The sequence below is a fragment of the Ceratosolen solmsi genome, unplaced genomic scaffold (genome assembly GCF_000503995.2).
Source record: "Ceratosolen solmsi marchali unplaced genomic scaffold, CerSol_1.0 scaffold3, whole genome shotgun sequence".
NCBI classification, from domain to species: Eukaryota; Metazoa; Arthropoda; class Insecta; order Hymenoptera; family Agaonidae; genus Ceratosolen; species Ceratosolen solmsi.
In genome coordinates this window covers 602,808-674,896 of record NW_011948428.1, presented here as the reverse complement: position 1 = coordinate 674,896, position 72,089 = coordinate 602,808, and the positions used below count along the sequence as shown (strand labels likewise).

General features: G+C 29.5%; 4 protein-coding genes across 4 annotated transcripts; 3 read left to right on the top strand and 1 right to left on the bottom strand.

The window, feature by feature from the left end:
- Window positions 1-16,590: 16,590 nt before the first annotated feature.
- On the bottom strand, window positions 16,591-25,186 carry zyd (sodium/potassium/calcium exchanger zydeco). Its single transcript, XM_011501315.1, has 7 exons — window positions 24,934-25,186; window positions 22,850-23,041; window positions 22,383-22,613; window positions 19,243-19,374; window positions 18,564-18,779; window positions 17,525-17,626; window positions 16,591-17,368 (listed from the first exon to the last, which is right to left on the bottom strand). The coding sequence occupies exons 2-7, from the start codon at window positions 23,031-23,033 to the stop codon at window positions 17,034-17,036; spliced, it is 1,200 nt and encodes a 399-aa protein (XP_011499617.1). The 5' UTR covers window positions 23,034-23,041; window positions 24,934-25,186; the 3' UTR covers window positions 16,591-17,033.
- Window positions 25,187-50,859: 25,673 nt separating this feature from the next.
- Window positions 50,860-60,718, top strand: LOC105363681 (sodium/potassium/calcium exchanger 3). Its single transcript, XM_011501431.1, has 9 exons — window positions 50,860-51,235; window positions 54,303-54,552; window positions 55,865-56,052; window positions 57,257-57,404; window positions 57,815-58,006; window positions 58,157-58,210; window positions 58,348-58,557; window positions 58,748-58,849; window positions 60,013-60,718. The coding sequence occupies exons 1-9, from the start codon at window positions 51,056-51,058 to the stop codon at window positions 60,345-60,347; spliced, it is 1,659 nt and encodes a 552-aa protein (XP_011499733.1). The 5' UTR covers window positions 50,860-51,055; the 3' UTR covers window positions 60,348-60,718.
- Window positions 60,719-62,533: 1,815 nt separating this feature from the next.
- LOC105363577 (sulfatase-modifying factor 1) lies at window positions 62,534-64,006 on the top strand. The gene is made up of 4 exons (XM_011501312.1): window positions 62,534-63,087; window positions 63,179-63,350; window positions 63,474-63,657; window positions 63,726-64,006. The coding sequence occupies exons 1-4, from the start codon at window positions 62,541-62,543 to the stop codon at window positions 63,879-63,881; spliced, it is 1,059 nt and encodes a 352-aa protein (XP_011499614.1). The 5' UTR covers window positions 62,534-62,540; the 3' UTR covers window positions 63,882-64,006.
- Window positions 64,007-68,219: 4,213 nt separating this feature from the next.
- LOC105363576 (cdc42 homolog) lies at window positions 68,220-70,549 on the top strand. Its single transcript, XM_011501311.1, has 5 exons — window positions 68,220-68,530; window positions 68,689-68,798; window positions 68,893-69,090; window positions 69,361-69,509; window positions 69,924-70,549. The coding sequence occupies exons 1-4, from the start codon at window positions 68,353-68,355 to the stop codon at window positions 69,448-69,450; spliced, it is 576 nt and encodes a 191-aa protein (XP_011499613.1). The 5' UTR covers window positions 68,220-68,352; the 3' UTR covers window positions 69,451-69,509; window positions 69,924-70,549.
- Window positions 70,550-72,089: the final 1,540 nt, after the last annotated feature.

The window sequence follows — 72,089 nt, the reverse complement described above, 5'->3', positions numbered from 1 at the left end:
GTAATTCTTTTTCTTACAGTTTTATCGGAGACGATAAGTCTTTTGAAATATTATTATGAGTTATGTTGCAATTTATATATAATTAACCTAATAAAATTCTAACTTGAAATTGAATTGTCTTCCATATTATTTATACTGTGATAATTCCACAATGTACGTAATTTAATAACATGAAAAGTCTGATACAATCGGTAAAAATAATTATGTTTGCAAACATCGATTATGAATTCATTTTAAGAGAATGAAAAGAATAGTGAAATAGAAAATGGAAAAGTACACAACTGTTTTCTAATATGAACGTTAAACTAAAAAATGATCTTATATTCAAAGTTTTACGCGAAAATTTCTTCTCTATAAATTTCGTATATTGTGATATATTCATAAATAATACATGGGAACTACATAATCATAATTGACGAGCCTTCGTTGGCTAATTTAATTTTTACTCGATAAAATAATTAATAAATATATAATTTAAACATTAAATATACAAGCACATCAGTTTAAAATGTAGCATAATATTTTATAATGTAAATTATAATATAATGGCATTACAATAATATTACATAACAAATTGTCTCACTAGTAATAGATAATAATTTTTTTGTTTCAAATATGCTTACATTATAATAAAATATATATGTATGAGATTCGTTATTCAAATGTTAATAAAGTACGTATTAAGATATCATCTTCAGTTTCTCAAAAATATATACAATAAAGTTTGTTTAAAATTTATTTTCCAAACATGATATAGTAAAGATATTTAATAAAAGTTGATAATTCTATGATCAATTAATTACCAAAAAGAGTCATGATAATATAATTTTTTACAATAAATAATAATATGAATTGTATAAATAATAATAAATAATAATCTTGTTTATGACTCAAAACTATATTCTTCATTTTATAAGTTAAAATTATCATTATTAAAAAAATATATTATTTAAATTAGAACTATATTTTTAGAGTCAAGATTGTTCCGATTCATTAAAATTTATATATGTGTAAATTTATAATTTTAAGTTGTCGGAAGAAATCGGTTTGTCAATCTATTGATTATTTTCTGTACATTTGAACAACGTAATAAAAAAAATTTATACGTGTGTGTGCGCGCGTGTGCGCGCGCACACGCACGCAGGCGCCCATGATGATAAGAAAATCTATTATTTTGTGAAAAACAATATCAATTATCGTTTAAATTATTTTATTAACATTTTTTTATGCAGTTATCTGATACGCAGATATTAAACAATAATATATGTCAGTAACAAAGTACAGAATTTAATCGAAATTTCCTATGACGCTTTTCAATACCATGAAGCTCTAGAAATATTTTATGCTCGATATTCAATTAAGCTTATTACTTTCATTCAAATAGTATTACAATTTGTATTACAATTTGTACTTATAAGATACAGGAATATTATCATAGTTTTTTTTTCGGTTAGCATTTAAAATCAAATCTAATTGCTTAAAGATACATTTTATTGTTTATAATTTAATGGGTGATTTTACGATATTTCAAAATGTTATACGTCTTTATAAATGCTAAGACAAATGGCTTATAAATATTATTAGATTTTATCTTAATTGAAAATATAAGATGTGAAAACTTAATTAAAAATCGATATACATTGAATAAAATAATTCGATCATATTAGTCAGTTTGTGAAATGAATTTATTTATCCAGATAAAAAAATATCTTTTTAAGAAAATTAGCTACATTAATATTGTAATATCTGCAAAATTTATTTATTTTACAAACTAACATAAAACGTTCTATATTCTTAATTTTATTGTAGCAAAATTGTATTTTATCATCTATTTATTTGAATGTATTATTTGAAGTTTTGAAAATTAGATAATAGATGAAATTGTAACAGACCATAATAATCATCTGTTTGCCATTTTAAAATAAAGAACAAAATTTCTGTTCCTTGTCCGACATTTACATTATAATTTTATGTTTATTACTCATCCGATGATTAGAAAAATCCATATCAATAACTAATTAACGACAATTTAATAAAAGTCTAGAAAATTAATTGAACAATTCCAGGAATTCCGAACATGTCGCAAAACTTTATCGTCTACTACCACTATCAGATCAGATATTAGGCAATGCATACAAAATGATGCATCTATCCCTGTCTAATGTAACAAAAAGTGAATAAATGCTCTGAATTATCATTAAAATGGAAATGAATGAAGAACATTTATTGACAATGTATTGTAAAGTGCTGTAAACATTAATATTAAATCACACCAATAAATAAAAAAGTAATCGTACTAACTTTTTTATAATGCGATTATACATGCAGGGGGATGTGCTATAGTTAAAGTTATATATAATATATGCTTATATGATTTTGTTATTTACTGAAAAGATTTATTGCTTTAGTGGTAAAAATTTTATAACAAAACTTACGATAACAAAAAATAACGAAACATAATAAACGATTACCGAAATTCTATTATTCAAATATTCTAAGCAAAAAAAAAAATCCAATGATAATATATTTTATAGATTATAAATTAAGCTTATTATCTTATAATTTAACTTGTTACATATTTTTTATGCAACATTCAATTGATTAAGAATAGAATTACAATATTTTAAATGAAAATATTTTTTTCAATCTATTTCTATTTATTATTCATTTTTTAAACCTTTCTTTTTGTCAATTAGAATCAATCTTTTGTCAATTTTAATAATTTTCTTTTCTCTTATTTCTTCATGCTCATACAAATGTATGTATGTACAGTGATATGCTTTAACAAATATATTTACTATTATAATATTAAATCGTCTTGTAGTATATTTATGTGCGTAATATTAATATGAAATGATCAAGTAACGGTATTGTGACAGAATGTTCTTATATGCTGGAAATTAATATTAACAATATGTCAAATTACTCAATACGAAACTCAAATAATTGATGAAATTACGAGAAAAGCATTAGTTTTAACGAATCTTAAATAAAAATGAACATCTTTATTAACGGCTATGCATTTTTGTGATCAACAACTTTTCATTTTAAAAAAAATTTTCAATTGTTAAATTCAGGTAATCCGTTTAATGGAACTTAGTAAGGTAAAGAATTTTTTATATTAACTGAATCGTAAAGGTAGGTAAACAATGATCTCTGCAAGCGAAATAAATGTAAAATTATAATTTTCATGGGGCAACGTAGAGTGAGTTTGATTCATGGAATAATTTATTATAAAAATATATTAAATTTATTAATGGATTCATAGTAATAATGGAAATAATTCATACCATTTAACTATACAAGTTTCGTTAAATTACATTTTCATAAATAAACTTCATTCGAATTGTTCGGTCACGTTACTTCTTAACTTTTAAAACCTTATCGATTGACCTTATCGATATCGTCCCTGCAATTTAAAAACTTTTGCAACTTTCAGATCCATGCACACATAAGAAAATATATTTCCTCCAACTCTCCCCAAGATCAAACGTCGTGAATTTAAATACGATGATGCTCAAGAGGCAGCGAACTTTAAGCCTTCCAAGCATGATGCGATCCTTTTCTTCCCAATGCAATTCTAATGCATGCCTGCACATGAGCCGCAGAGCCGCCGAAGTTCTCGCTTCGAATCCCCCCCCCCCACACACACACACGTACTACTCACACACGGTGGACGACACCGCGCAACATTATCCGGGGATTTTTCGGTGGTATAGCGAGCGTATGGAAAAGTGGAAGCACGACGAGCTGCTGCCGCTGCTGCTGTTTTTTTCCACCCAATCTTCCTTGGAAGCTTATGAACGAGAGAGATAGAGAAGGCATAATGTTTATGTGTGTCCTGGAATTGTGTGTACGTAAATACGAGACTGTACTTATCGCGTGGAGAATATAGGTCGCTAAATTACGTGGACCGTAGGACAACTAATTAAAATGCGACACAAAATTTGTTTACTATAATTCGTGGTGCACGTTGAATTTTCTTGGCATTTCCTAATGAATTTCCACGGTGTATTCTGATTGTTTCAATTCGAATGAAATTTTACAGTACTGTCCTAGTTTTAGCGATATTATATACTTTATTGAATTTATGCATGTAATTTTATAAAATGCAAATTGAACTGCCTTCTGATTTCTCGTCATAATGCAAATATACAAGAACAAATTCGTTATTATCGTTCATTCGCTATTCTATGCTAACAATTTATTTATTTCATTAAAAAAAAAAAAAAAAAGTTCCATATATATTGTAAGAGTAAAGAGAGCAGTTTATTTATATGTAATAAAATCCTTTAGATAGTGCATTGACAAAAATTGAAAAGTATCTTTATCATGATTCAATGTCAGAATAATATGGAAGATGTGAAAATAGTTGATCGCGTGTGAATTGTAAAATACATTTTCATTCTAAATAATAACTTATACGGATTATATTTATTAAAAAATCAGCGATACAATTTCTTTGTAATTATCGAAATATTATTGAATATCAAATCTTAAGGAAACAAAGCTAACGATTAGGTATTTTGATTACTTTTTAATTAATTTCATGTTCAAAACAAAACAAAACAAAAAATACATTGAAATAAGTAACACACAGACTAGCATAAATACCAAACTATTATTCAGGAAGCAAATCAAAGCTGTGATTGGTGATATATTGCCATATGTAATATTCAAACAAAAATTTTTAAGACGCGATAAGTATTATACATAGTCATAATGTCACATTAAAATGTTCTATCTAAATTTTAAATAAACTATAAATTATTTTAGATTCCATCAACATTTGATTTTGTTGCTATGATCCATGAGGCAGCAACATTTTTGGATTAGAAAACTATGATGGACAAAGTTAATTTCATCTTAAATCTATTAAAATATCGGAAGGACAAATGTAGGAGAAAATGCGAAAGAAAAGAAGATAGAAGTAGGAGAGAGTAGAGGATAAAAACGACGGGCCAATAGCCCCTCGGACTCGTCGGCAACGCCGCATTGCAGATCTCTACGCTCTGACGTTCGGTCAAACCTCTCTCTTTCGCTACCAATGCTCGCTTCGCTCCCTCGCCACCTGTACGTGTGAATCGATATACATGTGTGCCTCTCTGCATCTGTGTAGAACAAGCTTCTTGACTCTTTTCCTTATATATATATATATATATATCACAAGATATAGTAAAGCTTTTCTCGCGAGACCCCCAACATTTGTACAACTCCCATAGTTTTCAACTTTTTTCAAACCATTTTGTGTGCGTGGCTGTCTTTTTCTATTTTTCTAACAAACTCAAATTCTATTGCTCTCCGTATTACTCGCATATATATCATTCTCTTATACTGCATTGTTATTCAAATTTTTTCTAGTCTCCTTCTATTCAACATGACACGTATATTGTACTTTTATTATAAGTATTGTTTCTTCATCTGTGCATTTCTTTTTCATAATTGACACTGAACGTTGAACTGTTCTTCTTATGTCTGTTGTTCGCTTGTTCGTTACCTTTTATACATCATTTTCACCAGTCTTTTTTTTTTTTTTTTAATAGAAAAATTTTAATGCTTAAAGATAGATTATTATGCTACTAGTGAAAAGCCAACGAAATTTTTTAATAAAATGATTTTCATCGTTAAAATATTGATTAAATATAATCAAAATATATTTACATATATTTTTTTATCAAAATAATATTCTGTAACAATATAATCAAAAGCTAACTACATCATACAATAATTTATATTTGCAGTAGATAAAACATTATTTGCAATATATAAAAAACTCTCATAAGAGCAGCGAAACGATCCTTCGATATATTCAAATAGTTCAATAAATCTAATTCTTCATACTTTTGAAATGCACATATTCATTTGCTACTTACTTTTGTTATTTTGAACATAGTTTTTATATATTATTAATTACTATAAATAGTATGTAAATGACAGGTTATTATAATCATATAGTAAAATTAATCTGTTGTTAAACTAAATTTTATATTAATATAGTTCACTATTATTATATTAAATTATTACAAAAAATTATTATATAAAACAAATTATATTATATATATATATGTATATATTATAGATTATTATAAATTCTTACAATATGTATTTATTCAAAAGAAAAAATGTATATTAGTGAACGAGCACTTCATATACAAGAATATTAAACATATTTTCATATAAAAAATATCAAGCATATTTTATACTTATGCTACAGTTACCTTCAAAATTCATTATTTAATAAATAAATATAATGAAAAGATAAAAATGTTTAAAATAACCGCGACTTTTATGTTTAATTTTTAAATTTTTAATTTTTTAACTTTTCTAAATGAATATACGCGTACAATTTCATCTATAATTTGATCTAAACTTTGTAATTACTTTTTATGATTTTTTATCTTCGTATATTTATATGAAAAAGTATAATGTAATTAAATTAATACTATTTACGAAATTATTACTACTCATCTCTAATACAATATATTAAATTTTAATCTAAGTCTTTTGTATGAAAACATATAATATTTATTTCTTTGTCGGTAAATACTATTTAATAATCATATAAGAAATTAACCAATTCGTTTTAAGCACGTAATATCAATTATTTATCGCATTTCAAGTAATGTATGAAATATTTACATATATATCATCTAATAAATTTAAATCTTTTGCCAGCTCGTATCTTCACAATAATCTAAATACAGATATAATGAAATACAATTTATTTATTATAATTATATTACTGTATTACCTATTTATCATAGTTCTGCATTATAAATAATATAATTACAATGTGCTAAATGGTAAAAAGAAACTGGAAATAGAAAAATAAAATAAGAAGTGATTATAAACAATATAATATAATTATAAATAATAATATTTAAAAGCTTATGATAAATCGCAATGTGAAATTAAATTGTATTTGAAAACATTGCAAAACTATATGAATACGTAAATTAAAAATCTAACATTGTTTATACTGTAATTATCAATGCCGAGTAAAATATTTGCATAATTGTAAAATATAATGCATCAATCATTATATTAGGATGCAAACAAATTATATTAAAACTAATACTTTCAGGTTTTTTTAACCAATATTTTATTGGTTTAAGTTATAATAGAAAAATTTCTATTGTCAAGCATCTTTTCTAAATTAATATGAAATATAAAACAATAAAAACTTTCTTTGTTTCAAATATATTTATTAATTTTAACTACGGTATTAATTTCCTATAATTAATATTATTTATCATTTAATTGATTATTAAAATTTTACTTAATTATGTAAAAAAAAAAAAGCGTATGAAATATATGAAAATTATATAAAATACAGACTATTGCACTTAGTTTTACTGCCTAATAATAATAATAATAATATGGTTTAAGGGACAGCAATTTAATACTAATTTATTGTTTTATGTAACAAATATAAGTCAAAAACATTCAATTAATAAAGAATAATGATAAGTTGTAAATATAGGATGTATAATTACAAAAATTAACGTGTGTTAATAATCTTAACAATATGCAAATATTTATTAATTATAAATTATTGTATATTTTTTATATAATAAACGTTTTATAGATAGATCACCAATTAAATAATCCTTGAATATGTTTAACAATTAATTATGGATTATTAATTATGATTGTCAATAAATAAATGTAAATTCAATCTATGAAATTTTGAATATCTTTTTCTGAAAAGTCAACGTATAACAATTAATTGTTAACTTTTATAATTAATCTTGAAATAAAACTAATCGTGAATCACATTGTTTATTATAACTTATTGGATTCATATTTTTGTTCAAATACAAATTTGTTATTATTTACTAAAATAATGCAATTATAAATAAAGATTGAGATCTTGAAATATTAATTGAAAAATTTGGTTACATCTTATAATATAATTTTGTCATATAATCAATTGACTTATTTCATACGGAAATTAATTTCACGAAGAAAATTATTTTTCTCAACAAAAACATTTTTCTAAGATTGAATTTTAAGAATAGTAATTTAATAACTTGTTGACGTTTATATTACTTTTTCAAATGAATTTTTTTAATCATTTATTGTTACCAACGCATAATTTGATTTCGTGAATGCTTGTTTATAAATCTATAATTATTTTATTTTATTAATAAATAATTCATCGATCATTTTAATTTTATGATTATATATCAAAGAAAACAATTAGATTAAATTCACATGAATGATTTAGACTGTGATAAAACGAATATCTGAACTATGAACTTATAGATTTAATCAAATTTATACTATTCTTTAAGAAAATACGAAAAAATTTTAATCTACGTACTATCAAAAATTCAAAGCATATAATAATGCATTTTTTCAATAATGTAACGAGCTAGAAAAAATAGTGCTCATTGTTTAAACAACGTTATTAATTTTTCATTCTAATATTTACATACCTAATAATATTTTACGTTGTGACTATTAATTTTAAAAATCTAAAAATTTTATTGTTTTTAATTTATTAATTTGCCCTTGCATACTTCTACAGTTATTCCCTTATTTATACAAAAAATAATATTCTGTGTTATATAATCGTATAATTACTACGAATGAATCATTAATAATCTTAAACATCAATCCGTTATTTACTAGAGAATAAACATTTTAAAGAACTATTTATTGTTGCATTTTCGTTGCTTTTAAAATCTGTAATCAGAACTATTCAATATGAATAGACTTGTAAAATATTGAATGGCCACATAGTCTTGTATTAAACCACACAACTTATAATTTTGTAATACTTAACATTGGAAAAATACGATAATGATACAAAAAAAAAAAAAAAAAAAAATTATATTTACAATAATTTTCAATAAGTTATTGAAATAAAATATATAGAATGCGAAAAAAATCTAAGCTACTAATCTCTACGAATCTACAGATGCTAAAGTTAAAAATGTCTTAATTTGAAAATATTAGTCAAGATTTAGCATTTTCAAGTTATTTATTTTTTAATAAAGTAAATTACTAGATTTATAAATTCATTAAATACTTATCACTTTCGTCTCCATTAATTCTTCATAATTCATATATTGTGATTTGAAGTATGTGTCTTGCGTAACATACATATTTTAATTCAAAGTAGTAACTTTTTGATAACACTTAAGGCTAATCATATTTTGTAATAAAGTTGCCAGCATCAAACATTCACAAGCTATTGTACGTGAATTTTTCATCACCATAAGTTTTCAATTCAATATACCCATACTTGTATATGTAACAAATATAATTATGATATTAGCATTGATTTTTTCCTAACTAATTATAACATTCGAATAATACTATGAAAATGTACGAATAAATGTAGTAATATTATTAATCATCTTTGGACAATAAGTTTCATTTTAACGACGATAACTTGTATGATAAATATTGCAACATAAATATAATCATAAAATGTATTAATTTTTTAAAATGCTTGTTACATTACAAAGTTATGGAAATTTTGTAACAGCCCTCACAGATATTGAAATTCATCTTTAATATTAATTTTAATGTTTTATATCCCGAGGTCAGGGTTTCAATGCATATTTTATTCGTTTCTTCAAATCTACCTGTCATAAATATTAAAATACATTTGTCAATATGATCCCTAATTATAAATTAATCTTTTAATTAATTATGATTTAATTATATACAACTCTGTAGTTTCACAAAACAACCTACAGTTTATAATTGAATCGTACAGAATATTTAAATATCGAATGCATAATAAATAATTTAATTTCATATTATGCACATATAAAATGATATAATATATGATAGAAACAATATCGTCAATGATAATAATGTCAAATATTCTAACTTTATGCTTAATTAGATGACTTACATTAAACATACTAACTTTGATTAATTTTGATCTTGCACTTTTTATCACATTATATCTACTTTACAAACTTGTATAGTTGTATAATATATTATACTTATTGCTTATTATTACAGAATTTTATTATTCTTATTATAATTATTATAACAAAATGTATAGCAATATGTTTATTTTTAAACAATGACTATATTGTTGAATTATTCAATGAAACTTGTAATACAAAGGAATTCAAATATTGTAAAATTATATTATAAACGTGGATATCTGTAAATTGTATAATTGTTTCATCAATGTCTATCAGGTTTTTAACATTTTACATGCAGATATATTTAATGACATATGATTCTGTTCGGATTTGAAGCATTTTAGTCGAGGTCATCGGTTCTCGTAATCGTTTTACATTTTTTCAAATTAACTTCCCACTAGCCCTTGAATGTTTACATTTACCTTCTTAGAATTCTCGAATGTTCTCGAAGGTTGTTTAGCCTTCGCGTAGCAACAACGATTGAATTCTCGAATCGCCGAAAGCTTAGATTCCCGACCGATTCCGATCGTTTCCGATTCATTCCGAACGGCTGCCTAGCCTCGAACGATTACGCTTTTTCCGCCGAATTGTCGAATAGCGGAAAGCTAATTGCCTTAAGGAAGTTAAGATACTTAAGGAAGAACGCGACAAGACTCCATGTAGTTTAGCATCAGCAGTCACTCGGTAGACAGTGTCGGTAGTTCATAAAGTGCCACTAATCAATTATTCGTCCAATTCAGTCACCTACTCCCAAGCCACAATATCGCACACGGAGTGTTTTGCAAGGAAAAGGTCCAGCTATTTCAAGGAATGCTCGTTCTCTTCTCCAGTGCACCAAGACAACGTTCCGTCAAGGGCTGACTGTCGTTCAACAAGTAGTCGACTATAAAAATCATGATATCAAGTCCTTCTGCTGTCGAAGGTAGATCATTTATCTTTATTGCGAATAACTGGCACACTAATACTCCCATACTCCCCTTTATGAGTCAATTCTTCCTGCTAAGCACTGCTAACTACCATTATCACCTTCCCATACTCATCTGATGAACATGGTCGTCGACTATTCTTACTGATCCTTATAACGTCAGATAGAACCCAACAATCAACATCCATTGCTAATCCCTATAACATCAACGACATCGCCACCATCACCTAGGATCAAGTACATTATTGTAATAGAATAGAATTCACTCTCTACCACGAGAAGTGAATATAGAACAACAAGTGTGTAATTGTCAATAACCAAAATAAACGACGTCTTAAACGAAGTAACACACTCTGTACATACTTTCAGCCCTTTCCTTCCCTTTCCTTTATGTCAAGCCTTTCCTAAGCATCACTAAGGCGAGAGACAAATAAACTGAACTATTGCATTTGGCAGTTCGAGCCACTAACTAATCTTTCCAAAAGATTCCAACATTATCATTTTTAAAGCTTCTATTATAAAGAGGAAAGAGGATAATTAGTAATGTTATAAAATCTTCGTCGTTATAAAAGTTCTAATTTAATATAAACTAAAATAAAGTTCTAAAATAGTTTCTAAAATCAAGTTTCTCAAGATTGTATAAGTATACGAAACATTAATGCATTATTAATATTTATATTAATTAATTATATTAGAATATCATACTATTGAAAGTGACAACTTTACTTAATTTAAATATAATTTGCAGAAAAGCAGATAAAATATTTGTTTTTCTATATAAAATATGCAAGAAAATTAATTGATTAATACAATAATTTGTAAACAATTTATTTTGCTGTTTTTATTTCGCTGATAATATGGTATATGCGAAATTTGAATAACTCGTACAATTATATATATATATATATATATACATAAATTAAGCTGATTTATTCCACGATTTACAAATAAAAACTGGAAACTAGGTTCTAAAAAAATAGGTAGTAAAAAATAAAAGTGAAAATTAGACAGACATCGTTTGTGACTATGTATCATAAGACAGAGAGGGGGGGGGGATAGAGGACCTTCAGAAAGAAAGTGTCGTATCTCGTAAATCGAAATATCCATTGTTTTTTAAATGGGAGAGGACGAAAGCTAAAGCTCTTGTCGATCATTTCATCAATTAAATATCCTTTTGTTACTCGCCCAACTTAAGTTGTATAGATCGAGAGTCAAAAAGCAAACGAAATGAATCATAGAATACAAAAGTATCAATTTAACATTAAACATGATCAAACGACAAATATATAATTCCCAGAGATTGAATGAATAGAATCAGTTATTTATTCATGTGAAAATTTTCAATTAAATAAGAAAAATATGCGTTTTCTAAATACTTAAATGTTCCTGAAGATGTTTTTTCTATATACAAATTTTAAATACAGATAACTTGTAAATATTAGTGTATTTTATTCTAAATATCATATCTCTCTCATATCAAATATAATATCACATATTTAGAATAAAATATATTAAAAGTGCTGAAATAATAGACATTATTATGTATAATTAATGTTTTTTAATTGTTCAGTATTATATATATAATATGATTAAACTAAATTTTTAATTTTAATAGGTATTTACATTTTCTTTAACTCATAGATCATCGTTCAAGAAGTAAATAATAAAATGACCAACAATAATTTGAAACCAAGTACTACAAATCAATTTTGATTTATGAAATTTCATATTCTTTAAATTTAAATGTCTGTCAAAATGGTACAAATATCTCCTTTAAAAAAAAAAAAAATAAAGTATTGATCCTACCATTATTTCTCAATATATATCACATTTTCTAATAGTTTATTTCTTGTTATGCATTTACACAACCCAGATTTTTATAAATTAGTTGCAACGATTAAATTAATCAATTAGTATTTTAAAAACTAGAATGTAAGAAAGTATTTGAAAATTTTTTACTAATAAATCAAAATACAGAAATTACATTCATATTTTTTTAAACAAGAATGCAATTCATAATATCTTAAATTAACAATTTAAAATTATTAATGCATTAGTCGAGCAAATTAACTAGAAAAACGCTTTTGTATTTTAATAAATTGAATGTAAAGAAATATTCTCATAACAAGCTTAAAAAAAATATATTAAACGTTTTATAATCCACTTGAGATATATAATAATAAATGCCAAAAAATAGACTTCAGCTATACATTTTATATATAAAAGAAAAAAAGATTAAATGGCATTTGTATAATACTTATACAACAGACAAAGAAGAGGGTATAAAGGCATTTTTTATCCGTACATTCTAGAGTCAAAAGTATCATTGAATATTCACATATCATTCGACATGAAATTTTTTATAAATGAATCAATACTTATAATCTAGTGTATCAAATGAATTTAATTTTACAAAAAGTTCGGCAAAGAAATTTGTAAGTGAATAGATATGAACACACATATGTAATTAGAAACCTAATTTGATTCTCTAATTTTTAATTCGATAATGTAAAATTATACATTTTTTTTTAATTGAAATATCTATTTAAACAAAAAATTGAAATTTGAAAATTGAAGCTTTGAGAATACTTTTTTAAAATTATTAGAAATGTAACCGTTCCTTCATAAAATATTAAAAATTAAACTTACGTTTAAATAAACAATTCAACTTCAACCTGAAAAGTGCAGTGCAGGATTCCAAATAATTCAAAGGTTTTTTATATAAAATACCCATCGTACGATGTGCTTTTCTCACTATTGGAAATACGAGAAAGAACTACGACAGAGACACGTGTTCACAAAACTTTCATGATGCAGTCGAATCTTTCCATGTTTCTCTTTATTTTGAAAATTCGACTCCAACTTACATATAGATTTGTTTGAAGACGAAAATTGAATTCGATAAGTGTCACTGACTTCAATAGCATCCTTTGCTTTTATTGAATGACAATCATGTGAAATAAATTCATTAGATATTTTTGCTTATTTTACATACTTTTTAGCATAGACATTATTCTTTTTTATTCATAAATTTCATAATCTCATTCAAATATATAAGCAAAAACTTTTTTTATATGATAAAACCTTGATTTTACACCGTCTTTTGATTTTACATCGGCTAAAATACAATAACAAGCAAATTTATAAATACAATTTTCACAAAGAGTCGACTAGAATTTTCTTTGTTTCTACCTTAATATTCATATTCATTAAAAATTTTATTGTTTCTACGTTAATTTTGGTATCCACGAGAATTTTCTTTTTTTTTTATGTTAATGTCTATATCCATTTTTTATTCAATTATGAAATATGGTGTTAGATTTTTAAAATAAATATTAATTGTATAAATTAATTTTAGAGTTTTATTAAGAAAGTATTTCAAAATTGAAATCTCACTAATTATGTTTTAATTTTTGCAAAGTTATTATTTGAAAAATTGTTTGAAAAAGTGTATAAATTATGTGAATTCATATTAATTTAATTCATCGTGGAAGTCAAAATTATTTTTATCTCTACTTGAAGGAAAATAATAAAAAAATCTATCTTGTTATAAATTAATGATATTCAAAATTACTGACTCTCAATCATGGCATTTTATCATTTGAATGAATTCTCAAAAACTTTTTTTTTCTTCTAATATTTTCGCGATTTTAATTATTTCAAAGTCTGTATTACTTTTATTCTATAAAATTTTTACACAATTTACGTCTACTATATAAATTTTTATTATATAGTTATCTAAATACTTCATTTAATATTATGAAAATAAAAAATTTTACGAAATATCGGTAAATGATGTACAAGGCCGGCGACCATTATTATCGAACAAATTAATAAAATTTATAAACTAACTTAACACAACTGGATTAACGGATTTCATCTGTAAACTAGCATAATTATTCTTGCAATGTATAAAAGTAATAAGGCATGATATTTAATAAGATTTATGAAAATTATCAATACATTTGACAATAAGCATATGAATTAGCTCATTTTTAATATTTATTAAATATAAATATAAAAATTAACATCATTAGTAACTTTAGAAATTTTGTTTTAAAATGCTTGGTCCTATTCATATTTAAAATTCTATATATTAATTAAAATTTATAATAATATTATAATAAGATAATAATATTCAATTTTTTATTCATATGACTCATATCATATTCTTAGTTCAATACATCTGTGTCATTGAATATTTGGTTACTTAGTATTGAGTAGCCAAAAATTTCTTTATTAAAGTAAATATTTAATAATTACCTTAATTAATAATAACCTTAATAATTTAATAATAACCTTAGTTAATAAAAGATTTATTAAAAACTTATGATAATTACAAGATTTTTAATTTCTTAGATATTTCAAAGCAATTTTGTATTAAAGGTGTTATGCCTTCATACGAAATTGACTATTTCAAAAGGAAATTTGAAAAGGAATTTGAAAAGGAAAGTATGAGTAAAAATTAAGGTTGTTATTTTTAAATTTATTAATGACATATCTCACTATTAAGATGATTAAAAAATTAATTACTTACCTACTGAGTTCGATTTTATAAAAATATATTTCCATAAATTATTAAAACTTTATACACACACATACACACACTTATATATATATATATATATATATATATATATATATATATATATATATATAATTATTATCGAAAATATTTAATCTAAAAAATTTCATGGAACTAGTAAAAGTTTTTAATATTTTGTATTAATATATTATTCTATGTTAAATATTTTTTATCGATAATTATAATTATTTTGCTTCAATTTGTTTAATTATAATCTTAACAAAAGTATTTCTAGATGTTTATTTTAATAAATGTCAGAAAATCCTTATTATACATTACATTACTCAGTAAGTAATAATTGTATTCGAAATCACCCTGAGAAAATCATCCTCATAGTAATTTTATAATTTTTGGTCATTTAAGCTCTTGCCTGGATAGACATATTGTCATACAATTTTGGTTCATTTCTCTTGCTCACTCACACGCGCAACATCATAATGAACACGCACGCATGCACGCATGCACGCACGCACGCACGCACGCACGCACACACACACACATACACGCACATACTAACGTTCACCCGCACTCTTCTTTCGTTTTTCTTGTCGTAATAAAAAAGATCGATCATACGCTACGAATCAAGGTCTAATAAATTTTGAACTATGCCAATCAATGTAGTACCATAGTAAACTTAAATTATGAAAATGTTTAATCAGTAAATGTTTGATCGGGCGTATCAATAAACATTACGTATTTGCTTAATCAAATGAGATTTTAGTTTACTACAGGAATAATAATGTATTTTATACAGATACATCGCTATAATATAAAAATGGAAATAGTTAACTTAATCCCGTACAGATTACGTTAAGTGATAGTGTTTAGTACTAATTGTAATATTTGATTTTGTTAATTTATAATTATTTACCTACTATGATTATTATTATTATTATTATTATTATTATTATTATTATCATTATTATCATTATTATTATCATTATTATCATTATTATCATTATTATTATTATCATCATCATTATTATCATCATTATCATAATCATCATCATAATCATCATCATCATCATTATTATTGTCATTATTTGTTTTTAATTGTTATCATTATCATTACGATTATTACGATTATTATTATTGTTATTGTTGTTATTGTTATTGTTGTTGTTGTTGTTGTTGTTATAATATTTATTGTTACTGTTATTATTATTAAAAATTTAAAATGATGCAAATTCAAAATCTATATCTATATTGTTCGTCAAGCGTTCGGTTCTCCTTTTTAAAACGATTTTAATTATCCAGCAACAGACACGTTGCGTGATATTTTGTAAAATCTAATACGTATGCACAAGATTACGATAAAGCATTCCCTTTTCATCGCAAGGGAAATGTCGAGATAAAGTTGTTGCGATGACGATAAAAGAAAATTAGCTCGACCATTAAATCATTACTAGCATCGAATGTATCTTCAATTACTATAAGAGAAAAAGAAAATCATGGCGAGCGATTATTAGGGCGAGTGATGTTTATTTTTGGGGAGGAGTTAAAAGGAGATAAAATGAACAATACACTCGGGAAAAGATAACCATTTCACGTAGGACGTGTGAATTGAGTTGGCTCGTAAAAAAGGAGCGCTTAAGGCTTTCCGTATTTATATGTCGCTCGGGCCGGCCTATCGCGGACAGGTCGGCAGATTCACCCTGAAGAAGACGTTGAGCTCGATGAGAGTGGCAAGTATGAGGAAGACAGCGTACATACAGAGACAAGCACGACCGACTTTTCGATCGAGCTGAAAACGATTCGTTGCAAAGGCGATGTAAAGTAACAGTAAGGTGGAAAGTAAGGATATCGCGCTGTACTCCAAGCCCCCGGAGTTGATGCTAATGTAGTGCTGACCTTTGAGCGTCGGGGCAAACGAGGACTTAATGAGCCAGGGCAAGCCTAGGCATAGAAGGATGTCGAACGTGTTTGAGCCGATAGAGTTGCTGATACCCATCGAGCCGTGACCTATGGATTGAACATTATTAATTACAAATTCAGAAGATCGAACGGCAACATTTGATCGCGTTTATAGCGAAGCTAAAGTGGCTTACATTGCAACAAAATCTTTTCGCGTGCTTGACGTAATTTTCAAGTGATATTACATTAAATTATAGTAACTACCTTGTTTGGCAACGATTACACTAGAAACAGCTTCTGGTACGCTTGTTCCTGCCGCGAGGAATGTGATTCCCATAACTGAATCTGGTATTTTTAGCGTGTCACCTGTAAAACATAATATTTGATTAATAAGAGCAATTAGCGCGTTGATTGTTGTGAGTTATCGATTGCTGCATAATCAGTATTCTCTCAACTTTAACCTAGTGCTTAAGCAAAGAGTCTATCTCTTAAATTAATACAAAATAACTTTAATCGATCAATCGGATAACAGAAATCTATCAAAACAAGTAAATTCTTTTTAACGAAATGATGTGTGTGTGCGCGCGCGCGCGCGTATGTATGTATATATGCCAATAAATTAACTATATTTTAAACTATTAATGGTAAATTTATGATTTTAATAATGGAGATTTTAACGAAACTCTTGGTTAAATTTACATAACCTGAGTCCGTAGGCGTAAACTCGAAGAAAAGTTAGGGTGTGCTATGAACATGGAAGTCATGTTCAATTTCATTATAACTTTAACACTCGATTCTGGGAATCTGCGTAAAATTAAGTCTTTTAAAGAAACCATACTACATTACTTACAAATTACTTACAACATTAAATACAACTGGGACAAATTATGCATTTATTTCAAGATATTTTTTTCAAGTACGAAGAATTCGAAACTCTCTATTAGGTATCGATTCCATTAAGTAATATTACAGCTTGAAATTAAATTTATATAGTTCTGTCGATCAATTGCAAAAAGAGTTACAAATTTAAAGAATGTTTTTATATGAAATTATTAACTAATAATTGTTTTTATACAAACAGTTTAAAGCATACTTAAGTAAACTAAGTTGCTTTAATCGAGTAACTTTACGTAATATTATGCTAAATTTATAGCTAGAAAATTGCCTTTTCTCTCTTTTTTTCTTCAATCATTTGTCTTAGATATTATAGTCCATTGATTAATGTATACCTTACAGCTAATAGAGTGATAGATCACATTAACAAATAGAATAATGAATTTTGTCGTCATTCTGAAATTATTACCAATTATTGTGATCATCCAAGCTACGACGTAGCTTAACGATCCAATCCAAATGATACACATAAGAAACGTAATGGGGAACCATTTTTTGAATTTTGGCTTGTCACAATCCGGTATTGTGCACATGAAAATTAAATGAATTGGCCAGGTAAGGATCCATGCGGTTTTCCTTATCCAGCCAGCATTAGATGGCCAAATCAGCAGTTGATACTCGTACTCTGAAAAATAATCAATGACATTTTAAAAATCCAATGCTTATATAAATGTAAATAAAAAACGGTAAGCTTTGCCTATAATCACTGAGAAGCAGCATGATATCAACAAAAGTTAAACTTCTAGAATTCGAATGTTAGATATAGTTATGTGAATAATTCGTTGTATGTTGAAGAGACTAATCGATAATAAATTTTATATTAAAATACAAAGCCTTTGACACCTAAGTTTATTGCTAAATATACAAAGTACCGTGAGGACTTGGACAGATTACGTACATTGAACGTCAACTTTATAGATTAAGAAGAGACGCAATCTTTCATAGAAGATAGAGCAGACGATGTTCGCCCAAAGAGGATGAGTTTAAAAGAAAAAGTAAAAACACAAAGAATACAGAAATCCATGCAGCCCGAAAGTTAATTGCATCGCAGGCAAATTTGCAAACTCGTGCGTATAGATAAGGTTTACCAGGCTCGTGATTATCCTGCGTCTTCGTGCCGCCGTTCTGCAGAGGTACGTCGATAGTCGCAATTTGTTCCACACGATCGGCGGGCGATCGCAATTTATCGGATCTTGATAAGTGAATTTCCCCGGCGTCACCTACGGATCAATATTTAAAGCAAAGCCCCCGTATGTATGACTTCTCTTTTATGTGTCGTCGTCCGTCTCGTTGTCCAGGTGCATAGATCGATATAGAATCATGCGAGCTCGTGTTCTCACTTATTCTTATTATCTCGATCGTGAATATTCTTATAAATAGACAGTAGATATAAAATCTGGTGAAAGGATCGTTGTATTAAAATTCACTATACGCAAAGTAGTAAGTCAATTGGAAAGAGAACTTTTAATGCAATTAATAAATTGTGGCTGTTTTTGCTTCTCGATATATTTTCAATAATTTATCAATAGGCTCTTTAGTTACAAGTTCAACACAAAATATCAAAAAGTTTCAAGGATAGTTCGTAATTGACGATAAGATATCATTATTTAATACTTATTTAATACTAATTGTGTCTGGGCATGAAATAATTTGGCTCTATTGTAACTACTTGATGTAAGTAAGAAATCTAAATTCTAAATGGAGAGTATTTCACATCTATAATAATAATAACTATTTTCTTCTAAATTTTAATTTTAATTTTTAACATTTATTTATAATGGTGTTAATGCAATTGATAACATTATGGACTAATAATGAATAATACATTTTGTGAATAAAAATTTATGAAATAAATAGAGCATAATTGATAATATCATCGCACTAAATATGAAATGATTATGTTCGATCAAATTCTCAATGATGATTTGTAATTTCATATGATATGGCATTGTTGGGTGCTTGCACAATGAGATATTCAAAACTAAAGAGCAATCAATGGCTAATGAAAAATTATAATAGAAACATTATTATAATTATTTATCATGAAAATGCAATTAATATTAGCTGGTCATTTGAAGTATTTCTTCTTGTGCAAAATTTCGATATGCACTGATCAGTTTAGCTCCGGATGCACTTAAATTATTTCATGCCATTAATGGAACTATCATTATAAGTAAAGAGATATTTATCTCATTTTTATCCTATTGAGCTTTAAACTAGATGAATGTTTTATACAATAAATAAAGTGCTTGGGAACACATATAATTATGCATTCATGTTCTATTTAAACCTTCATTATACAAATATAAAATTAACTTTCTTTAATTAAACCACAAACTACGAGTTTAATAAATATTATACGTGAGTTTCATAATAATCTAATTTTTTAAATTACTTTTATACAAATAAAATGATTAAAATACACACTATTAAAATTTCATTATTTCTTTTTTTTCATTTATAATGATATCGTATTTAAGTAATTTTTAAAAATCTCTTCATCAACGGATTGCGAAAATCAGAGTCACAACGAATCAGTCCCAGGATCAAATGACAAGTCACTTTACGTCAATAATACAATAGTTCAAGGACCGTAATGATTATTATTAGAATCGAAAATGATGAAGTGAGCAGACAATATTTTGTTTGCTTTATAATTTCACTCTTATAATTTCAATGGTATGCCAACGTCAAAACTAATTAATTATTTGCTACTTTCTATAAGTATAACTCATTAAGATAGTATTGATCAATAAACAAAATATAAAAATAAAATTATTTTTTCTTAATAAAGAAACTGTACCTAATCAATAATAAGATTTATATGACAAATTTGTACATTCACTGAGAATAATATGTGAAAATATTGTTTATGATCATTAAAAGATATCTCTATAACATAAAGCCATATTATAAAATAATATTCAAATTCACTTCAACATTGGCATTATCAATCAATAAAATTAAGCTTTGTATTTTTAGGTAATGAACATTTTATTTTAAAAATTCTTATAAAATTTATGTATTATTTATTAATTAATAACTGAAAATAATGTAAAATATATCAAAATACTTCGTAAATATAATATTGAAAAACTATAGAAGTTAAATAGATAGATCGAAAAATGTAAAATAATGATAAATATTAATGTTAAACTGAAAATTTGATGAATTTAAAATGAAATAAATCTTGAATGAATAAAGCATGTAATAAATTATAACCATTAATTTTTGTCGATGTAATTCTTCATGGCATTATTAAAGGACATAAATAACTGTTAACTCCAAATTTAATAATTTGTTTTCAAATTATCATTTTTTACCATAAGCCGTAATTTAGCTTTCACTGTATCTTATATTTCAAATAAAACTTATAGAAATTAAAAATTGCGGAAGAATTATATTCTGTAATAATAATAATAATAATAATAATAATAATAATAATAATAACAATAATTCTGTCCTCATAAAAATAAACGTTTTAAATATTTGTGATTTTAACAGGCTATGTTATCAGTATTTAAGCTAATAGAAACGCGATGACTGATTCGGAAAAATTTTATTCAACATTTGTTTTTCCTAGACTAGAGTATACGTTAAATATAACGACAGAACTTAATTTCTCATAATAAAGTATATAGAATATGAAATATTAGGTTGACAATAATGAAAATTATCTAAAAAGTAATACGATATTTGCAAAAATTTATTCAAAGCTCATTAAAATTTGTCCGCTTGTCGTACTTCGCCACTTAACTAAAATCAGCTTACTTTTCATCCATTATTTAAAACAACAAGTGTAAATAATGAAATTAAGTGTGTTGGAATTAGTTTTTTTATGCATAAAAGGGGGGAATAAATTTTATTCCACAGCCAATAATAAGAAACAATAGCAGCGGATCAATTTTAAACTAATATGTCCGTGTCCACTATCCGTGTCTCACCGTCCTCAAAGCAATCCTTCAGACCTAATTTCTAACAGGTAATTCAACAACTTTAATTTATTATTAACGCTAACGCAGTCTCGTCCAAAGTAAAATCGTTAAAAATAAAAAATAAAAAAAAATAAAATAAAATAAAATACTCTCTTAACCCAAATGTATCCTGAAATTTTCAAAATCTTGTGTCACTCTCCACAAGTCTAATGGATTCTTAACGTAACGATACAAAAATAATCCGAGAAACACTCGCTCCTCATGATACAATAACAATCGTTGGAAGATCTCACCAGGCCTCGCGCTCAGGTCATCCGTCCTCGTCGAGCTCTTCCTGCGAAATCTCGCGCACCGCTGGAAGGACTTGTCGTAGTACATGACGGCGATGTACACTATATAAAGAAGGACCAGCGTGAGGGCTTCGTACCACTCGACCCTCTCGTCGTGAATAATGCAGATTAAAATTGCCACGGTCACCCCGTAGGCCAAGCAGTCCCTGCTAACCGGCCACCAGTCGAGCGGCACTACTTGCTGCAAAATACCTTAACGTTAGGACACCGAGAGCTAAGCAACTCCCGCGGCTAATTGAGAAACGAAAGTCAAGGTGGTGTGGATGTGATTAGCGGGGATCGGTCATTAATGGCCATTAATCAATGACAGTGGATGAGTGGTGGGTAGTTTTTAAAAGGGATATCGGCTGATGGTTGAAGGAGGGGACGTGGATGCAGCGCGAAGGGTGGGGATAAGAAAGTGGGATGACTTACCATTCCGGCGCCGATACCACAACAAGCCGGGACAGCGAGGATGTTGAAGACCGCCGAGCCGACGATCGTCCCGACGCCGATGTCACCCTCCGTGATGAAGGTGCCTATTGCGTTAACGAAGAGTTCCGGCGCCGATGTCGCCGCGGCCATGAAGGTCGCGCCTGCCACATCTTTCGACATCGAAAGAGCTTGAGATGGCAGACAAGAGGAGACAATATTATTCCTGGCACTCCTTCGTTATCTCTCTCGCTCACTGGCCCACCCACCCAACCGATATCCCTCCCTCACTGGCAACAATAAAAGTCAAATGCGAGCAGCCAAGTGATTTCAACTTCTCGAGAATTCATGTAGTCTTGGGGTGATGGTCCGCCACTCCAACAGAACTCGGATTATTGGAATTGAAATTTGTAATAAATTGAAATTCGGTTACATACATTCGGAGTCTAATTGAATATTCGCTAATCTACCGGTGATCTGCTAATGAGTTGCGATAAGAGCAATTGATTAGAATGGAATACATTTGTTTTATAGTATATGACGAAATGACGATCATCTGACAAGTCAATAGGCTCAAGGATCACACGTATAATTCAGATAATTTCGTAATTGTAATTAATTTTATAATAGCCAAAAGTTAATAAATAGATCAATGTCTACTTTGCAGAATAATCGATCGTTCGGAATAATTTATCGTTAGTTTACTGCCACGGGATTCCATAGTAACAAAATAAGAAAACATTAATGACTTGTCTCGTTATATTTTATATTGTAGCGACATTATACATACTTTTTACTTTTCAACAAAATTACTTATTCAAATTGAAAAAATTTATCTCATAATCCCAATCAATTCTTAAATTATAATAAAATTATGTATAAATGTATACAGCTTAAATTCACATACTGTCCCATCTAAGGCAAATTCATTTGCTTTACTTTTTCCTAAATCACTTAAAGTTTAACATAGTTTACCAATATTATTTTTAACTTTTAAATACAAATATTATAAAACGTTTTCGAAATCACAAGGATTATCTGTATTTAGTATTTTTCGTGTTTCACCAATGACGTTGATGATCATTGCCAATACATTATAATTTATTTATCAGAAATTGAATAAACGTAATACGCACAATTTTTAATTGAAATATTATTATAAAACGTAGATTAAATAAAATTTTGCATTTAATATTTAATTGCGATTAAATTGAAGTGTTTCAAACGGATAAAGTAAGAAAACATTAACGAGAAAGTATTACAAAAGAATAAATGAAGTGAGACAGAGAGAGAGGGGGGGAGGGGGGATAGAGAGAGACAGAGAGAGAGAGAGAGAGAGAGAGAGAGAGAGACCAAATATAATCTAAATGTAAATATATAAATATAATAAATACATATAAACGTAAGCGACTTATCGCAAATAGAGTCATTATTTATCGTCATTTACGCTATTCAATCATTGAGATATATTTTTAGTTAAACTAAATGAATATATTCGTTCGCATATTTTAACATTACTTCTTACTTTGACTAATTACTAATTTTAATTATGTATTTATTTATATTTTCCGATATAAATATTTGTACGACTATTTCTAAATTGCAAGTGGATGTTGAATAAAAAAAAAATGAAAAAAAATGCCGCAATCAATTACGGAAGTGAAAGCTATAAGTCTTATCTTAAAACAATCTATCGGTTAAATAATATAACAAACAAAATATTTTTAAGTTTTTCATTGAGCAATACATTAGCATTCGCTATGAATATTGATAACGTTTTCGATTGGCTATATGTATTAATTTATTGTTTTAAAACCCTTCAAAATCCATCGGCCATTTTCTTAATTGTTGTTTTAAATTTTATAACGAGCTCGATATCTCTTCCTTAATAATTGCTTAATTTTTATAAAAATTATTATCACAGAGAAGAAAGCGATATTCCATCATCGGTTCATCATCAAAATATCGCAAATTATTAACCGGTCATACGCTAACAACACCACCCACCACATTGCCAATATAATATTTTCCCCATTACCATTTGCTCGTGAGAGATGGATAACATAATCCTCGGTGCCCTTACCGTGGCATATTTTTTCTACCGCAGGTACGAAGAATTTGTCGCATACTACTGCTAAGGCGATGAAGAGGTAAAGTGAGACGAGGACGTGGACAACTACGGCGCCGGCTTGCCGCTGCTTCTCGTTGAAGAGGTCGTGCGGGAAGTCCTCTATCGCCGGTTGCGTGCAATTCGAACCTGCGGAGGCAGATAAAAGGCGAATCAGGCCTGCTTCTTTATTATCTTTTACGAACCCCGGCGTATGCTTGTCGCCTTCTTATCGTTTGCCTACATTTTTCGATGCGAGGGCTGGCTGGGGACGGGAGGGACGCTTACCTCGTGCACTTGCACGTGCACGCACACCTTTATGTACGAGCGGAACGTTCTGGAGCGAAAAAAGCTAAATGGGTGACGCCCGGAGACGAAGATGGCCTTATGAGGTTGAAGCTCGTTCGGCGCTTGGGTCTACGTCATCGAGTGGCAAACACTTTTACGCTAATAATTGGAAATCCCATGCCTTAATTGAGATTTGGTCTATTTGTCATATTATATTTGCCAGACTATTGTACTTACAGGGCAGCGACATGTTCCTTCGCGTAAACATCATAACCATGTAAAGATTTTGTTCATTTTCGTTGAAACGAAAACTCATAAGAAGCTGATAATTACTGTCGATGCAATATCGATAGGTCCATTATTATTGAATAAATAAGACTTTCAATAATTTTTTCTTTACTTTTTACATTCATTTTATCCTATGATTTTATGAATATGTATAGACTATGCTCAACAACAAGTAATATTGTATGCAATTAGTATTGTCAGATATATAAAGAGTAATAAATTCGGAAAGTTTCTATCTCGATATATTCAATAATTGTACAAAAATGATCTAAAATAACCTATTTGTTTGTTTCTTTTTTTTTTTTTTTTTTTTTTTTTTTTTTTTTTTTTTTATATTTACCATTAAGTCTTAACAAGTAATTATAAATTAAAAATTAATAATAATTCGGCATGTCTATGTAAAAATGCATCCATCTTAAATATAATGTTAATACACGATTCTGTTGTACACGAGATAAGAGTAAATTTCATGGTAATTTTCTTTTACATGACATTTTTTATTAGCAAAGTCTTTACTTATTTAATTGAAGGAGGTAATTGTTTAATATAATAATGCGTCTACGTCGTACGTATTAGCTAGCACGAATCGAGCTTCAGAAGTCTTAGACGCAATGAAACAATGACAGCTCGTAATCGTCGATTAATCTGATTTCTCCTACTTTATCGCAAGCGTTACCACGATAATCTTGAAATTTCATAAAAAATATATGAGAACAAAAGAGCTCAGACATCAAGCTAATTCAAAGTCTGCTGTTCACAATTGAATCTGAAATTCAATTAATTCCAGATTTATTCATCCTTTCATTCGGAACTCTTGTATAGTAACTTAATAATCATAAATCCGAAACCATAATAAATAATTTCAACAGGACTTGGTAACAACATTTTTTTCCCATTTCGATGTCGAAAAGAAATCATAACAAATGAAAAAAAGATAGAGAGGTTATTAAATTAGTTATTCATTCAACCTCGATTTATTTACAAATTATTACAACTGCCAATTTAATCCGCAAATAATAACACTGTGGCATATAATAGTGACTAAATGTTTTTGAATATTGTTTCACAATATTTTTAAATATACTGCGTAACAAATACGAAACAACGAGTATTACGTGTATTACAAGCGTGGGTTCGGAAATGTTAACTAATACCAAAAACTATAAAAAAAAAAAAAAAATTATAAAAAATATCATAATAAAAAAGAATGATTTCCAGGTAAATTAATACTCTAAATACACGGATTTTATATTTGTTGTTTGAAAAACGAGTTTCATCCAACCTGTAAGTTATTTACATACCATTCGAAACTTAATAATTAATAATGATTAGTAGATAATACAGATCTCATTGATTACGAAGAAAAGTCACAAATTATATCAGTTGAGTTCACTCAAGAAATTCCAATTTTTACACATTAAAAATCTTACGAATAATGTAACTTGCTTGTCAAAAGCGTCATAGTGAATTAATTGTCTCTAATTTATTTATAAAATTCCACACAAAGTCGTTTACACATTGTTTGCTATTACTAGTATTATTAGTATTGCTGTTATTATTACTGTTGTTTATAGTTATTGTTATTACTGTTGTTTATAGTTCTTGTTATTGTTGTTGCTGCTGTTTTATGAATGGTATTATTTGCTATTGTTGATTAACGAGTCCCCATAACGAAGATTTGTTTCTGGCTTTGTACCAAGACCGGCTGTAGTTTTAATTAAGCTTACAAACGAATTCGTCTAATTAACTTATTAATTCTTCTTTATCATAAAGGAAATTTAATAGTATAACGTAAATTTTCAGCAGTAAATTTTCTAAAATATTTGCAATAATAAAAAATGTCTGAATCATTTGTTAGCTCACTAACTCTTAGAACAATTTTAAATTAAATTCAGCGGATTTACACCAATATTGATAAATAATGTTATGGGCAATCGATGGAAAACCGTAAGTAAATTATATTTTCAACTCATTATTGAGCTATGGTGAGTATAAAAAGCCAGAGATTTCGTTAAATGTACGTACAGATATATTTTCGTTAGATAAATTTAAAAACTGTTTCTATTATGCAAAATGTTTTATACTACTTTGCACGATTAATTAATATCTCTGTATGTAGATGTATATAATATCGCTGTTAGTACTAGTAAAAATCATGGTTTACGAGGTGTATTAATTTCAAATTAAAGATATAGTTTTAAAAAAAAAGTAAGTTGCGATAGATACAAAATTGATGAAAATATGCATGACTAATTTATAGTTATTTATTAAAACTGTTTCAACATTTACGCGATTCATTATCAATCGGCTTTTAATTTTTTTTTTATTTTATTGTTTTTTTTGTAAAATTATTTTAATGTTATAATTCCAAAAGAAACCTAATGTTTGTAGTTATAATTAAACCTTAATAACATCTATAAGAATAAAAATTTGTAAAATTTCGTAGAAGTAATGTACGTAATTTTAAATTACTTATAATTTCATATAATATAACTGTATTCTTCTATCATTTTACATAAATGAAGTTTTATTCTCAAAAGCTTGCTCTTGCTCGGCTTACTATCAATTGCTTACATTGACTTACAACTCAGCCTATTCTCATAAATTATTAACTGGATTATAAATTCTCGATTTGTATAAATAAACATAATTCAAATTGATGTATTTTACTTTATAATTTTCAGCAAAAGTGTAACCGGAAAGTGTGTGAAAATTTCATGTTTTAAAAACAAATTGATTACATTTATCTTTTAATCTTCAAATAAAATGAATTATCTTTTCGAATACCCACTCCGCCCTCCTTCTCCTATACTATCCCAATAATCAGCGCCTTCAAAAACTTATACATAATGCATAATACAAGTCCAGCCGGCACGAAAGAAATTGACTGCCCAAATTCATATTATACGTACTGGCAAATTATTTTCTAAATCTTCCTACAAGAGGCAACTTAATATGACATCAAGGATTTCTCATAATGACCTTTAGCAGCCGCCACATTAATTATCCTCCGAGCAGCCGTACGTAAAAGTGGACGTGTGCACGTTCGACAAAAGAAATCGGCAAACACGAGCCCCGTAGAAAGAGGAAGGAACCTCGAGAGATAAGAGCGACACCAGGTACGTGGCTGCCTCTTATGCGGGATGGCGATAGCAACAGGACGACGAAGAGGATGAGGACGACAAAGCCTCGGGCCCGAGATATCCGACGAGGGTAGCGCGTCAAAGGTAAGCGCATCGATTACTTTTGAATTGCTATATGGACAAACTTGATAATATTTGGTTGCTTGTTGAAGTGCAAATGCTCATTAAAATAATATGCAATAGACGTACTTTTAAGGAGATAGCTAATACATAAATGCATAAATAATTTAATAATAATTAATGTAAACAATACTATTTTAGACGTTCCGATTTCTTTTTATCATCCTGAATTCGAAATGATATAATAATTATGATCGTATTACTCAATGAGTAAATATTACCATTGTTGTAATCCATAATGTATGATGGTATAATACGTAAATTAATATACCTTTTCAATTTATGGAGTTTTATAAAAGAAAAAATATTAAATGTATTTAATTAATGCTAATAATTCAAAAATATAATGAACCGGATGAATTTGATAAAACGTAATAAAGCTTATTTTAATGAAATAGAGATAGATTGACAGGTTGCATATTTAGGTTATCAATCTGAGACTGTAAATTTTTTGCTCTTTTTCATTTACTTATCGGCAATTTACTTTATCGTAATATTATAAATTTTTATTGATAGCTGCTTACGGAGCTTTACGAGTTTTTTTAATGTAAAATCGAACAATTTCTATATTAATTAATCCGAGTGTAAAATATCGATAGTTTGTTGCAATTTCATTATAAAAATTTTCATTAATATAGGTCGATTACAAAAGACGTTTTCCAAATATTTTCTAAAATAATAAAAAATTCAACAATTTCTTAAATTTTTTTCGAATGTAAATAAAAGTGAGCAATTTTGCCAAATTAAATAATTTTATTACTGATCGCAATAATATATAATCGATATTGAACTCGATTCAGTTATTTATTTCTTAAGATGCAAAACTTAATTATTAATGATTAATCGAATTAGTTTATAAATCCTAGAATTTTAAAATTTTTAAAAAACTTGAAAGTTCCTATAGTAGCAAAATAAGAGATATAACAGGTTAATTATTATAAAATGATAATTTTCTTTCATTAAATAAAAAATAAGCTCGATAATGAATATTTTATGATTGAAGAACAATGCAATGGCATTATACATATTTACTATAAATTTATTTCAAATTATAATAAAATATTATCACTTTCATAAATTCGTAAATTATCGATATATTTTTAGACAAATCATCATAGAATTAATTTTGTAAAGTATTCGTTAAAACGTTTGTGTATTTATCTAAGATTTCAACATTCTTAAACTTTAATGAAAATTTCAGTTCAATAAAAGTATTATTCTACACTTGCAATCTTTCTTTATGTCTTCATTTCGCGCTAGTAAATTTCAGTTTCATACTTTTAGCAAACAATTATGATTGTGATAATGCTGTAACAATATTAGTATCTTTAAAAGAAGGAGAACACATACAACGATCCGTTCTGAATTTCAATATTCTAATTCCAATATCGAAATTCGAATTAATGATACTAACTGGAAATCCATAAATATATATATATATATATATATATATATATATATATATATATATATAATTGATTTGAGTGAATAAAATACTTAAAACTTTAAATTCACGAATAGAATGAATTAATAATTATTACCATGTTTATTAAAATTAATAATCCATAAATATGACAAATTCAAAAATCTATTTGACACTACAATAACCAATAAATAATAACAATAACAAGCGACACTTTATCTTTAAATTGATTGCATTTGTTGATTTACAATTAAAGTAGAATACTCTTGAAATGACAATGCCAATAGCAAAATAGCGACGAATGAAAATGAGAGACGAGCAAACATATAGAAACGTAAGCAGTAGTTGTCATCAGCTTGCCACGTACTAAACTAAGAGACAGTTTTTCCCTTGGGAAAAAGCAGTGAACCTTAAAGAAGCAATGGACACCGATCGCGTAAAACGACGAAGATATAAGCGAGTTAACGAGCATGTAAATGTGACGGAGCTAGTGAATTATTATGTTTATAAAGGTCCAGTAGTTCGGCGTGCGGTGCCTCGCTATTGAGGAGCACCGGGAGTCGGCTGTAGATTGTATGCGGATGCACCACTCCCTGAAATGGGAACGTTTTCGCGTTTTATTCAAAAGGCCGTCTCAAAAGCACGCCGAGGTCAGAGCGACACGTACCATAAGCCCTCGGTGCATTGACTCGCTTCGCTGTATGTGTGCGCTCATGTGCACGCGCTGAAATTTCCCAAAGCGAGCTTGCCGATGTTTTCCCAGTGGTGATATTAGTCCTTTGGCAGTTCCGAGCTACTTCACTCGCTACATCCAGTAAAAATGCTCCCAAATAATTAGTTCGTGTATATGCCGCACTTTTTCGCGAGAAGTCATTTGCCTCGCCCTTTTTTCCTTTTCCTTTTCTTTTTTGTTTTGGTTTTTGTTTTTGTTTTTGTTATTGAGCATCAACCGTTTGGCGCTGCTGAGGCCAAGAGGATGTTGACTTTGTAAGCGCTTTTAATTACGAAATTATGGCTCACTCGAGATCTTCATTTTCCATCATTATTTGAAATTATTAAACTAAAATTGTCAGCAATTATCTTTATTTTATAATTAGAAAAAAAAAAAAAAAAAAAAAAATCGTATATCCGTTTCGTTAAATAAGCAATTTTACTTTTACAAAGTTGAAATAACATTAACGATACGAGAAAATGTACACACTGTCACTTATCACACTTATCACACTTATTTAATATGCAATACCTTTAATCATCGATTAAAATAAAAATAACTCTAAATTCAAAATAACCTTTGAAATTCATTATAAAAACATATACTTTAAAATTTATACATATCGTTCGAGCAATTGAATGTAAGAACGTTAAGGATTAAATTTTTAAAATACAACAATCGTAATTCTATAATATTTATCCAAATAGAATTTAACAATGCGATTGGAGATATTAAATTCTTGAAAATTAATCAACATTTTCATTTATTTATTAATAAGAAAGCAAATTGATCAAAATGAAGACAAAATTACAAATTACATTATTCGTACTATTTTGTGTTGGGGCATTAATTTCAGAGAGTTTCATGGAAAATTGCCTTACACTGTAATTCGTTGTTAAAGTATTAAAATAATCATAAATTTTCAAATATTAAATTATCAAATTAATAATAAAAGTTTATAAATTTTTTACAAAGACTTATTTTAAAGTAAAGACTCACAAATAGAAAAATTTTCATTAAAACAATTTTGATATATTTGACGAAGCTTTTTTATACAGACCATATTAGTTTTAGATTATTTTTCCAATATTCGAATTTTATTTCATCTATAACAAATGAAAAAGTTTGAGAAGCATTAATCATGAAATATTTTACAGACTTTTATAAATTACTTCGTACATTTAAATATCATTTTATTCAGTTATAGAAGGATGTAAAAAGTTCTGCGGCTGACATTATCTGAAGACTGGGAGATTAAAAGTTTGTAAATAACTTATATATATATATATAAAAAAAAAAAAATCCTATATTGAAATGTTACAGAAATCTATTTTATAATTTTTTAATGAAAACGAACGGCTATTTGTTGAAACTTTAAAAATCAGGAGCAAAATTGTATAAAATCGTTTAAATTAAAATTGAGTATAGAACTTTCTATGAATTGAACAAAATAGCTAATGAGAAATTATTATTATACTAAAATTAATAATTATTATCACCTTAATATCAATTTATTATTTGTAATCTTAATAATTTTACTTTTTTAATTATTAGTAAAGCAATTATTTACTTTACTATGAAACATTAAATTAACCAAGAAACTGGTAATGTTAATAATTTTGTTCATTTTATAAATTCTATTAATATAATTTAAAGACAAATTTTTTTTTTTGTTAAAAAAGCTAACACTTATTAAATAATATCTACTACATCTTTTTTTTATGAAAGATATATACTGATGGACATCTAAAATACAATGCGACTATCTCTTATTAGTGTTTGATGTCACTTGTGGAATATTAATTGGCCAAAACATTACAAGTTTCAGACTAGCCAACTTTGTACGACTTAAGTGTAAAGGGCATTGTTATACATTCACCATCGTCCCTGAGCTTGTACACGATTAAGTTTGCGGCATCGAATTTAGTCGATTGACAGAGAATCTTGTAAACAATTTTGAACATAATCTTCGATTAATCCGACCTTCGGACCTTCAACTTAATCGAATATAAATGCAAATATTGGAACTATTCGCATGGATTAAAAATTACTCGTGTCACTAACCATTACCATCGAGTCTAAAGATGAAAATTATCTTAAATAGGAGTTATAGCGATAAGCGGAGTAATTAAACTATAATTTAATAAATAAACATAAGATTTACGTCATTGTATACGAAGTTTGTGTAGCTGTGTACACCACAATATATGATTATCGAAGTTTAATCGCAAGTCATTTATCTTTCAATTGTCTGCAAGGCTGCTTTGGTTCTGTTAAACTACGTATCATCGATTAAAATATAAACTCGGTGGTGAAGCGCATAATGAATGAACATGAAATTAACATTGATCATAATATATAATTACCAAACGTTTGATGAGACTGAAATAAATTACAGCACAATTATACAAGTTATGCCTCGGCTCTTAATAATTCATAGAACAATAATAATGTTATTTATATCTATTGTTTTAATACAATTTTCATATAACTAAGCTCTTCCTTTTATATTTCACGATAGAATTTACAATAAATGGTGGAGTAGACTCGACGAACCTCGTTACCGCATCGAATCCCTTTATTGATTCTCCAAATTTATTACTTACTGCACAATGTCGACTAATATCTGTACATAAACGAAATCAAGGAGTGTAAGATGTTGCCAAATGGTTTAATTCATAAAATTGATGAAAAACATAAAAATTGCAGGAAATATGTAAAATACTAGCCAAGATAAACTCTACCATAAATCAGTTTACAAATATTTATAAACCTGTGCAGCCACAGAAAAGTCTTAATCGTGAGAATATATTGCTAAGCCAAAAACTAAATCTTCTCTCTCATTTATAGAATATTTAAGATTTATGAATTGTTTGGGTATTATTTATCTGCTCAAGTTATTGAAAAACTAATATTTAATAATGATAAAACACAATACCAGTTTAATAAAATGAAAAAAATAATAATTTTTAGTGCTGTTCATAAATAAATGCTTTTTTTAAATAAGAGTTTTATTTTAATCATGAATCGTGAATTTTTTTTCCTCCCCCTCCCCTAAAGATATCAACATTTAAGATAAAAAAATATATTGATCGAAGTTGCTAATCTATTTTACAATGAATGTTGCTGTTTTTAAATTATATTTATATTATACTGCCATTGTGTAGTAAGTATTATTAGTAAGTACTTTTGTTTTTTTAAATTATATTTAAAAAGAATCGAGAATTCTAAATCTAACTAGAAATAATCATACTAAAAATATTACTTATAGTGTATAGTATATATATAAAAAAAAGATGAATAAAATGTAGTTGTAGTTTCTTGCAAAATACAAATGAAAGTTCACAGGACTACGCAAGCTATTACGCTATCTTTTAGAATTCGAGGCAGTAAATAAAGAAAAAATCAAACAAGAAAGCAATTTTTCTGACGTGGAATAAAAATTTGCAATTGAGTTCCAATCGAATAGCAGAAACGTACGATTAATAATAAATGAAATAAACGTAAGGTTATATCCTCGTGGAATCCTATATTTGCACCAAAAGTATATTATACATACAATATACTGTGAGCAAGTGGTTTAAATAAGTGTAAATTATTAAACCTCGATAGAAAAATTTAATAACAAATATTACAAATGTTAACAGCAATCTTTGAATAACAAAGTTCACTAGAAAAAATATATATTGAGAATATTGTAGATAAGCCTGTAGAGAGGGAGAAAGGGAGAATATTATACACGAAACATTTGTAAATTTACATTTTTCTTGCGAAACATATTTCCTTAATATATTGTCGCTTGCTTTAATCTCACAAAAAGTCACAAAAACTCACAAAACCGAGTCGACAATATGGTAGCCGACCTTATCAACTCGAAACAATCATATTTTTTACAATGAAAATTCAATGATTGGCCGAAAGGTGGCACATATGTGTACAAATTTCGTTAAAATTTTATTTAAAAGTAAATTGCTTGTTAATAAATATTGATAAAGTTGAAGTAACAGCTTCTTAAAAACTTATATAAATTTTTATATGCGATATGTTGAACGTCAAAATATAATTAAGCATCTCTTATGAAAAAAATTCTATATTTTCTACATTATTAATTAAATTTTTTTATCTTAATAGATTTATTGTTTTGCTATTTTCTAAGCTCTGCGTGCCTAATGACATTAAAGCCATTACTATTCTCCTTTATTCCTAAATATATCGTAATGTACGAGAAGCGCGATAAGACAATTGAAATTAAGATAGTTAATTGTATAAAGAATTTCATTGATCAAAAACCTATTTTTAGTAAAATCATCAAGAATAATTAATTCCCTTAATAGCGTGATAAGCTTTAAAGTGCAAATGTTCTAATTTACGTTGCATGCAACATAATTTACTATAAAAGCTCGATCGGCAAGAATTTTCTTATAGTTGAAACAGTCGACCCGCATACGTGAATCACGCATTGAATATTAGACAGGTTGTGTCGATACACGAAAGCTATTGTTCCTCAAGACTTTGATGTCCCGAAAATTTAATTAGATTGACGTTAGATTAAAAAAAAAAAGATAAATAAATAAAAATATTTCCATGCGCCAGAGACGAGAGGAGATTATAATCTAAGGAAAACGCTATATTTTCGAAGAAACTTAAGCGTTAGACTTTTAGCATTAAAAGATATTCATGAATTGTCCATTAAGCGCAATCGTACATACGTTAAGAAGTCGCGTGTGTACAAGTCTAAGTAGAAAAATAAGCAAAATTACGACTCATTGCGCAGCAATTTTGTAAGCAGGCCGATACAGTAGCCAATATCTATGTTTTGAGTGAGAACAAGAAGAGCAAGAAGAATAGGCAAATCATAGGACAAATCATCCAACAATAATGGCTTTACTTGATAATTTTCTAGATAAATATTAGCATGAATCATAGTTTTAACGTAGAATTGTTCATTATCGAAAGCTGAGGTCGTTGAAAAATTTGTATTACCACCAATTACCGCTTATTGATAATTCATGCATTAGCCGAGTACACACAAATATATAATTGAACGTACCTCTTTGTTTTATATCTACATGATTTCCCGTACATTATTCTATCATTTTTCTTAAATATGTTGATGAGGGATTCGAAGAGATAGTGAAATACGTCAGCAGAGATAACCATCGACAAAGTATAATGAAAATTATAAAAATACTCTACTTTAGCCTTGCTATTTTATTAAGTACGCGCACATTGACTATACTAACGTAATAATCGAAATATTTCGAATGATTTAAAGCGATAGACTTACTTAAAAATTTTCCTCTCAATGCCACAAATTATTGAATATCAAAGGGCTAATTTAGGTGAGATTTTGATTTTAAATACATTAAAGAATAATGGTAATTATTTTCACGTGTGCTAATAAAATTACAATTAATATTATAATTAATCGACCGTCTATACGATTAAATATGTACAATTGAGCGTTAAAGTTAAATTTAATAGTTGAATAAAGTTACAAGTTCTGCTATCAAATCATTTATTCGATTTATTGTTATACGCATGCATTGACATACCGAAATAAGTACAACGAACGGAATCACATACATTTATCACAAGCTTTTCACGGTTATCTTGCCAATACTAATTTCATTTATAAAATACTATAAAGATACATTTTAACTTAAAATTAATACATTCTCCTAGCTTAAATAATTCTTTTGGCGAATTTGTTTGCGTTTTTATTGATTTATTATGTTTATTTATGTTTTTTTTTTCTTCACAAAACTATGTTTCATATATAAATACTATTCACGTTCGTCTTTACTCTACTCTGTATTATTGTTTCTTTTAAAAAATTCAATAATTTAATTGTAATACCTTTCAAATTGCCTTAATTAATTGACAAAAAATAACATAAGCTTCATAACGTACATATCTTTTCTGATATCAAGATCACTTATTTGTCACTTTATACGACTCTCTTAACCACTTCTCTTTTATGTATACAGTGTTATCTTGGGCTCCCTGTTACATTTTTTCTCCTTTCTATATTCATCTGGTCATTCGCCAGTTCGACAACTCGCCTCATCATCCAAGCGAACGACGGAGTACTATGTACCTTAGAGTTATGAAAAATTCACGAGATATTAATGGCAAAGTATGAGAAAGAAGTTCGCCGCTCGTTATTTGTCGTTTATTTGCTTACATTAGCAATTAAAATTACAATATTCTATTAAAGATACTTAATTTTATTGCATTTTTCAAATTATGCCCACAAATTATTATTATTATTATTATTATTATTATTATTATTATTATTATTATTAATCGCTAATTTAATGGCTTTATTTTTCATGTGTTTAAATGAATTTTCGTTTGATTATTGCGAATATAAAGTCAGCTGCTATTTGTTAAATTACTGAAGTTTCGTTAATCATATAACATATTATTAATCAAATTCTCTTTCGACAACTCAATGCATTGTATATGTAATTTTGAAACATACTATTTACTATTAATTTACACGTAATTTGGCATTTAAAATCCATAACAAAGCAAACGAGCTCCTCGCAATATTATTCCAACAAAATAGAAATACCGTTTAAACAACTATTGATTAAAACTATTCAAAACGGCGAAAATTCTAATGATTATGAAATATGTGAAAGGAGACTTTCAGATATACACTTCGGCGAAAATTCTAATGATTATGAAATATGTGAAAGGAGACTTTTCATACGCTAGATATAAATATCTGTCAAATTACGAAAATTGAATTGAGGAGAAAGTGATGGAACGAGAAGTGATAGAGATATTTCGCACGGTTAGATCATGCGATACACTGCCTAGCAAAAAAATCAATAGAGACAAAGGTTCGGCGGCAAATTAAGCACATATGGCAACATGTACAGCCGCGCCACTGGGTTACGATAGAGGAAGCGACCGTTAAAGGAAACAGAGAATGCTTTAAAAAGACAGAGAGAGTTTTATATATATATATATATATATATATATATATATATATATATATATATATATATATATATGTAGATACGGAGATACAAGAGATGGAAAGAGTACGCATGCACGCGTATCTGGTGTTTTAGAGTGGAGGAAGGCACAGTGAAGCGAGAGCCGCTCGCCGAGTCGTTGAGTCGTGTTATATCTAGTTTATACGACGTACATTAGGCATGAATGGCATCTACTCCGGCCGCTTGAATGAGAGCAATTTAATCTTCTTTAGGTTGCTTAATTGGGTAGGAAGTCACATCGGGCACATAGGTGATAACCCACACAAGGCGTCCCATACAAATGGCGAGGCGAAGACGAGACGTCGAGGTTCCTCGCCTATGGCACAATGCGGCGCTAACGTCAAAATCACGAAATTTTCACTTCCTTATTCGCGTCCTTTCTTCCGACCATCGTCGGACGTCGTCGAGTCATGACTTTCACTCGTATACCACATATCGCCAATACCCTTTGACTTGCACCCATCTTCCTAACCGCACTGCTCCGCATTATTTTTAATTATCCACAGACGAAGCACTTAGAATCCTTAATAGCGATTTCCCATGAACCTTTAAAGATTTCGGATTTCATTGTCCGTGGAAGGCAAAAGTTGGCGAATTATAAGCGCGAGCTCTTCAATTATGAGTTATTGAAATCACGGCAAATTGACGAATCGTTGCAGTGAATGAGAGATCATTTACTCCATCAGCCTCTCCATCAGCATTGCTATTCGGCATCCCACGACTCCATGCATCGTATTAAATATTTTAACGATCGACTTACCATAAACATCTTTTAACGTCCCGACAATGTTTATTTCATCATTAGATGACGACTTTACGATTTATTACTTTTAAAAGCGTACAGCCAAGTTTTCTGAGAACTTGAACTTTCAATAATTTGAATCGCAGAACAAATAAATGTTGATTATTTAATATGATCGTGAAAAATTATTCTCTCCATTAAAGATAAAGATGAATTTTTAATTTATTCCATCTTTCTGTGCTGAATTTGTATTTTATAAAAATTACGCACTGTCTCATGCTTCCTATGATTAATTTAATATTTTATTCGTAGTACAGTTACTGAATATTGACAAGCAGTTAAAATTATCGTTGCAATAAATAAATCAATTAGTTAATATAATCTCTTTTTTTTTTTTTTACTCACTATTAATTACTTGCCAATTGAAGTGTCGATTATATTTAAATGATTAGCAAGTAAAAATATTATTTTTCATATAATACGAAAGAAAGTGTCGCGTTATAAAGTAAAATCGATGAAGTAGAGATCACTAGAGAACACAAAAATAACACTATCACCTTGAAAAAAACAATTAAAAACAAAAATTAAAAAAAAGTTGAATGAATAAGAAATAATGTAATTCGTTAATACTTCGTTACACGCGTTAAAAATTAATTATGCGAGGCCTACAGCAGTCAATAAAGCCAATTTATGCTAAAAGGTTATATGTTAAGGATTAAAAAACAATTAAAATATCTCATGAGAGTTATTTTAAAATTTTGTAAACTCTACTTCTCAGTCAAATAAGACAAACGATGGAGCCGTAATGAAATTTTCACATTCAACTTTCCATAAAAACAATACTTTTTCACGATAGCACATTTCAGGTCACCTTGATAATAATGAGGTAGATGATGGCATACCCGATTGCATAATCATTTATAATTTTATATTATTTGTCTTTGAACGGTCATAATTTTAAAATTAATTTTCATAATTTTCATCGAAGAATGTGAGAGAATGTCGGTGCTGCAGTTGCATTTAAAATGCAATCAATTCGTTAAATAATGTAGCTTGAAAATATTTATGTTGAGCTACACTACCTAACTTCCCCCAAGAGACAAATTATTGTAACGAACGAAATAAACTCGTGTTAATCATATCATAAAAGGTAAAGGAAAATTAATAAGTAATACGTTAAGATCCATTTTGGAATGCCATCAAACAACTTGGTAGTGCAAAACAATGCCTACGAACATAAAAATGCACGTTTAATGCGCGATACATGAATTTCGCGTTTACAAAAGACAAATGACCCGGTTCTGTTAGTATACTTATGCATTTTAGTTAATTATAGTTAATACTTCGTTATTCTGGCTACTTTGTTCCCTAAGTGACGTATAAGCGTCTCAATGGGCGTCACGAGCTGTACATACGGACGTATAAGATCGTAATTGCTGGTCGAGCAGCGCTCGAAAGAAATCCGTGTAAACTCACGGTGAATTATGGCAGATGTCATTGTTAGTGAGGGTTAGGTAAGGGGGGGGGGTATGAGTTTTTGCTGGATATTGGCTCGTATTTACGTAAAATTAATTAATCGGCTACCACTTGTTTAGCCATTTCGAAGAGTATAAGCGGGGTAAAAGTGTTATAAAACTATTTTACCACTGCCTGTTTAATGATATTATCCAAATAAAGCTTTAACCCATGTCTTAACAGCTAAAATTTAAGGGGGAAAAGAGTTAATATAAAACGACGTACGTTAATTGCCGTTGTAGCATTATAATGTTAAATTTAGCAATAATATGCCGTTGCTTTAACGGCTATGCTCGACGAAATTTATTCAACAACTATCAAGTAATTGCAGTCTATCTTTGTGCTCGAGCGATTTATTAAATTGAATCCCTAAACCTTTGAGCATTCGTTACACGGAAAATCGACGGAGGCAATTATAGGACAACTAAGCATCGGGGCATCTACAACTGCGTGCATTAAAACTACAATAACGAAGTAAATGAGCAATAAATAAAGAGAGCGAAGTAAGAAGAATTTCACACCAACGACAGCAATAACTTGTCGGCGAATTGAGGCTGATTATAGGGGATTAAGCGGAAAATACTTGTGGGTTATTACGATATGGAAGACGCTACCGCGGCTCATCGTCTGTGTGCGCGTGCGAATTTTCTGTTCTCGGAGGGCAGACCCCGGATTACCAGCCTTTACGTCACGAGCTCTCGACGCCGTCCCACTCCGTAGCAGCCTCCTCCGCCGCCGACGCCGCCGCCGACGACGCCGCCATCACCGACACCGCCGACACCACCAACTCCTCCACCTTCTCCTCTACACTCCTCACACCTCCCCCATCCTACACAATCATATCGTGCAGACCTGCCGTTATCAGCGGTGATATCGATTGCCAAGCATGTAAGATCACCGAAAGTTCGACGCTAAAATTCCTACAACCAAATACGATCGCTTGCCTGCTTATTTAAGCTTGTTATTGAACTTTAAAAGTAAAAAACCAATTTAATCCATAACATTCGAATTGATATTTATAAATATAATATGTATATTTTTCAAAAGCTACATGCAAAATCGCCATGGTTTTTAAAATAAATCTGACATTTCCTCTATTAATTTAAAGACATTATTCTAATACGTCACTTTGTTTGCTCAAAGTATTAAAAGTTTTTGTATATTTAGTACTCAAAATAATCATATTTTGCGTTCCTTGTACGATTACGCATTGTAAATAAATAGTTGTAACGTCAATACATTGCTGAGCGCGAGATCAATAATAACGAATTATGATTATTTAAGAAAAAAGTGTAGGTAAAAGAAATTCTTACAACTAATTGTAATAATTTTCATAATAATACTCGCTTATGCTCACAAGTCGACAAATGAATTATAAATTATATCGATCATGTTTGTAAAAAAAAAAAAAAAACAAAAAAAAAAAAAATCTAATATTACTAAATTATTCTAAATCATTTAATCAAAAGAGGAAAATATTAAAAATTCTATTATATTTAAAGAGGTTCGATGAAGCAAATCTACTTTATTACTACCACTAATAACAACTACTTTAATATGATACTAATCTACATATCAATAAAATAAACGTATAAACATACGCATACAAATAGAAAATTTGAAGTAATGCAAAATGTAATGCAACAATTATACCTACAACGATTTAACCAGCATTAAAAATACATTAAGCATACGCGTTATAAATTTACCGAATACGAGAAATCATCTAGCGTATCCTCAAATAAATAATAATAATAATAAAGTGACATGGAAGAAATGGAATGAGTAACGATAATAAGATACGGTCGTGTGTTGGATTTCAGTCTTCAGACAACGCTTCCTCACCCCACCTGGTATTTTTAGGTAAAATCATCTTACGTCATACACATCTCTGATAAAGAAAATAAATAGTGTAAAAAATTATCGATCATTTTTGTTGACAAATGTTCCTAAGGTTTTAGAGACGTAATCGTCGGAAATACAAGTCAATAAGATCGCAGATTGATTCTGATTTTTTTGCATTACTTTCTTATTGCAACGTATTGAAATTTATATGCATGCACGAGAGCCTCTATGTTTAAAATAGAGGCGATTAATTGAATTATTACCTGTTCTATTATTTACCTTAAGTATTAACTGACATAAATATAGGCTTCGTACATTATATTAAACGTGTAAAACACTTAATTCACTACGCTATTTCTAGCTCGTTAGACGTAATTAAAATAAATTTTCTCTCGTAGTCCCAATCTTAAATAAATCTATTAAATTAATACTTCCCGGTTTATTTCATTAAATACAAGTAGACGAATTACAAGACAACAAAACATCAAGCGATTTAGCACTGGTACGGTTTCATTAATTTTTTATAAAGTTTATATCATGCACAATACGTAATTACGATAACAAAATAATAAAATGACTGAAAATTATTATAATGTACACGGCATAGAGGTTGGTGGAAGGTTTTTATATTATTTTACGTATCCTCATATATTTTTTTTTGTTTTTTTTGTTTTTTTTTTTTTTTTTGTTGCTCTTTTTAACACTATATTCGATTAAAATATATTAAAATGTAGATAAAACCATAAATTAATCTTTGAATGCTATAGTGTGAACCGTTTTTTATTTATATTTATTCAATTAATAAAAAATTGATCTAAATTAATTTAACAAAAAAAATTCTATTTATAATCGTACATTGAACATTATTTCTTATATGTGAATTATGGTATCTCATTTGCAATTGAAAATATTATTAATTATATAAATTGCTGGAATTCAATTAAGAATGAAAAATCGGAAAATATTAAATATTCTTCGTGTCACTAAATGAAAATATAGAGAACTATTGATTAATATATACAACCTATTAAATTCATAATGACGCTAACCAAGTTATTTCCGAAGAAATAAAATCATTTTTCATGCTTCAAACGCTTACTTTCTGGCAGTATCAACGATTCACGACAAGATAAATAATTAATGGTTGCTTATGGACTTCAAAAATTTTATCAAATGAATCATTAAATATTACATAACAACGATTACATTTAAAAAAAAATTTTTTTTACATTAAAAGTCAAGATTATTCATTTTAATACACTTGTATTATCGGTGATAACTGCTTCTTCGCGCATTCGCTATTCATTCATAACCAATCATGAGAAAATTCATATCAACGTGCGTTTTTTTCGAAAAAAAAAGCCTATTTGAAAACTCGGGCAAGGATAATTCGGAATTTTAGACAAATATACTCCGAGACCTTTGAAAAATTGTTATCACTTTAATGTCAATTAGGCTCCACTAGAACGTGATGCATATTAAAATATGTATATTTGAAATGTGAAAATTTCAAAGTTGAAAAGGTTAGAAAAAACATCGAATATATTTTAATGGGAAAATAATTCATTAACAACTTACATTTAACCATTTTCGTTAATTTTAAATTGTAAATGGAAGTATAAGTGAAAAATGTTAACATACAGTGTTTGAAACGTACCATTGGTGATTCGATGGTGTTCGATGTAACCTGTAAACATAAAATACGACATTTTTAATTTATATCGAGTAAAAGACTAAAAAAAGACTATGTATGTTAAGTTTAAAAGTGAATCTACGAAAATTATTCATATAATAAATGTAAAATACTCCAAATAGAAATGTTAATATGTAGCGAATATATCAATAATTTAATAAATTCGGTGTAAAAAAAAATCTTTAAATGAATTGTAAATATGAAATTATAATATTAAAGTATTTTAGACAATTTAAATGGCATGATAAATATTCCGATAAATTATCTATAACTCTCATCAAAATATTTGCAAAACACATGTGTTTTACTAAATTTTTATCTTATTATTAACAAATATAAGATATTAATAGATTAATACATATTCAGAGTAACATGCCCAGAAAATTTTCATTAGTATAGAAAAATAATAGAAAATATGACATTCAAATTCAAAACATAGACTTGTATAACGGAGGTAGACTGATTGAACAATGAAATAATCTATTTGCTCATTCAATGGAATGCAAGTAAACTTGCTCCTACAGTTCCTTCATTACTATTTAGAAATGAATTTCCATTAGTAGCTTATTGGAAATAAAGCAGTCGTTAATTTTTCTGATAATCAAGTTATATTAAAAAGGTAAATAACTTTTGAATAATCAAAAAAAGAAAGAAAAAACTTAATATATTTTTTTTATCTAGATCTAACTAAATGTAATCCTTGTTTTTTTTTTTTTTTTTGTTTTTTTTTTTTTTAAATACTGTTCACATCAATTGTATACAATTATAATAGAAAATAAGTGTAATAAATGACAATTATATTTTGCCTTATTTAAATTGATTAATATTAGCTTATTTATAATAGAATCTAACATTGTCATCTCAATTCTTAAAATAATAAATTTCTTTATTGATGGCATTTTTTTGTAAGTACGTCGATTTTGTCTTTAATCTTATTAGTGATAAATGTCAGTATGCGCATGCTATGTGAGTTAAACTGAGCTAACCTTATTCTTCTGATTGAGCGAATTAACTTTTAAAGTTTGTGTTACTTCAAAATGTCTAGATTAAGGATCGCGTGAACAGAGATCATTATAACTAGGCAAGATTGTGTTCGCAAAAATCGCATCCTCAAAATCATCATTATACAACAACGTAACAAGACGAGTCGAAACTTCTATGAATTCCATATGTTGATAAGAATAGACAAGATAGACAAGATAAAAATTTAAATATACATTTTACCATTGAAAATATAAAATATATCGAAATTATAATTAATCTAATTTTTAAATATCCGAATAAATGCTTTTTTTTTATGATGAATGTACATAATAACGACGATACACAATGAAATAACACAAAGACGCTACCAATATTTTTTTTAAATCGTTTGTTGACTTCCAAACTGGTCATCCAATTGTTTATAAATGTCTATGAAAATATAAAGTCATTATTTTAAATCACATTTATCAAAATAAGTATTGATTAAAAATTAATAATTAAAATCACTCCTATCGGAAATTCATCTTATATATTTAAAATCAAATTATACATCATATGCTCAGCAATCATAAATCCAATTTTACTTAATGTCTCCTTTAAGGACAATTTAATAATTTAGATGCGCGCATCTGCACTACTTTATTGTAATTCAAATGGGACAAGATTTGGGAAAAAATCACTTTTCAAAAGAATGTCGACACTCTTCTCTCACGATCTTCTCTGCTCAATCCTACATTGAATAAAAATAATCACCAGCAGCAATCCCATATTCGTTCGATAATTGTGTTTAAGCGTTAAAGTACGAATAAAACTCCAAGTGGCTTCCACATTTTCAGCATCCAACTAGAGCACACTACTGTTCGATCGTTATCGATCGGCTGAAGTAATAGCACTTTGGTGATGTCACAAGGAATTCGGTCCTTTCTTCTCGCTGCTACGACCCATTGCATAAAATACATCCGTGTCATGTACTCTATTATTATCTAGAGTGGCCAGTCATAAATTAACAATGCATCAATGGACTTTCAACTACGCCTACAAGCTTCCCAGATACACTCACGCACTCACACGTATATATACATGCGCGTACGTGCGTGTCCGTGAACGTACATATGCGTATATATATATATATATATATATATATATACATATACACATACATATATATATATATATATGTATATATTCATATAATACGTATGCACATATACAAATTCCATTGCATTCTTCTAATATTTCGAGACGATTCATTAACAACACTTTTTTCGAAGATACTTCATTTAATATATTCACCAGTGGTTGTTGAAAATAACTGATATAAGAATAATGAAAAAAGTTAAGCTCATCGATATAGAAGAAAGGAGGGAAGGAGAGAGAGAGAGAGAGAGAGAGAGAGAGAGAGAGATGAATTCGACAGCTTATTTTTGAGGAAGTTAAGTAATTAAACGTAAGAAAATGAAGAGTTGCATGGCAGTAAAGCACGCGCTTCTGGTTTCTCTTTTTTCCGCCTAAAGACCCGCGAACCAATTATCCTCGATGCAGATTTCAGTGCACACATGTACACATTTACGTGAAAATTAGTCGTATGACAAATAGATAGAGCTTTAATCAAAAAAAAAAAAAAAAAAAAGAAAAAGAAAAAAAGAAAAAAAGAAAAAAAAAAGAAAAAAAAGAAGAGGATGAAGAAGAGAGTAAAGAAGAAAGAAATAGTGATTGAAAGAGAGAGAGACCAACCTCCTCCTAGGTTAAACGTCGAATCCATGCTGTCAATCCCGTTGTCACACACATACTACATTAACAACTACTCCGAAGTCGGACAACGTTTGTTGAATCTGCCAGGCCCCTTCCTCACGACCCTCGTTGTCCAGCCTCTCTCCATCTCACTCTCTCTCTCCCCCTCCCCGCTGTCACTGTGTCTGTCTCCTTCGCTCCCTCGTACCCTTTACCCCTCATCCTCTTCTTCTATTACCACTGTGAAGCTGCAGCTGGTCGTTAGCTTCGAAAGCAACCGATTACACGTACCCGTAGGTACCTATCATTACGCTAACTTTATTTACATAATTGGCGATATTTTTTGCCAACAATTCTTCATCGGTGTATTATTATTAACGGAAGCTCCCGTTTAAGAGAGCTGCAGTTTGTTGTTTTTCGATTGTCAATCACTAGTGGTGACTTTTTTTTCTTTTTTCTTTTTTTTTTTTTTTTTTTTTTTTTTTTTTTTTTTTACATAATGAAGAAGTAAATCTTCCGAGAGTGAGTAACAGAGGTAACATTTATTTAACGAGTTTTCGTATTTCCACACATTGTTATGCTTTAATAATATATTTTTATATTATATTACTTTGCTGAAATGTTGCTTAATTTTGCAAAAATTTATACATATTTGGATTACTGACATTTATCGAAACTTCGGGATTTGATTGCATATACGATTAGAAAATGTAAAAGGAAACTCCTTTAATGTGATCAGAAGTTTCTTTTAAACGGCGTAGCATGATTAACGAAAATTGATTTGTCAATTGAATCGAGTTGTAAAAAAAGTGGTGTAAAAGACATTTCACCAGAATATATCAATTTTTATAATAAATATTATTTTTATTAGCTTTTTTTTAAAGCTAATATTAAAAATAAATATAAATACCTTAAAGATGTAAATCACATTGATGTTTGAATAATTTATAAATAATTCAAAATAATTTATTTATAAAGATTAATGTATTAAATCATTAAAAAATAAATAAAAATAAATAAAAATAAATAAAAATAAATAGTCACTTATCAATTATTAATACAAGTAATAACGTTGATTTGACCGAGCGGCAATAAAAATGGTGATTATTTACTTTAACATTAGAATTTTAGTTAATTGTACGTGGATATTAAATTTGCTTTAATTTAAGCTTGATTAATGTAATAATGATTTTTATGTACGTTTGGACGTGTATAGCGATTTAATGATAAAGTAAATTCCGTAAATTTGCAGTGCAGTATTCACTATTTCTGAGTTGTAATTAGGCTTGAACCACTGTTATGGTAGAAAACAAGTAATTAATAATCGAACTATGGAGCTTTGAAATAGCAGGGCAAGGACATTTATCATTTCGTAGGAGATGCTCAATGTATAGCGAATAATTCGTTCCAGTATATAGAACAAAAAAAAAAATCTGAAATACGAAAATATAGCTTAGGCTTCTAAGTCAACGTCACTAATTTGTCGATAAAACTTCATTTGAATTTGATTATGGGGGGTTTTCTTTGTCTCTTTTTCTTTTTTTTTTTTCTTTTCTCTAAACAAACCCAATGCACATTCGGCGCACGACAAACTTGCAAAGCGCAACGCCTCCCTTTCCACTCGTATTATTATTCTATTTACTTAGCGAGAAATACGTAAAGTTTGCTCTTATTTCAAATTTGCTGTATTCCAAGTTTGCTGCACTCTGTTACGTGAATGGTTACGGTAAGAAAGAGAGGGGATTGAGTTTGCCAATTTGAACGTGAGATTGATGCGTGGGCACGCGTGTCGCGATCCCTTTATCGATCGAGAATCGTTCGTGAATCGTCATTACGAAGCGGGAAAATGAGCAGCAGCTCGATGATGCTGCGAGCTTTGTTTTTTCCATCCATGTGTCGCGTGATATGACCCGTTGAATTGCTGAGCCATGACTGCATCCATTATCGTCGCTTCTTCTCTTTCTTACTTTGCAGAGGCCAGAGGAGTGTTCGATTATTTATTCCAGATATTAGTGAGCCTGACATGTAAGGACGTCGTGGATCGATAAGTGATCTCGTTTTTCGGCCAATTTTCGATTACTTTGGACGCCTAATTAAATTAATTCATAAATAATGACAATGATTTTTAGTTTTTTGTAACTTAAAGTCGATGATTATATTAATAATGATAATAATTCAATTATATTTACAATGGCATTAAGAATAGCTTTTAGAGCAGAGAAATTTTTAAATATGATTTAATTCATTGTTAATTTTAAAAACAATTTAAATTAATTAAATGGTAAAATAAATTTTACATTTTTTATTTTTCTATTATATAATAACATCAAAATGTAATACATACGTAATTTATACATAATATTTCAATTATCTTACAAGTAATATCATTATAATGATAATTTTATTATAGTAGATACATCGCGATAATAATTTGTATCGAATTAATGATGGTGTTGCGATTGGTTGACAATAACTTAGCAAATTTTAATTTCAACGTGTCCCGTCTTTTCTATTCTATTTGATAAATTATATTGCTTACTAGGCATATTAAAAGTACTGCATATTTCTCTTAGAAAATCAAATCAAATCAAATTCTTTAATATTCGCTTTATAGTACTTATTTTATAATTATTTGTAAAATTTTAAAAAACAATCGTCGTATGTAGTAATGTCTATGTATTAAATTTATATTATTTTTTGTAAATTCTATCTTTGCATCAGTATTAACAAACGTTTTACGTATAATCATGTGTAAAATTTGGAAGTATTCAATAAAGAAATAACCGCGACAGTTTGATATACATTAAAAATAATATATATCCAATTAGATATTTAGATTTATCAATATTTAAAATAGCTTTTAATGCAATACATTATTATGGAAAAGAATCTTCATTAAATTAATTATACATACCATACAATAGTATAGATATATAAATATTTAACGCAATATTTAGCTGAAAATAGATAACATTCATTTTGACAATAACATTACAATATTATATTTCCATATTACTTATTTTGTACTTCTATGTCACATAATTTATTACGCAATATATAGGAGATACACTACACATAATAATACCAAAATACAACCAAAATTAATCAACTATAAAGTTAGATATTTTAATTCTGAACTGAGATGTATTTTGATATAAGCTATAATTAAATATTAATTTAACGAGATGTTAAAATTACTTACTTCTTTTATAAACTATCGATTCTTTTTCTACAATAAAATAAATATTATATATTATTGTTAGAAGTTATTATTTCATTGTTTAAGGTGAATGCTTTGAAGAATTTATTCTAAAAAGTTTTTATATAATATATTTTTAGTAAGTAAGCGGTAAAGAAAAGTATTCGTACAAGGAATAGAATGTAATCTTATTTCATTGATAATAAATAATAAATTTGTAACGTACATAGACAGAATTCGCTATGATCAATATACATTTCAAACAATGTTTATATAGTTTTATTAATATATAAAACAATATAAAATCTCTATTGATAAATAATCAACTTCAAAATTAACAATCAAAATAAATTTCCTCAATAATTTTGATATATTAATTAATTAGACTTTTATATTAAAATTATGAGAAAATTAAATTTTGCACCGTAAATAATTATTAGCTCTGTTTTATATATTAAAGCATACATCTCTTCAAAGTTTCTAAATAGACAACATATACTTATAAAAACAATGTTTATTAAGTGTATAAATAAAAAATATTTTAAAATTGTTTAGATGAAAATTATAAACAATGTAGTGTCTATCCTCGTAAAAGCTTAAATGCTCATCCAAAGTATTAAAATAATGCCCAATCGAACGTACTTTCATTAAAGCAAAGCATTTTAATTTCAAATATGTCATAAAAGCTCGGGAGAGCGTAAAAAAAGGAAAAATTGATCTGAAAAGTTAACCTAATATACAAAAATGAGATTATAAATTTTTCGACAAAACAATCCACTCGTCAAGCGGAAGCTTCTAACTCTCGTCTCGTCTCGTTTCGTCTTGTCTCGTCTCGTCTTCTCTCTCTCTCTCTCTCTCTCTTCCTCCCTCTCACCGTCCAGTCGTATAACCAGAGGCCTTTCTCGCCACCGCCACCGCTACATCTTCCCTCCTCTCACCGACAACCCGATCATACAAAAAATGCGCTCCCGTGAATTTTCTCTTCGTTCGAGACGTCCGAGGCGATAAACGTACTCCTCCGTACGGGGGCGCGTGAAAATTTTCCTCTCGCGGCGCCGCACATTTTTGTTTGCGTTTCGGCCACGGCGTCACTCGCCGCACGCTCCTACCTGACTCGCCCTGGTGTCTCTCCTCGCGCAATCTTATCGGACAGCCGAGGCGCGATAAGGACTCGTCGAGCCGCCCTTAAATTGCCAACGGCCGCTCGCGACGAGCTCCCGTCGTCAGTATCGCGTAGCGCCTCCGCCGTCATCGACGAGTTCGCAATCGGAGCCCGAGATTTAAGCGCCGACGAGCTGGTAAGACAAAGACCTCCAGGGTGAAAGACCGGCTGAGCTCGTGGTAGCGCGCGATATCGAGTAAGCCAAGGGCACCCAGCAGCCCGTGAGAAGCTTGGCAGGCTATGGGCAGGAGGGGGCAAACTCTCGGCATCCGGTTGGTCCAGGTACTGGCAATACCGACCCTCTACTGCTTGTTTTCGGGCCTCGCGGCTCTCGTGCCTGGAGACACGAGCGCTGGATTAAGCGGCGAGCCGAGTTTTATCAGTAAGTTCCGGGGAGCCGAAGACCGCCAATTCTTCTCGGTATCCTCCTCGTTCGAATCGCTCCACATTCCTTCGATATTCTCTCAGGATATTTGCATTGCGTTGATTCAGATTTGGCGAGCGACGGTAGAACATAGAAACTAGCCGCATAAATTTGGATATCGAGTGCGTCAAGCTATATTGCAAAATATTATTAACCATCACATTTTGTAATGAGCATTTTGACAATTGTCGATACTTGTTGCTTGCTGTTGCGAATAATATTTGATAAGTGACACTTGCATTTTTGCAAAATAATATTCTTCGTATTAGAGCAGAACGTGAATTCTCAGAATATAAATGATAAAAGTCGTTATTACTAATAATATGATATATGAATTTGCCAATTCATAATTGGCAACTCACAAACAATACTCATTTTACTTAATTTTTGTAAAATATTAATTATCAGTAATAAAGAAAATAATTTAATGAAATTTCGTAGCTGCGGAATTGTTAAATCAATTTAATGATGCACGTGATATATTAATTTTGAATTATTAGAAAAAATATGGAATAACTTTTTTCATATATTTCTTCGATACAATATATAAAATAAATAGCATACGAGACAAAAAATATTTCTTCAACATTGACAACCGTGTACAAAAAATAATAATAATATTTACTTTTTCATAAATAATTCATGGTATAAGATCAGAGTCGATTAAACAATTTTCTAAAAAATAAAAAATCTTCGGTCTATTTAATAATGATGAAGATTTACAATCAATAGGAAAAACTTGTTTTAAACTATTATTTAAACTATGAAAAACAATGTGTAAGGATTCTAATTTTTATGTAAGAATGCAAATGATATAACTAAATTTTAACAAACACTCGATTATCTTCTTTATTCACTTGATTTATAGTCAACAGGAATTTAATTTAATAATTAATTTTTTCATATTCACTAACAAAAATGCCTTTGAAAGCCGAAAACTTTTTAATTACAATTTTCCTAATTACCTTAATTCTTTATATTTGAATTTCGATTAAAAAATCAGATATATTTACTTTTTTGTTTTATAAAGTTAATTTTAAATTACTCAATTATAATATAATAATTCTATTACTGTATTTCATTTTTTAAAAGCATCGGTAAAAATGTCTAAGTTTTATCAGATTAATTTATAAACTATTCTTTATAGTTAAATGAAAATATCACAGTTAATGTTAATACATTATCTTTAGATTTTTTTTATTAAAGATATTCATTGCATTAGATATTGCATGCATTGTTTTTAAATTAAAAAATAAAAAAACATATTTCAGATAAGATTGCGATTATTATTTAAAATATCTACACACATCATTCGTTTTTTATTAAAAACTTTATATTAAAAATTTAACTTAATTCAAGATTAACGGGATTTTCAAAGATTATTACGAGTATACATGAATTTTTAACTCACAGAGCTTCAATAAACACTTTTAACGAATGATTCCCATTTTTATTAATGAAATTTTCATAAAAGAAAAATACAATGTCATGAAAGAAAATAAAAATTTATTATTAAAACTATATAATTCTAAACGAATTAGTTTCTATGACTTATTTAAACAATATCACATATTATATATGTAAAATAAAACAAACTTTTTGCAAGTATAGTTTTAAGAAATAGCTATCATTAAAAGTAAGTAAGACATAAATTACAAAATAATTATTAACTTCTCTTTTCTACACGAATTTAATCTACACAAAGTAATCAAGGAAATACATATAATGACATTGAAAATTAATTTGCACCCCGAATCTCTAATGAAATGGGTGAAAAGTATAATATAAAGTATAATTCTTAAGGAACATTAACATTAAATTACATTATGTAAATTTTTCTTCCACATTCATGAAACTTCTGATAAAGTTATATATTCTTATACAATTATTCGATGTTTCTTAGAAATATGTTTACAACTTTAAGATTTAAACAGTTTTATGATCATTTACTTTATTAATTTTTAATAATTGTTTACATAAATTAACGCGTTTATAATATAATATTTTCAACTTTTTTATTTACAATTTTTAAAAAATTGTTGGAAAGTTTGTCCATATAAAACATATCTAAGCTACATAGGAAATTATTTAATAAAATATATTGTCAAGTAAATGCAACGAATATAGCGATCTTCATTTCTTCACAATATTCATTTACTTGTACGCCTGCATTATGTGAATAAATTGAATTACAAAAAATTAAGATGAATTAATAGTTATTATAACTTAATATAATATTAGTATAACATTAATCTAACTAAAAGACCGAAGTATTTTTATTGCGAAGTATTTCATTATATTTCTATAACAATCCAGTGGTCAAATCTTCTACGTCATAACAGCTAATCGGCTATCATATCGGATGACTGATTGATCCTTATCTTCACTTTCCAGATATTCATTGAAATACTCGCATTATAACATGTTAAAAAAAAAATATATATATATATATTACTCATTATAAAATAAAAATAAAAAGTACGAATAAAAGAACCGTAATTTAATTAGAATATCGAAGAAATTTAAAGATTACTATTTGAATTCAAATGTTTTATTACTAGAAAAGATTGATATTTTATTAAATTAATGTATGGGATAATGATAATGAAGATTATCGATATTATAATCAATGTTGGTAAATAAAAACAAGAAATAGCCAAAATAGTAAGAAGATTATTATTTATAAACACAGAATTATCGTAATTTATTTTATAATATTTATAATACACATTTATTATATTTATAATACACATAAATTACCTTTTAAATTTTTGTTTACTAATAATCGTACTTCAAAAAGTGCTTGGTATCGAAGAAAAAAAAACAATGCAGGAACTACGCAAAAAGTTTCTTCGAGCCCTAATATTATACAATTCCAAATATATAAACAAATGGCTCAAATATTACAAACTATAATTAATAACATAAGCCATAATTTATAGATTATTTATATACACGATTTCGTTAAAAATCATAATGTCATTGACCCGTATGTACCAGTCGAACCGGAAATTCGTAAAGTGAATTCAGTCCATCTCCTCGAGCTCGCTTTACACTGATTAGAAATATTTGGAATTTCAAGGTACCTCGAGGAAGCTACTGCAGGTGAACGATACGAATACGCCGGTGCTCGATCTCCCAAGAAACTGCACTCCACCCTCGATCCACGAGTTCCCGAGCGATGGATTTACACGTGAACAGCGTCAAAATGGCTACATTATCATACATTTCATCACAGCCATTTACTCCTTCTTTCTGTTGGCCATCGTCTGCGACGATTTCTTCGTCCCATCGATCACGAAGATATGCGAGAGTGAGTCTCTTTTGAACTTTATGGCATATTCTCATTGAAGTATTTGAAGTGACGATAACTTCTGCGATATCGGGGAATTTTTATGTGTGGCAGTTTGACGCCAAGCGATATGCAACCGCGTATGACGAGCTGCTTAGAATGATTGAATAGCACTTGAATCTGAATAATTAATTACTTAAATAACACAATATCGTATTTTTGGACATTTACTGCTCTTTCGATTCATAGAATTTGAGATACGAAAAATCAAAGAACTCGCATCACTATCACTAAAATCGAGTATCGAGTATCAAGTATCGAGCCATGCGATGAAAACGTATTTTCTTCATAATTTTCACTGATTATTCATTTATCAAATACCTGAAGGATAAAGAAAAATAGCTAACATTTGTATGTGGTGTGTCATTTGTTCTTTAACAATGATATATCAAAAGTAAAAAACAAATATTTGCTCGAAAAAGAATTTATTCATTATACTTTATTAAGAAATAAGATTGATAAATTCGATATGGTAGTATGCAAAAATTGTAGAGTTTTTAATTTGCTTTATTATTTAGAATAAAAATTATTATAACAAAGCTGTTCGAGCTATTTGTTAAATAATCGAAATGCTTAAATTTATATAAGCACATCTTTCCTTTAAATAAACAGATGGTTTCATTTAAATTTATGTTTACGTACTTTAGTGAGCCCATTATCAATATTATTTCATTGAAAAGATGTACGATTGAGATATTTTTCAAAAATCAAAAAAAAAATATATATATATATATATAAAATCAAAATTAATCAACAAGAGTAATTAAATCTGACTTAAGGCAATATGCTGTAGATGCTTCTTATCTTCCTATAATTTATAATTTATAATTCAAATAGCTTAAAGAATTGTAAATAAAATTATTTCACCTAATCAAAAGAGGGGAATTTTTAGTACATTTTTTCATATTATTTTGCCTTTACATATATTTGATATATTTATTATTCATAGGAATTTGAAATGCAATCGAGCGATTGTTAATCCGAATCCTTGTACTATTAAAATTTATGTATATGTGAAAGAATATATAGATTTTAGAACTTAAACGGCACGGAGTACAACTTACCTAGATAAATGGTAAAAACAAAATCCCATTAGTCGCATTTTTCTTTGCGTTGAATAATAAATTAATAATCATTGCAGCAATATTGATTTAGTCCTTTAACAATGTATTTATTGCCCGAGCGAAATTTTTTAGCGAAATCAACGATGTTGCCGCTACGAAAAGCGACGGAACCCAATGGAAAAGAGATAAAAATTGTATTCATTCGACAGGAATCGGCGTGTCGAAGGACGTGGCAGGCGCCACTTTCATGGCCGCGGCCTCCTCGAGCCCCGAGCTCTTCATCAACATCGTCGGGACCTTCGTTACCGAGGGCGACCTGGGAGTCGGCACTATCGTCGGCTCCGCTGTATTCAATATACTCGCGGTGCCGGCTTTATGCGGCCTCTTCGCCAGCCAAGTATGTACTTCTCCCTTTTTTGTTCCCTTTGAAAGCTCAAACGAAAATATCATCCGCTCGCGTGTGTAGAAGCGCGTACGTACCCCTGTGTATTAATTGAGACTTTTTACATTGATCGCTATTTTGATGAGTCTGGTATTGGAAGGGAAATGAAAAGTGCAACCTCGTATGCGAATTAACAAACAATCAGGCGTTAATATTGAGCTTCGTTGAAAGCTTAATTATTACCTTTTGAAATCTCTAATGCCAAGATAATTGGCTGTAAATTTTTTATAATAATAATAATGACGCTTTTATTTGAGAAGCGTTTGAAATAATCGATAATAATGACGTATCAGTAACGTAATGGATAGAATTCTGAATATATAAATAAAAAGTAAAAAAAAATTATAAAATAAAAGATTAAAGTCCATTATTATATTCGATAATGTTTTTATGTTTTATTTAATATTTTTATTAGCAATTGAAATTGTTTGATACTTTAAAAATCATTCTATACGTAGATTATATTAATCGCTCGAGTTCACTGCGATTATATTTATTTATTTAATTATTAACGGTAAATGTATCCTAAAAATTTCTCCATTCTCTTATTCCTCTTTCTCTTCATCGTTGTTTCCTCATCGTTGTTGTTTCTTCTTCTTTTTTGCTTCAAACATTTTAACCTTCCATTTCCGCAATATTTCATGTAATTTTCTACAATAAAAAATAATTGAACAGGTAATTTAAATATTTAAAGACAATAATAAAAGTGTCATAATACATTTAATGATTTTGCCACGACAATTTATTATGATAATTTTATATTGTGATCTGAACATTCATTATGATCTAAGTTTTCTCGAGTAAAAATTAAAAAAAAATAAAAAATAAAAAAAAAATGTAATAAAATAATACAAACGAAACTTTATTCTAATAAACACCAGTGCGTGCGTATAATATTTGTATATGGTAATTTTCCTGTAAAACATGAAAGAAATTAACTTTCAAATAATGAATTATACTAGAGTGTAAGTCTCAAACGACATTCTGATTGAATTTTAATCTAATTTTAATCCAAATTATCAAAATAATAGAAATAATTAGATAATCATAGTCATCTGCTTAGCAAAGAGACTTAAAACACAAATAACTTTTTAACATATTAAATAATAATAATAATAATACAGGCAATAATAATAAAAGAATATATTGATATTTATAGGCATTATCTTTGGATTGGTGGCCCGTAAGTCGAGATTCCTTGGCCTATGGAGTAACTGTTCTTCTTCTTATTTTCACGTTATATGATGGTCGTATCGAGTGGTATGAAGCATTCCTACTCGTTGTAACCTATATATTGTATATATTGGGTATGTAATATTATCTCGAAAAACAAAACAACGAAAATTAATTTAACTATAAACTTGATTCGTTCTGATAATGCCAGAATTGATGCCGATTGAAACTTAATTAATTAATTAATTTGGACTTCGATTTTAAATTGTTGACATTTTTAACGGTATCGTCTATTTAACTAATCTTCTCAAAATCCCACATGTCTAATGTTAAGTGAGGAATAACTGATTTATTACGCTACAAGCCATTAAACATTATGGAACATAATTTAATCTGCACGAATCCATTGACTAAACAGAATACTCACCTTATCGCCTTATCTTTCCTCCTTTATGCAATAGAAAAAGGAAATGAAGTTAGACTATTACAAGAAATAACTCGCATGGACAATAACTCATGATATTACCATTATTATCGTTTTCAGCTATGTTCTTCAATACACGTATAATCAGTTGCCTGAGTATCTTTAGCTCGAAGCGGCGAAGGAAATATAAGAACCTCAATGAGGATTGTCCACTCATAGGAAAGGACAAATTCCACAATTCATTCATTCAATCTAAGTCGAACAATAACTTTTTCACGAATACCAAAGTCAAAGATATGCTTTACGAAACTGGTTAGCGATCTTTCACCATTCAATACTCTTATGCGCTTGCTTATATTATCAATAATATAATATTTGCTTTAAACTATTAGCGAATAATTTTTAAGAAATAACATCGCCATTGAAAATTGCATTTCATAATTTATATTAATATTTTGCCAGAAAATTGCAGTAAAATAGTGAATGTCGAAAATTTTGAAGAGAGCTCGGATTTCGGTAAGTTTATAATAATAATAAAAAATAAAAAAAAAAAAAAAAAAAAAAAAAAAAAAAAAAGAATAAAGACAGAGGAAAACTTTAAAAATATAACAATTACGATAATTGAAATTTGTCTTATGGAATATTAATTTTAGTGGAAATCGTTAATATGACGAGTTGGCCAAATAATGGTTTCGAAAGATGCTGGTGGATCCTCACGTGGCCCATCAATGCGATCCTTCTGATTACAATTCCCGATTGTAGACGTCCGGTACTAAGAAAATGGTACCCTTTAACCTTTCTTATGTGTATTGTTTGGATAGCTGTCATGTCGTATTTGGTTGGCTGGAACATTACAGTTATTGGTAATTATATACACCTTTACTGCTCAAATTCATTGATTAGACACATAACATCAGGAGATTGTAAAAGTTCATTATTCTCCGACATAGTACATACACGTTTTTTTAATGATATTTTTAAAGTTATTTATCTATAAAAATATGTGAAAAACTTAACAAATTCCGTTCGTCCTATAATCTTATTTATCCATAGGTGACACTTTAACTATCCCCGACTCTGTAATGGGATTAACTTTTCTTGCTGCTGGAATGAGCGTACCGGAAGGAGTTTCAAGCGTAATTGTTACGAATCAAGGTAAGATAATTAATTATTTATGTTTTGTTTTACTAATGAATTTAATGAAAGTATCAGTAATATCAATAACATCAAGAATGCCAGTAAAACGCCATTCTTATAGAAAAAATAAAAGAATTTAAATAATTAATTATTAATAATTTTATTGTACTTAATAATTACAAATAATTATGTAAATGATGAATGATATTGGCCGGTAATCGAAGCATTGTTAGAATTATGATATTTGTAATTGTTTATAAATCAATTTAATGTATAAATCATTCGATTAAGTAAGTAAAAACCACAAGACAAAACGATTGATATAGATTAATTTGATTAATTATTATGAAGCCAAACAATAATATAGTTCTCTTTCTTTAAAATTACTTCCATAAATCTCTAGCATACTCTAGCATATAAAGAAAAATAGAAAATTTTCTCTATGGTCGAAGAAAAGTATCGAATCAATATCATCGATTGCTTTGGCATTCATAAAGTCAGTATATCTATCGCCTTCAGATTCATTATTTTCACTTTAATTTCATTGCTGCTTTAATTAACAGTACATTACATTTCTCTTAGCGTTGAAGCTTGGAAAAATCGATCGTACCGTACTTATAAACATAATCAAACTTTCCGAAGGAGATTCATTCAAATACTTTATTTAACAAATGATAGCAAACACGAAGCTCATCGTACTGAAAGCTTTTAAATTCATCCTTATTACTCTTGTAAAATATTTCTATCTCATCTATAGACTCGTGCCGTTTTGCTAGTATCAAGTGTAACGATTTACGCCCAATTAGCATATTTATTACTATTTATTCATAGTCACGATTAACGAATAATAAATATTAACAAGAAGCTCGTTTACCGATAATAATACTACGGTTAATTTTCAATGTCTATCGATTGATATTCATAAATTATTAATAAATTATTAGAATACCTTTGATTAGCATTGAAAGAATTATATTTGCGTTCTCATAAGCCATACATGAATATTCCATAGCATATTATTGGATCGAAATTTGCCATTACAGAAATTCAAGTACTTTTTTCGCTAGCAGTAAGTATGGCTAAGAAATAGTAATGATACAAAAAACTCCGGTTGCGTGAAGTAACTAGAATAATCCGATTGTTCGCAAAAAGCTAACTTCCACCTGCAACGTTGTCCGCAGGTCATGGTACTATGGGAATCAGCAACTCCATCGGCTCGAATGTATTCGATGTGCTGCTTTGTCTCGGTCTGCCCTGGTTCGTCAAGGCCGCCTTCTACCCCTCCGTCTCCGATCAGCATTTCGTTAAAATCAACTCCGAGGGCCTAATCTACAGCTCGGTATCCCTCATGTCGACCCTGTTGATCCTCTACGGCGTCCTCGCCCTCAACCGCTTCAAATTGGACCGTAAAGTCGGCATCATCTGCCTCAGCATCTACTCCATCTTTCTTATATTGGCCTCCCTGATCGAGCTCAACGTCTTCTTCGTCGTCAATCGTCCCACTTGTCCTCACTAATGGATTATATTGTTGCGCAAGGACGAAGAGAAGCTGCTGTTGTACATTTTCATTATATTAAATGAGAACTATCGTGGAAGATTATTGCGAGCTTGGTTTATTGGCAATAAGACCAGCTATTGCGTTGGAAGAATTTTTGAATTTTTCAATTTATGTGAATGAATAAGGAATGGCCGACAGTCACGGATCGCGTGATAATTCATTTGTCACTGTAGATTCGAAAGCTAAGAATAATAACAAGTTATTCGCGCAGGAAAATATTAATTATGTTATTTGCTCATTAATACATCGAATGTTTGAAACTATAATCGACGATATTTAAGATCAAAAGTTTTTTCTCTCATAATCCATATTAAGCTGAAAATCTCTTGTGGTAGTTTAAAACTTATAAATTATTTTTATATAATAGAAAAAAAAAGTATTCTATAGACGATAAAAAAAAAATTAAAAAAAAATAAAAAAATAACAACAAACCAATCATCGATAACATTAATTAATAATTAATTTTAAATGTAAGTGAGTAGCTGTGTACATAATTGATTTTTGATTTATTCGTTAAAAAATTAATAATGTTAATTTATAATATTTGTACCTATCGAAGATGTTTCGTATGTGAGTGTAATCGTGACCGAAGAGTCGAAATTCAAACAAATTCATATTTCATTCTGATTATAAATAAATTTCTGTGAAATTTTCGTATTTATTCAACAATTAATTTTGTTATTAAATACAACGTATATGCAAACAGCTTGCGAAAATTATACTTGATAAAAGATTGTAATATTATTAAAAGGACTTAATTTTGGGAAACATTATTGAATTAGCTAAACCAAACGTCAATACGTTTAATCAGACACTTTTGCATTAAATATGTATTTAAAAAAATCTTACTGTTAAACAAACTAATGGACTGTAAAATTTCACCTTAAGATAAATATGTAACAATTACAATCCTATACGATACTGTTAATTTAATACTCTTAAATGCTGAACTGAGCTCGGATAAAATACTTAATTTTCATATCAATATGTAAATTTACTTTAGAATGTAGTCGTTTTTATATAAAAATAGTATTGTTAATCAAAAGTTATGAATGAAATGACTTATTATCTATTATCGTGGCGGTAGACTATGACAAAATGTAAAGTTCGTTTGCCGAAGTTATTTTGTAATTATTTGCTCATTAAACACGACGTATGCCGTTATGACAAGCTTAGCGAAGAGAAGCGACTTATTATTAATATTTTAAAAAATCGTCAGATTTTACCGCGAATCCAATTATCGTATTTTGAAAATAACTCAAGTACGTTGATTTGATAATTGTATACTTATACTTTACGTAATGCTTATATCGTGAACAATTGAATATGTATTTTTTCTGCGAAGAAAGGTTGTCCATCGAACAACAACCGTGCACTCTCAAAATATATTGTTTATTGTGAATATCTATATATTATTCGCTTATGCAATACCGTTGTTTATGTTAAATTAAAATTTCATAAAATGCATGTAAATAGTTTCACTTGTATATAAATATATCGTTATTACTTTAAATTTATTCTTACCTACATCACGCCACCGTAACAATTACTATACTAAAACTATACTCGTTAACAATTTACGCTAAGATAATAGTTATTTAAAAAGAAACGGAATAAAAAAAAAAAAACGATAAAAAGGAGAGAAAAAATTCACTTTGAATTACATCATTTAACGTAGGCTTACGCAATAACTATATCTCTTCCGACAATAATCCTTATTTTAAAACATATTTATGCCGAGTCAATTAAAATTTGCGCAAAACGAAATCGACCTTAGCGCTCTACTTTCGCGCCTTTCACCAATCTCAAATACGACACAGAGTAAACAATCACTTGGTTCGACGTTATTTAACCTATAAAAACCGACTTCCATGATTTTTTTTGTCGCATACAAATGTACAGGACACTTGACGCATTGCGGCGTGATAATTTGATAATTATAATGTTCGCTTCGATGTGCCTGTCAAGTGGCACACCAACGTGATAAACTCGTCGTCGTAGGATTCTCAATTTTTGTATTTCTTATTAGTTTCTTAAGTAATAAAAAGAATAATATAGGGGACAGTTTCGTATTATTAATAACAACAACTTTCATATATATATATATATATATATATATATATATATATATATATATATATATATATAACAATGATCGAAGTATTGACATTTCCATTGAAAATAAGTGAATGCATTTGTTTGCTTTATGTATTTGTGATATTTGCAAACGCTAGTGAGGAAAAGGACTGTGGCTGTGGTAAAAATTTGAACAGACAACGCCTCGAGGAAAGTTCTTGCCCTGTAGACAATGAAGATATCCTTGATGACGAACTTTTTAAGCCAATTTATAAAACTGACTTGACTGCAAAAATGGTTGAAATAAAGGGAGGCTCTTACTTTATTGGTACGAATGCCCCTTTTTTTGTTGCCGATGGGGAAGGGCCTCGGAGGGAAGTAGAACTCAACAGCTTTTATATAGATAAATATGAAGTAAGTAATGCAGATTTCAGTAAGTTTGTAAAGGCTACGGAGCACAAAACCGAAGCAGAAAAATTTGGAGACTCTTTTGTATTCGAAGGTCTCCTCAGTGATACGGTTAAAAATGAAATAAAAGAAGTGGTTGCGCAAGCTCCTTGGTGGCTTCCCGTTAAACAAGCTGCATGGAATAGACCCGAAGGATCGGATTCGAATATTTCAGGTTGCCCATTATTAATTGGCATAATTTAATTTTATCTCTTACGTATATCAATCTGCAATTAGCATAATTTTATGTCCTAATATGGTTGTAGATAGAATGGACCATGCTGTAGTTCATGTTTCGTGGAATGACGCAATGGCATATTGCAAATGGCTTGGCAAAAGACTACCAACCGAAGCTGAATGGGAAGTTACTTGTAGGGGTGGCCTTAACGATAGACTATTTCCTTGGGGAAATAAGCTATTACCTAATAACGAACATAGGTACAATGGTTTATGTCAATGTAATCGATAGTCGATTAGTATTAATAGAAAAATTAAGTATAAGAAAATATTATAAAAGCATTTTAAAAATTTAGGGCCTTATTTTACTCATTGATATTATAGAACAAACATATGGCAGGGTGAATTCCCTGTAAATAATACAGCGGAAGATGGATTTATAGGAACAAATCCAGTAACGCATTTTCCACCCAATGACTATGGTGTATATAACATTGTGGGAAACGTATGGGAATGGACTTCAGATTGGTGGATGACTGACCACACGAGCGAAAAACAAATTAATCCTGTAGGTTTTGATATACAAATTTCTTTTGAATTCTTATCAAATTCTTATGAAATATTCTTACATTTTAGACTGGAGCTCCAAGTGGATCAGATAAGGTAAAGAAAGGTGGATCTTATCTGTGCCATAAAAGTTACTGCTATAGATATCGCTGTGCCGCAAGAAGTCAAAATACACCAGACACCTCGGCAGGAAATCTTGGTTTTCGATGTGCTGTCTCGGCATAAAATAATTCCTTACAATACATTTATCAATTTTATACTTTATACATCGAAAATAAGGATGTACATACTGTTCCATAATTGTTTTTTGCGATCGTTGAGTAGAGGAAATTTAAATAACGTGATATGAATTTTATATTATCTTTTAATTATACATTAAAATAATTACAATAGTTTTTGTATTGTGAAGCAAAATAAAACAAAAAAAAAAGTGCATAAAAAATAATTTTGTAAAAAGAATAATAACTAAAATAAAAAATCAAATTCGTGTATATTAAAATGTAAATTAAATAAATAATGATTTTTTATTATAGCAATAAGACATTGTAAATGACCTACTAAAAGATATAGAATTAAATGTAATTATTTTGTATTTATTGATTACACATATAAATTATATTACTTATTAAATACTTATTAACTGCTTATATAAATTATAAGTTCATTTTCACTGATAATGCAATTTAATTTACTTAATTCGCTATCGTAATAAATATTGCATCAATTCGATCAATTAGACTATTCAAATTAAATTAAAAAATTTTTTTTATGAAAAGCAGAGATTCTCGTAAGATCAAAAAAATGTATTTATTTACTTTGACAATATAGCCAATTGTTAAGATCAAATAATATTTATAAAAATTGAAATTAAAAAAAATTTAAAAGGAAGATTACTTTATAACTAATAATATTTCCTACAATAACACGATATATTAACATTACTACAGAATTAAATTTTCACAAATCAAAGAGCCATTATTATTTATTATTGAATCAATGTAAATGATAAACAAACCATAGGAACACCATTATAAGCATTTTAATTAATTATGTGCGTTCGTGATTTTAAAATATTGCATCAAAAATATCGTAATATCGCATCTTTTAAATTAACATTTTTAAATAATACATTCGCTTCCCATGTGATTGTTACAAATACTTTTCCAAATTGAATATGACGTATTGTATGCAACGATAGAAGCAATTATCCTCGGTTAAAAAAAAAAAAAACTCCAATAAGGAAATAGATTCTATCGTAATTAAAAAAGTATATCGAATGTATTATAACTAAGAGTTACGTGTGCGTAGGCAAGTTGCATTTTAATTGAATTTATGATTATCAATTGTGAAGAATTAATTTAAATGAAGATTAATTCGTTGGATTAAATCCTGTCTTATTATTAATAACGGACGATAGTATCGAATGCGTTTAATTTAATTATTATGCATGATCGGATGAAAAATATGAGAATTCAATTAATAAATTGACTCGGTAAGCTGCTATCGTTGTTTAACGAAGCGACCAAAATTTTTAACAAATACGACCTTAAACCTAGGTATTATACATCGCGTATAATATGCTCTTTGGAAAGGAACAGTAGGGGCTATGGATCGATGAAACAGGCGTTTAAGTAGCAATTTCATTATAGAAATTAATTTATGCTAATACGAGCGTTTGCACAACATTCCCCGACGCTTATACAATATTCATGGCTGCTACGTGCAACAACGCCTTCTTTTTTTATTCCAAAGACGGATAAACGATAGCCACAGCCGTGGCCACTGCCTCACTGCCTCGACTGCACTACCTTCACGACAAATAATCCGATAATTCATCGAGCGAGCCATCGAACGTCCACCTAATATCATAATATAATAATTCAACCTCAAAAGCCATTCTACAATCTATAATACAATAGACCGAGTCGCCGTTTAGCCGAGCAGGCTTCGTAACACGAGTCAGCTTCCTCGAATTAAAGCCACTCGGTCTCTTTCATTACGAATTCCCCGTAATTGGCATCTGCCCCGGACGCCCGGACACACGACGACAGCAAGTGCGACCCGACCGCATCCATTAATCCACGGCATTTAAACGCTCCTCCATAGCCGCAACGCAACGTCCCGCCAACTCCCCCGTCGAACAATCGCCGTCGACCGAAAGGCAAAAGGAAAACAAATCGCCGCTAGCCACCGCATTCTATCTGTATTTATTTTTTTTATTTATTTTTTTCATTTATTTTCTTTTTTCTTTTTCTGTCTTAATCGCCACTACTATTGCATTTTTAAACGTCATGGGTACGCAGCCTCGGCCGTAAGGTGGCGTCCGCGAGCACGACATCTCGACTCCGATCGGTAAGTCGAGCCGACGAACCGTCGAGCGACCTCCGCACCACATATCGAGTATCGCGTTCGGCCGCTACCGTTGCCCTCCTTCCTACTGCTGCTTCTGCTCCTCCAGTAGCTGCTGTTGCTGCTGGTGTTGCTGCTGCTGCTGCTGCTGCTGCTGCTGCTGCTGCTGTTGCTGTTGCTGCCGCTGCCGCTGCCGCTACCGTTGCTGTTGCCGCCACCACAACCGTCGCCACTACCGCTGTCGCCTTTTTTTTTTCGTGCGTGCGCGCGTGTGTGTGCGTGCGCGCGCGTGCTGCGCCTGTCCGTCGCGGAGGCACGCAGTCACGCAGAGGCTCCGAAGTGTTTGTGTCGACGCCCATAGTCCAGTCGCCCGTGTCGCGTGTGTGTGATCGCCTGCAGTCGTAGAAGAAAAAGAGAAAGAGAGAGAGAGAGAGAGAGAGAGGACACATACCTGGCCTCCGTAGCTCACCACCACCGCTTCGTTGCCGTCGAACGAGATCAGGACGTACCGGTAAATGCACCGGGGTCGTCCGACGCCTTCACGGCCTTCCCCTCGCCGCCGATAAGTCGCGACCTTCTGCGGCGTACGTTTATACATACGTACATCGTCCTCATCTTCATCCTCGTCATCACCACCAACCTCGTTCCCGTCTCCGTCCCCGTCCTCATTCTCATTCCCGTACCCTTACCCGTATTCTTACCCCTATCGTTACCCGTACCCCTACCCCTACCCATAGCCCTACCCCTACCTATACCCACACCCATACCCATACCCATACCCATACCCGTACCCGTACCCGTACCCGTACCCGTACCCGTACCCGTACTCGTACCCGTACCCGTACCCGTGCCCATATCCCTACTCGTACCCATACCCATACCCATATCCGTACCCATACCCGTACCCGTATCCGTCCTCGTCCTCGTCCTCGTCCTCGTCCTCGTCCTCGTCCTCATCCTCATCCTCCTAACGCAAAATGGCCTCTACGGGAAAAACGACTCGCGGCGCCGTCCCGCCCCCGTTCCCGTTCCCGTCCTCGTCCCCGCCACCAGCACCAGCACCTCCCACACCCCCGCGCCCCTTCTCTTTCACGGTCGATCGACGTAGCCGCCGTTCCAGGTGCATATCGTGCCTCCTGTGACGTGCATATGCGATTTGCCGTTATACACACGGAGGCTTGTGCAACTTGTCGGGATGGAGGAGCTCCTTTGGCCGCCGAGCGAGCCGCGCACCATTCGTCGAGTCGCGCACACGGTTTCCCTTTCCTTCCAAGTCGGCCGGAGATGAGAAAAGGAAAGGAGGGCGACGGAGGACGGACGTGCATTTGGCCGTTTTTATCATATCACGGCCTCGACTCTGACCCATCGGGCTCTACGGCTGACTAAGGTCCACTGGAATTCGTTGGGCCACGAGCGAAACCGGCCGCTGCCGCCTCCCTTGGGAATCCGTGTCTTACGTACTCGTCATCATCCCGACTCTTCTTTGCTCGTTGCTCGCGCTACTCCTTCTGCTGCTGCTTCTTCTTCTTCTTCTACTTCTTCTTCTTCTTCTTCTTCTACTACTTCTACTTCTACTTCTACTTCTACTTCTACTTCGTCTTCTTCTTCGATTTATCGAGGGGAGCTCCTTGTGACGACCAAGTTAGGTTTACCAAACTACTCTGGCGATGTTGTTTTGGTTTATTATAAAGACGGCTCAGCCTCGTATTATCGTCTTTGCATCTTCGTTATTTTAAGATACTTTATTATACATACAAACTTCTTCGAAATATCTATTAGAATTGCGAATGCAACACCAGCCCTCTTACTAATTTGTAGTTTGTACATTTTATAGGATTCCATTGTGATTTTTGGGTCTTTCCTCGTGCAGTCGAAACAGTCAATGTGATAAAATATTTTATTCATCCCAATTGTCTCTTAAACTGTATAAAGTTCAAGCAATTAATAGAATCGTTCGTTACATTGTTGATTTGTTGATTAATACATTGTGTGCTTAAATAAATTTTGACGTTATCTAAGCTGTGGAAAGTTTTTGACTCTCCCCGTAATTGTTCATTAATATTATTCAATTGATAATCTATGGGGTTATCGAATGGACAAATTATTTGCCAATTTCTTTTATAATATCCCTAATCTTACCAAGTGAAATTTTTTTATGTATTTTTAACTTTACTAAACATAAATGATAGATAAGTCTTAAATATTGAGAAAGCCAAATTAACAGATTATTTTCACTGATACTCGATAAGGAAAATTAAAGAAAGATGCTTTATCAGCTTAAACTATCCTCATACAAATTGGAAGTATTCTTTTTAATTTATAGGTAACGGAAGCATAAATTGACAACATGCAGACAATAAAATGCGTGGTGGTAGGAGATGGAGCCGTTGGTAAAACCTGCTTGTTAATATCGTATACAACGAACAAATTTCCCTCCGAATATGTACCAACGGTCTTTGACAATTATGCCGTTACCGTTATGATCGGTGGGGAGCCTTACACTCTTGGCCTTTTCGATACCGCTGGTAAGTTACCGAATCTATATATGGAAATCTAATCAATGATATTGCGTTCAAAGTCAATAGTTTGCTCCCCATATAAAGAATAATAAAGTGACTTTCATATTTTATAGGGCATTATTAAAAAAATTATCGGACTAAATCTTTGAAAATCTTTGTTATAGGTCAAGAGGATTACGATAGACTTAGACCACTGAGCTATCCTCAAACAGATGTGTTTCTAGTCTGTTTCTCGGTAGTATCGCCATCGTCGTTTGAAAATGTTAAAGAAAAGGTAAGCTACGCACGCAGCTCGCAATAAATAACTATCAGAACCATCTTATTTGCAACATTAAACGAGAAAAAATATCTACTGATTTGGCTTGCAGTGGGTACCAGAAATAACGCATCATTGTCAAAAAACACCATTTCTGCTGGTTGGCACGCAAATTGACTTAAGGGATGATGCAGCGACTATAGAAAAGCTGGCAAAAAATAAACAAAAGCCCATCACAGGAGAGCAGGGAGAAAAGTTAGCGAAGGAGCTTAAAGCTGTCAAATATGTTGAATGCAGCGCACTAACACAGGTCAGCAAAGTGATTTCTTAAGCTTATGAAAATAACGCTTTATCAATTGTTCAGATAGCTCGAATGTGGAAACATTTGAATTTAAAGTTTCCATTGCGATGCTATTATCATCGAACATTACAATAAATAAATATGTCATAATTGAGTCGCATTAATTAAGATAATTATTAATGATATCATTGTGTTCGATTCAACTTGATGCAATAAATAATAAATGTTACTTCTAAATGTATTTAATATATTCGATAATGCTACGTTGTGTATTTACAGAAAGGACTTAAAAATGTCTTTGACGAAGCGATTTTAGCAGCTCTCGAGCCTCCAGAACCAGTGAGGAGAAGACGATGTATTCTTTTGTAGAAGAATCATTGCATATGCTTGGCATATTCTTCAACAATTGGCCCCAAAAGCACTGCATTGTAAGTTTTAATATAAAATGATGTATTTAGTGTGCCGCCTTGTGAGGTTTTTGCGTGCCTGCTTGCGTGTTTAAGTGCGCGTGAACGTGAGCGCGCGCGCGCACGCGCGAGTATGAGCAATTATTAATTACTGCCAATGCATTAAGCGCATACATTAAACGCACACAACGTGGTTGTAAAAACAATAATAATGAAATATTAACGGCTCATTTGCTCTATAATTATCATTTGTTAAGCTAAATTAAATCCACGACTAATTAAAATTTGCTCATACAATATTTGTCATGATTATTACTTCATGGTGTCTAAGCGCTATTACAAAGTATCGTAAGTTTTTGTTATAATTATAGTAAAATGAAGGAGTAGAGAATTTTTTCCACGATTAATAACGATAATAAATAATAATTTTTGTAGGATCGCATAAATGGATGAAAAAAATAATATACAACCACTCTTAACGAAAGAGACAATTAGTGTGTTGCAAAATACCTGGCAAACGATGGAAGAGAGTCTCTCACTTATTTAATAAAGACGTAAGGCATTTTTTAAATAATAAGATATACTAATGTGAATCTTTTTAATAATAAATCGAGCCAAAAACAAAGAAAAAAAAAAATCAAGTACACATAAAATGATCAAGCATGCGTTTTTCATGGAGCCCAGTGTGTGCGACGTACTCACATTTGCGTTGGCTCCGGCGATTTCTATATTTTTTGTATAAACACTTGTACAAAATGAATTATATAATTATATTATTATAATTGCGTATATAACGATATAACGACGGAATGAACAACAAGTAAGAGCGGTATATACGAACTCGTATAACTTTGATTAATGAGACGACACCGAATTTTCACTTTACCACTAACGAAATACTGTATATCAGCTAAATGAACGCCCAAGCTGAAATAACAAGGATATTATGCGAGTAATAAAATTTTCAAGACATTTTTATAACCGATCGACTACACGACTATTTATTTCAAATTTTACGATCACATCCATTATTGAACGGAATTGTAATTAACGAAGTTTTATTTAATTAATTTAATCATTTTTAATTATATGCCTAGATATAGTATAATACATTTTGTAGACGCTAGCAATAAATCTATGAAAACAAAAAGCAAAAAAACATAAAACAAAAACAAAACAAAAAAAATACCTATAAAACTACGTCAATTAATCAAATTATATTAATTTTACTTTAGGTGCCAATTAGAATAGTTGTATTTTTTTCTGTATTCAATTCTTTTTTTCTTCTTCTTTTTTTTCTTTCAATTAATTGCATTTTTCTCACTTTAGAATAACGTCATTTTTATTTACTCTAAAGCTGAACTGCGAGTTAAGATATTTAATTTAAATATATGTGTAAATCAAATATGAAAACGATCAACAATTTATGAGAACATTATTTTTTGTGATTATATTTTTAAAATGACAAATTTTATGTAGATTTTTGACAAATAAAACTTTGTTTATTTTTAGTTTTTGCCTAATTTAAAAACTAAAAACGGATGTTTTTATTCTTACGATAAATATTTACAAAAATAAATAAATAAATAAATAAATAAATAAACAAAACAAAAAAAACAAAAACAAAAAAAAAATTTCAATATAAAAACATATATATTTCTTAACAGTCATTATTTTATTTGGTATTTATGTTTTTATTCGCTACCATTAAATCTAAAGAAACTTGTGCTTCGATATTCTCAATTGTTCTTTAAGCCGATAAAAATTTAAACAAATGTATCTAAATATATATATTTTAAAAATGAAAATAAGAATTTCATTAAATGAATAATGTGTTATTGCATTTGTAACAAATAACTTAGGATTATTATATAGATATCCAATGTATTATTTAAGCTTTTTATTTACATAATAATTCACTATTTTATTTAACAATCAAATGGATATATATATATACAGTCTGTCTCGTTTAATAATTTTTTTGGCATTTCACAATCGCATAAGTATCGCAAAAGTACAGCTGATTATACGAAATCCCAACGATTATGTTTCTTCTTTTATGAGCATATCATATTGCAGATTCAAACACATCGTCAATAGTTTGTTAATTGTGTTCCTCCTCGTGTTATATCCATTCGAAAAAAATGTACACATACGAAAAACAATATTGCATTTCATTCTTTATTTATTGCTCAACATTGCGCTTACAAGAGTTTGAGCAAAATGTATTTAAATCTTGTTACATGTTTTATTTAATTATCTCGTTCACTCTGCTCGCTATATTTTTAAAATGTTTAATAATCCATTGATTGGCATTTAACGAGCATACGTGTGTTATTTATTTTATTCCTCATAGACTTGACACATTCATTGCAAAATATTATTTACTCACCTGTCGCGCCATAAAATATTTAAATACTGAAATTTTATCATTGTCTAGTTAATGAAAATTTTCTACTTCTCTTTAGCACTTGTTATCTCTTCAATCGACGAGCACTATAAACTTAATGTACCAGTTATCAATGCCAAAGCAATTATTAATATTCAATTATAATTGAGAGCATTAAGTGGGTGAAATATTTAAATGATTGAACGTTAATC

Excerpts from the sequence above, each read along its gene's own strand:
- LOC105363577 (XM_011501312.1), top strand. The coding sequence starts at position 62,541 with ATGATCGAAGTATTGACATTTCCATTGAAAATAAGTGAATGCATTTGT. Across the intron at positions 63,088-63,178 it reads ATCGGATTCGAATATTTCAG|ATAGAATGGACCATGCTGTA; the intron begins GTTGCCCATTAT and ends ATATGGTTGTAG. Across the intron at positions 63,351-63,473 it reads TTACCTAATAACGAACATAG|AACAAACATATGGCAGGGTG; the intron begins GTACAATGGTTT and ends TTGATATTATAG.
- zyd (XM_011501315.1), bottom strand. The coding sequence starts at position 23,033 with ATGTCGAAAGATGTGGCAGGCGCGACCTTCATGGCCGCGGCGACATCG. Across the intron at positions 18,780-19,242 it reads GCAGGATAATCACGAGCCTG|AGTACGAGTATCAACTGCTG; the intron begins GTAAACCTTATC and ends ATTATTTTTCAG. Across the intron at positions 17,627-18,563 it reads TTGGATGATCACAATAATTG|GTGACACGCTAAAAATACCA; the intron begins GTAATAATTTCA and ends TATGTTTTACAG.
- LOC105363576 (XM_011501311.1), top strand. The coding sequence starts at position 68,353 with ATGCAGACAATAAAATGCGTGGTGGTAGGAGATGGAGCCGTTGGTAAA. Across the intron at positions 68,531-68,688 it reads TGGCCTTTTCGATACCGCTG|GTCAAGAGGATTACGATAGA; the intron begins GTAAGTTACCGA and ends TCTTTGTTATAG. Across the intron at positions 68,799-68,892 it reads TTGAAAATGTTAAAGAAAAG|TGGGTACCAGAAATAACGCA; the intron begins GTAAGCTACGCA and ends TTTGGCTTGCAG.
- LOC105363681 (XM_011501431.1), top strand. The coding sequence starts at position 51,056 with ATGGGCAGGAGGGGGCAAACTCTCGGCATCCGGTTGGTCCAGGTACTG. Across the intron at positions 57,405-57,814 it reads CTATATATTGTATATATTGG|CTATGTTCTTCAATACACGT; the intron begins GTATGTAATATT and ends TATCGTTTTCAG. Across the intron at positions 58,007-58,156 it reads AGATATGCTTTACGAAACTG|AAAATTGCAGTAAAATAGTG; the intron begins GTTAGCGATCTT and ends ATATTTTGCCAG.